This window comes from Apis florea, unplaced genomic scaffold, assembly GCF_048593485.1.
Source record: "Apis florea isolate Af1SG1 unplaced genomic scaffold, ASM4859348v1 contig_3802_pilon, whole genome shotgun sequence".
In the NCBI taxonomy this organism is placed as follows: domain Eukaryota; kingdom Metazoa; phylum Arthropoda; class Insecta; order Hymenoptera; family Apidae; genus Apis; species Apis florea.
Window position 1 is genome coordinate 2298850 of NW_028256863.1, and position 68761 is coordinate 2367610.

At 28.8% G+C, this 68761-nt stretch overlaps 10 protein-coding genes and 3 long non-coding RNA genes across 56 annotated transcripts; 4 read left to right on the forward strand and 9 right to left on the reverse strand.

Annotated features, from left to right (window-relative positions):
• Positions 1-316: 316 nt before the first annotated feature.
• LOC100871766 (uncharacterized) lies at positions 317-4407 on the reverse strand. The gene is made up of 11 exons (XM_086916425.1): positions 3868-4407; positions 3498-3737; positions 3161-3378; positions 2642-3068; positions 2287-2584; positions 1938-2220; positions 1517-1876; positions 1285-1431; positions 1112-1227; positions 899-1031; positions 317-771 (listed from the first exon to the last, which is right to left on the reverse strand). The coding sequence occupies exons 1-11, from the start codon at positions 3899-3901 to the stop codon at positions 505-507; spliced, it is 2523 nt and encodes an 840-aa protein (XP_086772551.1). The 5' UTR covers positions 3902-4407; the 3' UTR covers positions 317-504.
• A 540-nt stretch (positions 4408-4947) lies between these two features.
• Positions 4948-17744, forward strand: Nc73EF (oxoglutarate dehydrogenase Nc73EF). Of its 6 annotated transcripts, XM_086916442.1 has the most exons (17): positions 4974-5036; positions 7207-7461; positions 7551-7760; positions 8945-9065; positions 10361-10463; positions 12076-12331; positions 12424-12658; positions 12729-12908; positions 13012-13192; positions 13304-13584; positions 13677-13905; positions 14002-14280; positions 14375-14553; positions 14644-15078; positions 15167-15321; positions 15657-15785; positions 15907-17744. In XM_086916442.1, exons 4-17 carry the CDS (start codon positions 9015-9017, stop codon positions 16004-16006), a joined length of 2793 nt encoding a protein of 930 aa, XP_086772568.1. In that variant the 5' UTR covers positions 4974-5036; positions 7207-7461; positions 7551-7760; positions 8945-9014; the 3' UTR covers positions 16007-17744. The 6 variants fall into 6 exon arrangements, with proteins under 6 accessions (XP_003692817.1, XP_086772564.1, XP_012340638.1 ...); XM_003692769.4 differs by lacking the exon at positions 10361-10463 and having other exon boundaries at positions 4948-5036; XM_086916438.1 differs by lacking the exon at positions 10361-10463 and having other exon boundaries at positions 4948-5036; positions 15660-15785.
• A 120-nt stretch (positions 17745-17864) lies between these two features.
• Zasp66 (PDZ_signaling and DUF4749 domain-containing protein Zasp66) lies at positions 17865-29757 on the reverse strand. Of its 34 annotated transcripts, none has more exons than XR_015294894.1 (10): positions 29433-29710; positions 28340-28465; positions 27264-27487; positions 26547-26703; positions 21385-21540; positions 21143-21193; positions 20403-20491; positions 18863-19970; positions 18723-18761; positions 17865-18238 (listed from the first exon to the last, which is right to left on the reverse strand). XR_015294894.1 is itself a non-coding variant. In XM_012485195.3 (10 exons), exons 2-10 carry the CDS (start codon positions 28451-28453, stop codon positions 18146-18148), a joined length of 915 nt encoding a protein of 304 aa, XP_012340649.1. In that variant the 5' UTR covers positions 28454-28465; positions 29433-29710; the 3' UTR covers positions 17865-18145. The 34 variants fall into 34 exon arrangements, 28 of the variants coding, with proteins under 28 accessions (XP_012340649.1, XP_012340646.1, XP_003692820.1 ...); XM_012485195.3 differs by having other exon boundaries at positions 18863-19007; positions 27417-27487; XM_012485192.3 differs by having other exon boundaries at positions 18863-19007; positions 27357-27487.
• LOC147656195 (uncharacterized) lies at positions 28865-29398 on the forward strand. The gene is made up of 2 exons (XR_015294900.1): positions 28865-29061; positions 29126-29398. It is a non-coding gene; the product is annotated as an uncharacterized LOC147656195 (long non-coding RNA).
• Positions 29758-29993: 236 nt separating the features above from the next.
• LOC100870183 (isovaleryl-CoA dehydrogenase, mitochondrial) lies at positions 29994-32408 on the reverse strand. Its single transcript, XM_012485326.3, has 8 exons — positions 31941-32408; positions 31641-31730; positions 31357-31578; positions 30933-31260; positions 30750-30843; positions 30569-30659; positions 30328-30496; positions 29994-30257 (listed from the first exon to the last, which is right to left on the reverse strand). Exons 1-8 carry the CDS (start codon positions 32079-32081, stop codon positions 30124-30126), a joined length of 1269 nt encoding a protein of 422 aa, XP_012340780.1. The 5' UTR covers positions 32082-32408; the 3' UTR covers positions 29994-30123.
• On the forward strand, positions 32405-37545 carry RpIII128 (RNA polymerase III subunit RpIII128). The gene is made up of 16 exons (XM_003692777.4): positions 32405-32776; positions 32838-32992; positions 33068-33244; positions 33317-33608; positions 33672-33829; positions 33924-34029; positions 34105-34290; positions 34370-34483; positions 34552-34752; positions 34839-35116; positions 35219-35358; positions 35433-36025; positions 36118-36364; positions 36452-36616; positions 36681-36811; positions 36883-37545. The coding sequence occupies exons 1-16, from the start codon at positions 32699-32701 to the stop codon at positions 37264-37266; spliced, it is 3405 nt and encodes a 1134-aa protein (XP_003692825.1). The 5' UTR covers positions 32405-32698; the 3' UTR covers positions 37267-37545.
• Pdxk (pyridoxal kinase) lies at positions 37356-39791 on the reverse strand. The gene is made up of 7 exons (XM_003692778.4): positions 39257-39791; positions 38775-38874; positions 38546-38689; positions 38342-38462; positions 38115-38257; positions 37860-38039; positions 37356-37763 (listed from the first exon to the last, which is right to left on the reverse strand). The coding sequence occupies exons 1-7, from the start codon at positions 39341-39343 to the stop codon at positions 37648-37650; spliced, it is 891 nt and encodes a 296-aa protein (XP_003692826.2). The 5' UTR covers positions 39344-39791; the 3' UTR covers positions 37356-37647.
• Positions 39792-41005: 1214 nt separating this feature from the next.
• LOC147656196 (uncharacterized) lies at positions 41006-41629 on the reverse strand. Its single transcript, XR_015294901.1, has 2 exons — positions 41346-41629; positions 41006-41218 (listed from the first exon to the last, which is right to left on the reverse strand). It is a non-coding gene; the product is annotated as an uncharacterized LOC147656196 (long non-coding RNA).
• LOC100872725 (uncharacterized) lies at positions 41382-46656 on the forward strand. 4 transcript variants are annotated; one of them, XM_003692779.4, is made up of 5 exons: positions 41382-41608; positions 42072-42292; positions 42905-43187; positions 43568-43754; positions 43829-46656. In XM_003692779.4, the coding sequence occupies exons 1-5, from the start codon at positions 41382-41384 to the stop codon at positions 45380-45382; spliced, it is 2472 nt and encodes an 823-aa protein (XP_003692827.1). In that variant the 3' UTR covers positions 45383-46656. The 4 variants fall into 4 exon arrangements, with proteins under 4 accessions (XP_003692827.1, XP_086772592.1, XP_031771680.1 ...); XM_031915820.2 differs by lacking the exon at positions 41382-41608 and adding an exon at positions 42662-42676 and having other exon boundaries at positions 42181-42292; positions 42842-43187; XM_086916466.1 differs by lacking the exon at positions 41382-41608 and having other exon boundaries at positions 42151-42292; positions 42842-43187.
• ATPsyndelta (ATP synthase, delta subunit) lies at positions 46272-48281 on the reverse strand. Its single transcript, XM_003692780.4, has 4 exons — positions 47345-48281; positions 47011-47140; positions 46751-46948; positions 46272-46654 (listed from the first exon to the last, which is right to left on the reverse strand). Exons 2-4 carry the CDS (start codon positions 47128-47130, stop codon positions 46487-46489), a joined length of 486 nt encoding a protein of 161 aa, XP_003692828.1. The 5' UTR covers positions 47131-47140; positions 47345-48281; the 3' UTR covers positions 46272-46486.
• Positions 48282-48717: 436 nt separating this feature from the next.
• On the reverse strand, positions 48718-50511 carry Prdm13 (PR/SET domain 13). Its single transcript, XM_012485291.3, has 4 exons — positions 50305-50511; positions 49958-50207; positions 49175-49832; positions 48718-48952 (listed from the first exon to the last, which is right to left on the reverse strand). The coding sequence occupies exons 1-4, from the start codon at positions 50509-50511 to the stop codon at positions 48718-48720; spliced, it is 1350 nt and encodes a 449-aa protein (XP_012340745.2).
• A 6342-nt stretch (positions 50512-56853) lies between these two features.
• Positions 56854-60405, reverse strand: Rsph3 (Radial spoke head protein 3). Of its 3 annotated transcripts, none has more exons than XR_015294902.1 (9): positions 59517-60405; positions 59280-59361; positions 59039-59212; positions 58825-58953; positions 58547-58750; positions 58317-58479; positions 57993-58079; positions 57415-57650; positions 56854-57015 (listed from the first exon to the last, which is right to left on the reverse strand). XR_015294902.1 is itself a non-coding variant. In XM_031915836.2 (9 exons), exons 1-8 carry the CDS (start codon positions 60269-60271, stop codon positions 57484-57486), a joined length of 1761 nt encoding a protein of 586 aa, XP_031771696.1. In that variant the 5' UTR covers positions 60272-60405; the 3' UTR covers positions 56854-57015; positions 57463-57483. The 3 variants fall into 3 exon arrangements, 1 of the variants encoding a protein (XP_031771696.1); XR_015294903.1 differs by having other exon boundaries at positions 57463-57650; positions 58263-58479; XM_031915836.2 differs by having other exon boundaries at positions 57463-57650.
• A 2037-nt stretch (positions 60406-62442) lies between these two features.
• On the reverse strand, positions 62443-63526 carry LOC147656197 (uncharacterized). Its single transcript, XR_015294904.1, has 2 exons — positions 63010-63526; positions 62443-62905 (listed from the first exon to the last, which is right to left on the reverse strand). It is a non-coding gene; the product is annotated as an uncharacterized LOC147656197 (long non-coding RNA).
• Between the last annotated feature and the right edge of the window lie 5235 nt (positions 63527-68761).

Consider the following 68761-nt stretch of genomic DNA (forward strand, 5'->3'; position numbering starts at 1 on the left):
AAGATTTATATACTATAATAATTTTAATTATTCTGCAATATTTGAAAACATTTGAAAACTTATTATGTATATATGTGTAAACGATATAACTATATAAAGTAGATGCGTAAATAAATATATAAAACTATACAAATCTATTCATTATAACAAGTAGCACACAGAATTGAATAAAAGAAGTATGTGGTCTACTAAAAGTATGATTTCTATTATACAGAATAACCCTAAAATAAAATTCTTAATGTAATATAAATTATCATCATATTTTTTTAAATAATATAATGATAAATGACAAATCTTCTACTACACAACACAAATATTTACTTAAGAAAAATTATTACAAATTTTATTTGTTTTATACTTTATATATTATTATCATTTTTTGATCAAATTTTAGACCATCATTTAATATGATATTACATAAATAATCATTTCAATAAATATCATGTAACAAATTTGTTAATAATTTCAGCTTATGTATTAAATATGATCCACTAAAATACACTATTACCATGACATCAGTTTTAATTGTTTTTGGAATGTTTGAATTTGCCGTAAAAGTCCGGCTAAACGAAGTGAAGTAGGTTCCCTTGCAATAATACTATTTCCTCTTTTATGAAGAGATTTATGTTGAAAACTTGATCCATTAGGTTTAGTTGATGTAAATGGAACAGTTGTATATAATTTATCTGAACCCAATGGAATTTCAGTTGATATACAAACATAGCTATTCTTTTTTTGTAACAATCTCATTTGATGTTTCAATGCCATTACCTAAGATTAACAAGTAAAGCAATTATAATAAATTTTCAACTTGTGAATTATTAAAAATATTATAATTAGATCATAAAATATAATAATTTAAATATAATAAAATATCATAATTTAAGAATTATTTTACCTCTTTATATAAATTAACAACAGCATTTATTTCAGCTTCTTTAATACTTAATTCTTTCTCTAAATGTAATATTTCTTCTTCTAACTCTTTATCACTGTATTTTTTTGCTTTTGTTTGTAATCTTTCATATCTCCTATATAATTGATTAAAAAATATTTAATTAATACATAGATTATGTAATTTTATATTTTTGCAGAAATTAGTTTAAGTTACGTGTTCATTTCTTCAAATTGGTCATGAAGATTAATAAGAACTTCTTGTATTCCTTTTGAATCTTGAGAATGATTAACTATTGTGGTATTGGAATTGTGTTTATCACATATACTACCCTATAATTTGTTTTAAATTAATATTCTCAAACAATCTATTACTTTGCAAGATTTCACCTGATAAATTTTTGACTGTATCTCTGGATTTTCCATTTTAGAATTTACATTTTGATGAGAAGCAAACAATTTTAACATTTTATTATCTGTTGCATGTAATATCTGTGCTGTATTTAATGTATTTAATTGATTTTCTGATTTAGTATCCTGAAAATAGACATGACTTTTATATTTTGAAATAAAATATGAATTTTTTTTAGTGATATTGCTTTGAATTTTTCAATAAACAAACCTTTTTTTTATGAAGGTTTTCATATTTATTTATATCGCCATTAATTTTTTGTTGTATATTTTGATATTGTTCAAGACTTGATTTTATATTTACATTTAAATTTACATTACTTACTCCTTTCAAAAACATATTTTCATTTTCTAATAAGTGTTCACCTTTACCCATAAATAAATTTTCTTTTTGTAGATGTGCATTCATTTGAGAATTCATTTGAGAATTCATATGAGATAGTTTACTCTGTTGATCGTTTATTTGTTCTATAAGAATAGATGCAGGTTTCATACCTCTGCTAATTTTACGAATAAGAAGAGGAGTAATTCCAGTCGTAGCAGTTTGTCTTGTTTTCATTATACTTAAAACCTTTTAAATAAAGAAAAGTTATAATAATAAATACAGCTCATTTTTATATTTAATAACATACTTGTTGTATATTTAAACCTAAATTATGACTTGGGGTTACAGAAGTACCCACTACGAAAGGTATATTTCGAAAATTGAATCTACTGAAATATGATCGATTTGCTCTTTTCAATTTTGAAGCTAAAGTTGGCATTTCATAATTATGAGTAATTATTGGATTACAATATGATGCTTGTATAATTGCATGTTGACACTGATGTGAATTATATTTTTCCATAGTACATAAGGGAGTGGTTGAAACCTCCAAATTATAATTTAGATCATTAGTAATTGTATTTTTTCCTCTAAAAGTAGAAATATATATTATATTTAATGTTATCATTTATATAATCATTATTATAAGACCTTACTCTACTTTCTGTCCAGATTGATATTGTCTTTGGGAACAATTTTGAAGACCATCTATATTAGTATCACAAGTATTTGCATAATTATTACTTTCACATTTTGAATTTATAGACATGTTCTGTCGTTTATTTATAGTTGAAGATTTTAACATGTTAATATAGTTCATGTGATGTTCAAGTTTTGAATGTTTACTAGGAATAGCAGATGTGCTACCACTCTTTGCTGCAGCATTATGATAAATTTCCACTACTTCATTAGATGCTTGTTGAGACTTGAATGTATGACGATTACTTACACTATCTAAAATATATATAAAAATCAATATAAAGTTCTTAAATGAACATCTTTATATGATACTTTTTTGTTTTCGTCTTTTTGTATCCTTTTTTCCTAAAAGAACTGTTTCTCTTGTGGTTACAGTACTCCTTGAATTAGAACAATTTATTTTTCTTCTTCGTTTCTTTTTCAATGAAACAATATCATCTAGTTTACATAAAGAACCTTTCTTGCTTGATAATGCTGAAGAAATTGCTTTTTCTTTTTTCTCACTTCTTACAGAAATTTTATTTTTATCACTGGGTCTATCTTTTAAATTACCAGAAATATTCAGTTTTATATTATCTCTTATAGATGGTGATTCTTGAAGTATATAATCATTTTGATTATCCAGAATTAATTGTTCAAATGATTTGTTTGAACATTCAATATTTTCTATCAATTCTGTAGAATATTCTGTTAAATGCTTTTGATATGGGAGTTGCCAATTGTGATTGTGTTCTTCACACTGTTAATAAGATTTTTATAAATATAGTTATGAAGAACAACTTCCTTTAGAATATGTATCAAATATATTCATGATTTAAACATGATACATACTACCATGTTTTCTTTCTGAATTGGTAATAATGATTTTGATTGTATATGTATATTCTGAATATCATACGTTCGAGGTGTAATTGAAGAAACTTCAATTCCTGCTGCTTTCTGTTTATCAAAATTTTGTAGTTTTTCTTCCTCTTTATCTTGTAGATTAATTTTTGATATAATATTTACTAAACTTGATGTTATTGGTTCATCCTTGTGAATTATATTGTCTGTAACAGAATTTGTTTGTTGAACTTATTTTTATAATTTTGCAATAATAACAAAATATAAAGTAATAAAAAACATCAAATGTTAATATTTATTACATCATTTTCATTTACAAACATACATTCAATATCAGAATAATTTTCCAAAGAATTATTATAATTCATCTGTTTGGAAATTATAGTTTGATCATTATTAGAAGTCTTAATTTTAGAATCTTTCCAATTTGGACTATACAATGTCTTTTTATTTTCTTGTATTTTTGGCATATCATGATATAACATCTTCATATATTTCATATGAGATTTTAACGAATCACATCTTTCTTTTGTAGAATGCAACCATTGTTTTACATTTTTTACATCTAAATAAATAAACATCAATATAATTAGATATATTACTAATATAATATTGTTAATGTAGAATATAATAAAAAATAATATGTAGCATGCTTAAAAACATGTTGAATTATAAAATAATAAATATATAATTACCAGAGCAATATTTTTTCTTGTTATTAATATCCATATTGTTTTAAATTAATTAATATACATAATTTAATTATCAAATAACCATCATAAGTAAGATCAATATTAAAAATTTTAAATTTTTTAACGAATAAATGAAATTTGTAATAATATAAAACTAAAAGAAATCTATAAAAATTCAAGAAATAAGAAGGAAGAATTTCGTAGGTTACGCTTTTATTGTTTATCGATTACATTTTTACATATATATCTTTTGTTTCCGATATGTTCTTCTTTCATTAAAAGAAAATCGTTAACGGAAAATTTTAGTTCTTACCAGAATTTTAAAATACTTAAATTTTATTTTTTTCAATATCGATTTTCGTTTCTTCACACAATTTAAATATAATATTTTATTATAATAATATTGTTGAATTATTATTGAAAAAATTAATTACTATTAAAATATTTATATACATATAAAATTTATGAATTTTATATATTTTTATATAAAATTCATAAAACGAATAAAAATTAAAGGATTCATATTAAAAACAATCTTTGTCTAATTTCAGTCATAAAATCTATGACACTTTGTAATTTGACACAATCTTTGTAATTTTACATACATAACTTTTTTATAATATAATTAGGATTAATATAGAATTAGAATTATATAATTAATAGAAGAAAATAAAAAAAATTGAATTTATTGAAAAATAACAATTGAAGATTTTTTAATTTAAAGAGGCAAAATACCTTTTTAAAAAAATAAAAATTGATAAAAATCTTTTTTTATATTATATAAATTCTTAAATTTTGATGCATATTTTATTTTTAAAGTTAATCATTAATTATTCAATATTAAGCAAGAATCAAATTAATTATTATTTTTTTAAATAAATTGAAAGGAGAAATTAATTTTTATGATATAACAAATGACATAATAATTTACAAATATTTAAAGAAATTAATAAATTCAAAGATTAATAATAAACAAAAAAAATTATATTTAATTATATTTTGTAAAATAGATTCAAAATACATTCAAAATCAAATTATAATAATGATATGCAATATTTAGTCGTTAGGTGCGCTGAGGTCTACCTTTTAATCATATTTTAAGACGACGTAGTTCGGTCTTCTTGTGAGTTGTAAATGGTGGATAGTCTGTCATCGTGTTGCGTTAACATCAGGTATGTAAATTTGTATTTCATTTATATTTAATTTTTTAAATTATAAATTTAATGAAGAATATGAATTTTACTAATAATTGTCAATCATTCTGTGTAAAGAAAGTTAATTTTAATAATAAAAATTATTCCATCTTACAATTTTCTTTGGTGACATTTTCGATTACGTAAAATTGTTGCAGTAGTCAAAAATAGTCACCTGACTTAACAAATGCAGACAAAACAAATTCGAGAACTTTAAAAATTTAATAGTTTTATTTATATTTTCATATTATATAATAATTAAAATTAACTATTAACAATTGAATCAATAACCTATAATGCGATTGTATATGAATGAAAAATATTATTTTTTCATACATTTAGATATAAATGCAATTGTGTAATCGCTATAGCTATTTAGAATTTTATAATGAATTCTACAGAGACGTTTTCTTTAAATTTAAAATCTTAGTATTTTTATTTACTCTTTTCTTATCTGTAAAAGACGATTGACATTTAATCACGTTTTTAGAAGAAATGTCATATATTTCTTATATTATTTATAAATGAACATAATTTTTTTCAAATATTTCATAAGCCAAAAATTTATTTAAAAACAATTGATTTTTGCCGTTTATTTTTCATTACAAGTTTTTTATAAAATGATCATAAACACAAATCTGTAAACTTACAATTTTTAAATTTATTTACAGAAATTTGAAAAATAAATATATATTTATATTTGGCGATATAAATTACATAATAAAGAAAATTAAGTCAATATTTTGTCATACGCATTTATTATCGTTTTTTGTTTTATTTTACTCAAAATCCTATATAAATTTTATATATTTCTAATTGATATATATATTCATAAAATTACTCATAATACATTTCTAATGATTGATAATTTATTATCGTTTATTTATCATAATTATTATGAATATTCTTTTATTGCTTTCAATTTAAATTGTATAATATAATAATATTATTTATTAAAATATTAAAATGAATTTTAAACTAATATAAATTATGATCTAATCTAATATTTTTACTGTCATATATATTTATTTCTTGTCATATAAATTTACATAATGAAATTGAACAAAGAATTTATTATGAATTTTTATAATGTATTTTGACTTCTTTACTTGATTTTAAAATAGATGATTGTTTATTTATTTTATATTAATGATATATTATGCTGATTATGGAAATATTAAATTAATTTATGATATATTTCTTATTTATTATTAATGTTTATGATCGTATATTTATATATATATTAGTATTCTAACTTTCAAATTTATACTGAATTTTCTTTTTCATTTTTTTTTTTTAATATTATTTAATTATTATAAAGAAATTTTAATATTCATAAGATATAATTTATTATATATTTATAGTACATATTTCATTTTTTATATGTAATTATAATAAAAAAAAATTTTTTAATCTAAATATATCATTATTTTATTATTATCATTATTATCTTTTTATTTTAATGTATTAATAAAAATTTAATAATTTATATTGATATTAAATTAATATATCAATTTAATATAATTTTGATAATTATATTAAATTGATATATTAAATTATTATTTATTATCAAACAAATATTTGTTAATAATAATTAATATTGTTATCAATTTTTTTTAAATATTTATTTTCCATAATTGTACATGATACATAAATTGATTGATTTCATCATGTACTAAATTTTAAAGTTGGCAATCATATGTGATTGTGCAATTATAATTAAAAGGAAATTTAAAAATATTTTTTTATAAATAGAATAATCTTACAAAATGATTTCATAAGAAAATTACTTTTTAGGAAAATATATTAGATTATTTAAGAAAAAATATTAATTTATTTTAAATATAATATATCACTCATATTAATGCTTTTTTATTTCTGGGTAAAAAAAAGTTAAGTTTAAAGCTATTACATTCATATATAGAAAAAGAAACGAATCAAGATATGTATAGATATAATTATATGTTATTATATTAGACAATCAGATATATATTATATTTTAATTAGCATAGATAAAATTTTATATTTTAAAGTAAATTGATAAAATTTATTTATCTTTTATTTAATATTTGTCTTCTTCCTAAATATAAATAAAAGCAAATAATATAAACAAAATATAAATATTTTATAATGTTATTATTTGTTTCAGGTAAAAATGTATAAGGCAAGGACAGTATTTAGTACATTAACTCCTTTAGCACCTCGAATGTGCAAACCTGAAAGGTTTGCTTCATGGCTGGTACGAAGCCATCCTTTGACAAGAACTACACAGGTATTGATTGCCAAATCAGCCAGAAAGTATAGCAATCGGGTAGCCACAGAACCTTTTCTCAATGGAAGTTCTAGCTCTTATGTAGAAGAAATGTATAATGCATGGCTACAAGATCCTCATAGTGTACATGTGGTCAGTAATAAATTTATAAAATGTATTATTGTTATTAATATAAATATTAATATAATAATAATTTTATTTGTATTTTATTATTTTTGTAGTCTTGGGATTCATTTTTTCGTAGCAGTACTGCTGGAGCTGCACCAGGTCTTGCATATCAGGCTCCTCCTTCTCTTGCTCCAAGTCATAACCAAGTTCCATTAGGAGCATTATTACCACTTGGTGGAAGTTCTCAATTAAGTCAAATACCTATTACTGAAAAGATAATTGATGATCATCTGGCTGTTCAAGCTATTATTCGTTCTTATCAGGTATATTAATTTTATATTATGTATTTAAAAAAAAAAATAGAAATCTCAAAAATATATTTTCAAGCACTTCAAATTTCTTATATATATTACAAAAAATATGTTTATTATATATTTTTAAACAATTTCATTTATCTTATGAGATATTCAGTTTAAGTAAACATTTTGGCTTCATGTTAAAGCTTTTAGATGTCTTATTTTATTTTCTGAAATTATTGAAAAAAAATGTCTTAATATTTTGAACGTAATTCAATCATTATTTGATCTTGAAACATTGTAGCATGTGTTCTAGAAACATTGTATGTATGTTTTATGTTGAAGGGAAATTTTTACTATCATATTGCATGTGACATAAAGAGTTTCTTTTCAATTTCCATGTCCTAATTTCTTCTTTTTTTTATTTCTTAATATCATATTTTTGTTTACTAATCTAATTAATATATTAATTTTGTAAATGAAAAAAGGAGAAAAAAACAAAATTATGAAATATAGGACATAAGAAATTGATATTGAAACTGATTTATTAAGGGCTATCATGTGTTTCATGAAATAATTCATCATTTCATGCTATCATTAGAAAAATGAATATTTCAAATACTGATTAGAAATATCAGATAAGTCAAATATTGCATAATAATCTCATTCCAGATGCTTATTGCATCTATTTCCTTTAGCATGTTTTACAGTTAAATATTTCCCAGGCTATATATTAAAATGTTATAAATTGTGTCATTAATACATTATCATTGTATATCATATATAATATATCACAATTACATAATTATTAATACATAATAAAAGAAATCAATTAAAAATTAATAAAATTATAAAACAAACTCTACTATTAAAAATAGTTATTTACAATAATAGATTAAGATTAATATTTTTTTTATTAATTCAACCAAAAATTTAATATAAAGGCTACAATATTTCTAATTTTATTATTTATTTTACATATTTAAAAAATTCTAAATATAATTTTATGTGGTTTTAAAAATGTATAAATTAAAAATTTTAATGTGCTAATGTAATAATTAGTATTAAAGATAGTTAATAGTTAAGGGGTAGTTACAATTTTAATATCAATATTAAATGTATCTTTATATGGTAGTAATGTATAGTAGTAATAAATAGAAAAACTGATATACATTTTTGGGGTCGTTTTGGAATTATTTATTGGCATATAGGCTCGAGGTCACTTAGTTGCTGATCTGGACCCACTGGGTATCATGCAAACAGACCTGATACATACACATTATGCAGCCCGCAAGGGATCTCCAGAACAGGTTCTGCGACAATATATGCTTGGTAAGGCTTTTACCCAAACCTATTCCTTAAACTATTATTTCAATTTTTACGTCTATCATAAGGTAAAGGTGTGTCATTCATAATATATATATCATTTTAAATTTGGCTTTAATTTATATTTATTTGTTACCTTTGTCAAAATTCATCAAAATATTAATACTTTCATATTATTAGATACTTTCATATTATTTTTAAAACACCTTCACCAGTTATATCATATTTCACTTCATAAAAATAAACATGGTTTTTATCATACATATTAACTCCTTCTTGATTATTATATCTTTTTTTTCTCAAATATTCTAATCATTATATGACAAATATATTTTTATTTTCCATATTCTTGTGAAGTCTTCTTTAAAAAGAATTATTATATGTTATAAAATATATAATTAAAATAGTTTTTCTTATATATTTATATGTTAGAGGACAAAAATATTAATAATATAATGAAAGAATTATTACAGATATTAAATATAAATATTGAATAGAATAAGAAGGTGTTATGTGAATGTAAATCCATGATAAATTTTACTGATACTGAAAATGTTTTTCTTAAAAAAATATGGAATGTTTATTAGTTTATATTTTGTAATTAATTTAATGTATTGATAATATGTTAAGTATATAAATGAAAATATGTAAATAGTTCTTATATTATTATTCTATAATATATGTGTAATTATTTATGATATATTAAATAATGTGTACAAGAAAATTATCTAAGGTAAGAAAAATTTGGAAATCATTGCTTTGCATGCTTGCAAATGATGTTATCAGCTTTGCTTTTATATGTTTGCAATTATTATTTGGAGAATGTTTGTTTCTGGAACAATTTAACTTTATTATATTATAATTATTGATTTTTTATCTATAACAGAATTTTATTTTAATTTTTATATACTTGTTTATTTAATTATTCAAAAAATTATGAAATAACAATTAAATATTTCTAGTATATTTTTTAAGTATATAAATAACTTTAACAAGTTTAATAACAGAAAATATGTATATATATATATATAATGTTTTAATTGTTAAAATATTAACGAATATTTATTTTTATAATATGTTTGTTTTTAATTACTGTGATGTTACGTTTTTTAAAAAAAAAATTTTCTCTCTGTCTGTCTCTTTTTCTTTCTCTTTCTTTTTTCAATACATATAAATAAATATTTTAAAACATATTTAAGTAAACATCTATCACAGTAATTTATTTTAATGTATATAATGAGTTGATAAGTTTGAAAACTAAAAATTATTTGGTTCGTATGAATGTGGCGTTAAATTGACAGATTCGTGGCCATCATATCGCTAAATTGGATCCACTTGGCATCAACAGCGCTGATCTTGATGATAGACATCCACAAGAGTTGCTCTATAATCATTATTCATTCGGTAAGCCCAAATGAACGTGTCTCTGTATAAAGCAAAAATAAAAAGATACTGTGTGACGCACTTTAATTGAGGTATTTCGATACATTAAAAGAATAGTAAAAAAATGAATTATTTGGAACAATTTCATTTTATTATTTTTTTAACATTTTTATTTTAAAAATATTTATATGATGTATTATAAATTTTTTTCATTACAATATGATACTTAATGCTATTATGTTGTTTTTATTATTATTTATTATTTATTATATTATTATGAATTAATATACTATTACATTTTTTTCCTGGTCACAAAATACAGCATTATAAATATAAAAAAAGTCTTGAATTTTAATTAGACTAAATGTTAGCAAAATAAAATTATTTTTATTTAAATATATTTAGGTACAAGGCCTTATTATAATATAAATAAAAAAAATTCAATAACTTAATTATTCAGTTCAAGTCTAATGTCCACAGGAAACAGAGCACGTACTACAACTTACTCACAGGAACTACAATACAAAATAGCTGCACTTATGAAAAGTATGTAAGAATTATAATTCAAATGAAAGTCCAATTTAAAGTCTTTGTAAATTTTTAGTATCTTTGGGAAGCGCTGGTTCATTATGGAATTATATAAAAATTGGTGTTGCAAACAAATTGTAAAGGTGCTTGGGTTTTTTGTATGAATATTGTTTGAAAGACTGTTATATTTTGCTGTAAAGATATTTGTGCCAGGAATAATTTTTAAATTTTTCTTTTTTTTTGACTGGGGGAAGAATTAGAGAAAATATAATAATTAAATTACATATCATATTATTATTATATTTATAATAATTTAAAATAATAATGTAAGATATTTAATATAATGAAAAATAAGTATAATTATTTATAAATCATATTTGTAAATATGGCTTTTCAATTTTTTATTTATTTATTAAATATCTTTTATACATTCATTATTTTTCAAATTTTATATTTTTCTATATTCTTTTTTATTTTAATTTATAAATTGTGTAATCAATAATATATATATTTAAAAATTTTATAATATTATTGTAGTGTTATCATTTTGGTATTGTTGGTGATTGTTTTTACTAATAATGCTTCATTAAGGTTTACAGCTTTATATTTGAATATTTTTTTCAGTTTTCAATTTATTTTTATTTTTATAAATATTGTGGAGAAGGTTTGTTATATTTTGTTAAACCAATAATCTTGATTATTGGTTTTTTTTAAGATATAATGCATGCATATATTATGCGTCAAACTTTTTGCATATATTTACACGTAATATTATTAAAAAAACTATTTATATATTTTTAAGTTACGAAGATAGAAAAGTGCGAATATAAAAAATATTGCATTTAAGTTTCGTATTGTACAAAGTTATCTTTTTTTTATTTTTTTGCTTCATAAATTTAAAAAATTCACATTTTCAGTATCAGTGATAAAAAAAAATATATGTATATTATACTTTAATTAAAAAAGGTGCGTATTACATATAGCAAGTATTTAAAAAAAAATTTATTTGAAGTTAAATTTTTTATTGTTACAAATATGTGACACTTGTTGTTTATAGTATTCATTTTTTTTTTAAATTAATTATTTTATTATTCACATTCTACAGAGGAGTCGGATATGGATCGTATTTTCAAATTACCGTCCACCACTTTTATCGGAGGCAAAGAAAAATCATTGCCTCTTCGTGAAATCTTAAAGAGACTAGAAGCTGCTTATTGTGGTCACATTGGTGTGGAATTTATGTTTATTAACTCCTTAGAACAATGTAATTGGATCCGGCAAAAAATGGAGACACCCGGTATTATGGAAATGACAAATGATGAAAGGAGACTTATTTTGGCTAGATTAACTCGTGCAACTGGGTATATATATTAAAATATCAATATTTATATATTAAATCAGCAACAAATAATATGTTTAATCCTATTTTTTGTATTATATTTTTCTATTATAGATTTGAAGCATTTCTTGCACGTAAATGGTCATCTGAAAAAAGATTTGGTTTAGAAGGATGTGAAATTCTAATTCCTGCTATGAAGCAAGTAATTGATAAATCAACTGAATTAGGAGTTGAATCCATAGTTATGGGTATGCCTCATCGAGGTCGTTTAAATGTCCTTGCTAATGTATGCCGCAAGCCTTTAAGTCAAATATTTACTCAATTTGCTGCTCTTGAAGCAGCTGATGATGTAAGCATATATAACATATGTTATAAAATTTGATTTATTATGCATATTTTATTTATTCTTAATAATTTAGGGATCCGGTGATGTTAAATATCATTTGGGAACGTATATTGAGCGTCTAAATCGAGTAACAAATAAAAACATTCGTTTGGCTGTAGTGGCAAATCCATCACATTTGGAAGCTGTTGATCCAGTAGTGCAAGGAAAGACTCGCGCAGAACAATTCTATCGTGGTGATGGTGAAGGCAAAAAGGTGCGATATAACAATTATAATAACAATTCATATTAGTTTTTAATTTAAATAATAATTTGCATTATTAACAAAATAATATTAAATTTTTATCATTGAATTTAAGGTCATGTCTATTCTTCTGCATGGTGATGCTGCATTTTGTGGACAGGGTATCGTTTTTGAAACAATGCACTTATCAGATTTGCCTGATTACACAACTCATGGTACTATTCATATTGTGGTGAATAATCAAATTGGATTTACAACAGATCCAAGACATTCACGATCTTCTCCATACTGTACTGGTAAATATTACATATAAAAAGTAATATTTTCATATCTTAAAGTTTATTTATAAGTTAATGATTTAAATTAATAATTAAATTTCATTTAAATTATTTTTAAATTTTTAAAAGATGTTGCAAGAGTAGTGAATGCACCTATCTTCCATGTTAATTCGGATGATCCTGAGGCAGTGATGCATGTTTGCAAAGTTGCTGCAGAATGGAGAGCAACTTTTCACAAAGATGTTGTTATTGATATTGTATCATATAGACGAAATGGTCATAATGAAATTGATGAACCTATGTTTACACAACCTTTAATGTATCGCAAAATTAAAAATACTCCACCAGTTCTAGACAAATATGCTAAAACTCTTATTGATGATGGTGTTGTCACTTCTGAAGAAGTTAAGGTATTGACATAAAACATTTTAATTATTTGAGTATATGTGATGGAATTATTACGGGATATAAATAATATAATATTAATATAATATTATTGCAGGATGTTAAAGATAAATATGAAAAAATCTGTGAAGAAGCATATGTGAATGCTAAACAAGAAACGCATATTAAGTATAAAGACTGGTTGGATTCTCCATGGTCTGGTTTTTTTGAAGGAAAAGATCCTTTGAAAGTATCTCCCACTGGTATTAAAGAAGACACACTCATTCATATTGGAAAAAAATTCTCATCACCACCACCCAATGCAGCAGAATTTGTAGTTCATAAAGGTAAATATATTTTTTAATGATTTTAATATATATAGAATATATTATATATATATAGAAGTAATATTAAATAATTCAAAATATATAAATATTAAATAGGTATCGAACGTATTTTGAAATCTCGTATGGAAATGATAGAAGCTCGAACAGTTGATTGGGCTCTTGGAGAAGCTATGGCTTTTGGTTCTTTACTTAAAGAGGGCATTCATGTTAGATTGTCAGGTCAAGATGTAGAAAGAGGAACTTTTTCACATAGACATCATGTTCTTCATCATCAAACTGTAGATAAAGCTACTTATAGACCGTTATGTTATCTTTATCCAGATCAAGCTCCATATACTGTGTGCAATAGTTCTTTATCAGAGTTTGGTGTTCTTGGTAAAAATATTAAAATATTTCTTACATTGATTTTGTATATATTATATTTTGATGATATTATTAATTTTTGTATTTAAAATTTTTTAATTTTCAGGATTTGAATTAGGTTATTCTATGACAAATCCTAATGCATTAGTATGCTGGGAAGCACAATTTGGTGATTTCAATAATACAGCACAATGCATAATCGATCAATTTATTAGCAGTGGTCAAGCTAAATGGGTACGTCAATCTGGTCTTGTTATGCTACAACCTCATGGTCTGGAAGGAATGGTAAGTGCATTTTAAATATTTTTTTTTTAGATATTTATGATATATATATATATATGATAGTGAATAATTCGTTATATTATATTTTTATAGGGACCTGAGCATTCCAGTGCTCGCTTGGAACGTTTTTTACAAATGTCAGCTGATGATCCAGATTATTTTCCTCCTGAAAATGAAGAATTTGCTGTACGCCAGTTGCATGATATCAACTGGATTGTAGCTAATTGCAGTACACCAGCAAATTATTTCCATATTCTAAGAAGACAAATTGCATTGCCATTTAGAAAACCTTTGATTTTAATGACACCCAAATCATTACTTCGTCATCCAGAAGCGAAATCTAGCTTCGATCTAATGCTTGAAAATACAGAGTTTCTTAGAGTAATACCAGAAGGAGGTGTAGCTTCTGAAAATCCTAATAATGTTAAAAGAGTGCTCTTTTGTTCTGGTAAGATTTATTATGATCTAAAAAAAGCACGCGCAGAGAAAAATTTGGATGATAAAGTTGCTATTATAAGAGTTGAACAGGTAAATAATAAATAGCAATAAATATCGAATTTTAAACTTTTTGCTTCTATCGTATTAATTAAAATTATCTGAATTTTTTTATTTATAGATTTCACCTTTCCCATATGATTTAGTTAAAAAAGAAGCTGTTAAATATTCCAATGCAGACTTAGTATGGGCTCAAGAAGAACACAAAAATCAAGGTGCATGGACATATATTCAACCTAGATTCCATACAGCTCTTAATGGAACTCGTTCTGTATCGTAAGTATCAATTTTCTAAAAAAACTATATATTATAAATCACTTTTGTTTTCGTTTTAATGAATTTTTTAGTGTCATATAGTCATTTAATTGATAATTGTACATATAAATTATTAAGAAATACAATTATCATTTTTTTAAATGTTTAATACGTTTTTCACGGCTTTAGCTGTTTACATGGCTCAAGTTTTTTACTTTGTCGTTTTTAATATTATTTATAATATAAAATTTTGATATATATAAATATATCATAATAAGCAATATATTTGCACCAAGTTTGTCACTAATTTGTTTTGTACGCGTGCTTACAAAGTAAACAATTGGGCCATGTTACAGCAGCGGAAATACGTCATACGACAGTAAGGATAGCAGAGGGTGGTTTAGTGGTTGGTTTTCAACTAAACCAACAATTGTGTCCGAGCCACTATCAAAAGAATCTAATAAACCCAAACAGAGAACATTAAGGTAATGTTAATTACAGTATTTAATTAGAATATTTGTTATAATTTTATTCATTCCTTAGTGTTCATGATAATAAATATACAATATTTAACAATAATTAACTTCAATCCGTTTTTTGTTTCAGATATGTTGGTCGACCAACGGGAGCTTCACCCGCAACAGGAAGCAAAATGCAGCATCTCAAAGAATTGAAACAATTACTTGATGATTCCTTCAATCTTTAATTATTCTTCGTAGCACTATGTATAACACATTTTATTTATTTTCTTCATTATATTTGTTATATTCTTTTTGTCCTGCTCTACATCACTCTTTTAGAGATTAACATAACTTGCAATTTTCTTCATTATTGATTCATTTAGAATTATCGCACGTACGAATACTTTTTTTAATAATGACAGATTTATTATAAAATTTATCTGTATTAATTCTTTTGTTTTTTAAAAAATTTCTATTTTATATAAGTGCAATGATCGAATCAATAACTTAATATTGCAAAACATTTCTTTGCTTTGATTAAAAAAATAAAAATGATATAAATTCAATGAAAAATCTAAAAATTAATAATAAATATTTGAAGTCGATATTTAAGTTTTGTTTCTAATATAAATATTCTAATATGCAATGAGTAATTCATGAAAATATATGCATTTCATTCTTATTTAATGTTTGAATGCGATTCTGTATATTTTCTTTTTTTTTTAAATACATAACATATTTATATTAGTATGCGAGTTGAATGTTGAGCCTAGTGTATGTTTGAGTTCACAAAAATATTTTATTATGTAAATATACCAATTATACACATACACACACACATACACGCGCGCGCGTTTGTGCGACATACACACACATACATATATATAATGTAAATTATATTAGCACGAAACATTTTAGCATGTCTTACTCATTGTTCAGTTGTTAAATTTTAATTATACAATCAAATTATATTAATTAAAAATATTCGTACGTGAGAATACATTTATACTTTATTTTGTTAATATATTGATATAAAATTAATATTATGAGAAATGAAGAGAAAGAAAAGTATTATTTTTAATTTATATGTAACATTTTACGCAGAGCGTAAATATTTCTGTGGTTATGACTGTGGAGATTTAAATTAAACTTTTCAGGGTTAGTAATGTGTATTTACGGCAATTTTTTTATTCATTTATTTATGCCGTAGTAAAGAACAGCCAATTGATTTAATTCTTTATCGTTGCTCTATTTTTATAAAGAATTAAATGATTGGTAGGATCATAGATAGAATTATATGAAGAAATAGATTGTAACATTAAATTCACTTTCGTAACAAATTATGAAAATGTAAATTTATATAAATTAAAAAAGAAAAAATGTTTACGAGATTGAGTTATAATGTTACTCTTTGAAAAGTTTTGAAACATTCTCCCTTTTAAAGAGTCAACTACTAATGCTAGTGAATATAAAAAGATATATATTTTATTATTATTTTATTTTATCCAACGCGCACGTGTGCACGATATGCGTTGGTTATATAGTCTGCGAAGGCACAGTATTTATATGTATAATTCATTTCAAAAATAGAATTTATGAATGGAATATTTATTGTACCGTATCATTGATTATATTAGTATTCATTGACAATTATTATTTTAAATTCAACTATACAACTTATTATAATTATCTTTTATGTTCTATCTGTAAAAAAATAAAAAAAAATGATACACAATATTTTGTAATCCATTAATACAATATGGTCCAATCAAAATTGCGGTACTGTTATTCCAATCATCAGTTTTTGTTTTATGCATAATAAGGATGATAAATATATGCTTTAATATTAAAAAGAGAATAGATTGATAGATCAGAATTGTTGATGAAAATAAATTGAAATTTACTTATATTAATATACTGCATCGATATATTAGGATAAATATTGTAGCATCTTATTTTGAAATTAAATTATATTAGCTATTATCAAGTATTTCTAAATAATTATTTCCCTTTTTAATAATATTCAATATTTTTGTTCAATATTGATTATTATTTAAATGTAAATATAAAAGATATGAGGAAGTAATAAAATAATATTCATTATTTCATATGTGATTCACACTTAATGTTTATTTGCTTGTATGATTTTTAAAATAAGGAAAAATTTAATATACATGATGATATAATTTCTGCATAAATAAAATTCACAGCACCATGTAAAAATTTACAGAAGCTTCATGTTTAATGTTTCATTTAATAATTTTGCATTATTTTAACAAGTTTCTTTTATTATGTTTAATTTTTAATTTGTTGCAATGGACAATAAATAAAATATATATATATATATGTATATTAATAAGATATATTTATAATCAGTTCTTAAATTAATAATCAGTTTGTCCCAAAACACTATACATAATCCTCTTGAAGCTGTTACTTTGATGGATTTTTTCACCATCATCATCGAGAATATTTACCTAGAAAGAAATTATAAATTTCCATTATTCTTGGAAGTAAGCAACAATATTAATAAACTTCACAAATATTGAAAATTATCGTAATGATAACTATTCAACTTGATATTTGAATGAATAATTAAATTGAATTATAATTTTTAGATGAATTTTAGTTTTTCAAATATTTAGGGAAAATTTAGGAAAAAATCTATATTGTCACAAAATATCTATACATAAACATATAATATTATATAAATATATAAAAATTATTCATCTATTCAATTTTGATGTAAAATTTTATAATTGTTCATATAAATTTTTATTTATATGTAAAAAGACCTAAAACTTTGATTCTCGATTAAATAAATATTGATTATTAATTTATCATAATTTCGATATTAAAAATTTTTTAATACAAAAAACGTTATATAATATATATAACGTGATATAAAATAAATAAATGCTAAAATATAACAAAAATTTAAATATTTAAAGTTTTACTTACGTAAGGTCCTGCAGGACTTTTTGGTCGAGGGTGATATACCTGAGAATATTAGTTTATAAAATAAGAAATGAATAATAATAATAATAATTTTAGAGATTTTATTGAATTAATTATTGAATTTAATTATTTTTTATACGTACTCTATTTTGATTAACTTTTTGCGGAGAGAAAACACCGGTGCGTGCCGGTTGTTTCACTTCTTGTACAGTATCGCCGAGCGCTTCTTCTTGCAGAGCCTTGTAAGCCTCGCTTTTACTCGGGTCATACTTCATAGGTTTCTTCGCGCTGTACCATTACATTGTACACATGGACTATTTTTAATTTATTTGCCTTGATTTTGTCAAATCGATTAGCAATAGCCAGGGTTATATCATCAACTATATTTGTTCGAGAGCGACTTTCAGACTGCTTCCATGCTTTTTTTCATTAATCCTTTTTCATTAGTCATGAATATATCTGAACTAAATTTTTAATGCTTTTTCTCGAGAATCGTATGTGATTTTAATTCTTAATTTTTATTTTTATTAAATATATTATATAATGCTTCATATTGATAATAATTTATAATTCTCGAGAAATGCTTTTTCATTATAAGTACATGTAATTATTATAAAATTAGTAAAGCTACTAATTTACATGAACATTTACTATGATTAATTATTGATTATTTTCAACAATACACCATGCAAATGTATAGTATTGTTATTTTACAAACTTTTTTCGTAACTTATTTTTTAATATTTATGTCGACTCTTTATCAACTCTACTCGATATTATTAATAAAACAAACTGCAATAATTGTATCATAATCCTAATAAATAATGATATTTTACAGACATTTTATTATGAATAATAAACTAAAACAAAACTCATTCGAATAAGTAAACACTTGGTCGAACGCTAATCAAAACTTCAATCACAAATAGTCACGTTCATTTGTCTCATTAAAATAAATAAATAAATAAATAAGAAATATATAATACAATTATTATTTTCAGTAATGAAAAAGAAACAATTTTGAGACAAAAAACGTGATTTATGCGAAAACCGAGAAAAAATTTGAAACTACGAATTTACTATGCACCGTGCGAGAAGCATCGAAAAACGTCTCGAACTGAATATTAATTTGGTTTATTGAATTGCGGCCACACATTCTTCGAGGAGGCGGCTTTAGCCTGTTCTTTCAAGATTCTCGCTTGTTCTTCTATCTCTTGTTTCTGTTTCACGAAGGAAAAATCTATGAAAATGCTGGAAAACAAATAAACTGCGCGTGAGTGTGTGTCATTCATTTACAAAGAATATAACAGTGTAAGAACTGAGCTGCGATTTCTTTTCTATGTCCATACTTCTTATATTATGATTATGTTTCCTCGACAGAATCTATCTTCGATTTAATATTTCCAACCAATATCCCTTCCAGATAAAATATAGATCATTCTTCTGATACATCATTATTTAAGAATTATAATTTAAAAATAAATCCGTTAGTCGATGGCGTAAAAAAATTATTAACTGCTCAGAGTTAATAGTTTGATAAGTAGCAGCATTCAGCAAAAATCAAATTGTATTATTAAATCGTATTATTAATGCTAGTAATTTTATTATTATGCTTTATTTGCAAGCTATATACAGTATATTAACTTTTATTTTGTATAATACTTTTATACTATTATTACTTACGGTATAGCAGATGCTTGGCATTTTATAGTATCGGCAATATTTTCTTCGGAATAGAGTCCGATCGGCGAGTTAAATTGTTTGTGGACAACCTAATAACAAAATTAAATGAGACAATAAATGATAATTACAATCATTACAAAATAATTAAAATTACTATTGTTGATTTCTTTTCATTTTCTTCTTTTCTTCTCCTTTTTTTTTTTTTTTTTTTTTGCTTTTTACACAAGTAAATTTCTAAATGTTTACAATTTACTCAAAAACTTATCACTTTTGAAAATATTAATTTAAACATTGCGTTTCATTGTAGCGATTTGATACAAGAATTATTCGATAATGTTTGACATATTTGACTTATTTAGTTATATGCAATTTAATTAAATAATTTCAATTCAGCATCGTAAATTATGCTCGAATATGATATTTAAAGTTGGAAAGAAATCCTCAGATCGAGTTCTCTGATGAGGATTTTTTTTTTTTATATTCTAAATCTAAACTTAATTCAATAAATTCGGTTAGAACAGCCTTTTGCATGAATAACGTTCATAATGTAGATAATATTGAAAATCGATCGAAAATGATTAATTAGCGATAAAAATATCGATCGCATGCCGTATTATTGATTGACATTTGCAAGTGGTCGGAAAAAAAAATTAAAAGATAACGATATCGTTCTTAATCAAAGCAAAAGCATCAGTTGATGATTGAAAGCGAAAGCAACTTGAGAATAAAATAATCCAAACCTTTGGAACTTCATTCGGTCCCAAGACACGTTGAAGTACCGTTTCTGCCACCTAATCAGATGTTATATATTTACAAATTAATATCTTGTAATTGTGATCTTTAATGTTTAACAACATGTTTCGACGAAGAAGAAAGAATTGTTCGTTCTCTTTCAAGCGAATCGGAATAAAGGACAATTTTTCTTTTTTTTTTTTTTTCGTAAATAAAAGCCGTTTATAACACGAGATCAAACAAAACGCACCTTTTGTTTCATAGCAACTTCTGGATGAGCAGGTTCGTAATGATGCGGCGCCGCCCTGATCATCGGGTTTGGATGATGGCGCAAGTAGCACTCCCCGAGAGGAGCATCCTTTTTGATCTTTGCACCTGGCAAGACCAGAGGTGTTGTGCGGTACGGCTAAATATCAACATGAACAATATTTCAATTAATTTCGACTCGATGAATACGATGTCGTATTCGTTTCGTTTATAAATCATTAGTTTAATCAAATATTTCTGAACTGTATGTCTTAAATGAGGGGAAAGATAAATTTTTTAATAAACCTCGTAAATTTTTTAAACGTTTCCAATAAGCTAAGTAGGCGTGGAAATATTCTGCCAAAACGATGTCAATTACAAACTAATGAAATCTAAAATAAACCTCTTTATGAGGCCGTAGTGACCGATAATATCTCATTAATTTTCAACATCGTTGCGATCTATGAATAACCACGTTTAAAAATACATTTCCACGATATGTTAATACGTTGCTTTTCTATGCTGCTTATCTATTTATATTTTATATTATGTTTTTTTCACAGTGATTTTCATATCAATAATTTTTATGTCGAACAAGGCGAAGCAAGGTATTGATAATTTTGTCAAATATTATCGCGACCAAAAGCGAACACGAACTATAAAATGTATACGATTCGATCGTATTATTATCAGATGAAAGTTGATCATGAGGCAACTGAGATTTCAACTTCTTGGCTCGTATCTTGTCAACGAGAGATTTGCATAAAACATTACGTTGCATTACGAACAACCTGTGCTGCCAAATATTTTCGTTGTTGCGTTGAATTACGAAATTATTAAAAATACAATTGAACAGACTTTTCACGAAGAAGAAAGGACAAAATGACAAAAATGAAGAGACAAACTCGTGAAAAAAAAAAAATGCCGAGATCTTCTTCTTTTTCTTCTTTGTTCGTTTTATGCTTGCTCGATTAGAAGAAGCTCGATGGTTGATTTGAATCGTTGGGTGTCGTCATTGTTAAAATATGACGAAAATCAGAATGTCAAGCGGAACGTTGTAGAAAGAACGTGAACGGTAGGATAAGGTTACGCATCGTATTTATAAGACACGGTTGCAAGAATAGAAGATCGAATTCGAATCCAGCTAGCATCGACTTAGCCTCAAAGAATTGGAACAGAGGCAACAACGATTCGAACAATCGAATGCAACGAGAACGTTGAATTTCACGAGAGATATACGTACCGGATAACGATTATAACTATTTCATTATAAATGGATCGGAAACAGTATTTTACAGAATGAGCAACGGTATCTCTCTCTCGAAATAGACGAAGGCCCCTAGCCGGCAAAAATAACGTGTACCTCGTCTGCTGCGAAATCTTTCTCTGTTGCGATCAATGTTTATCAAGTTTCTATTAATTTTTATTCAATTCTTTTTTAATTGAACAAGTAAATTCAAAGGGAAATTAAAATTTCAATCGATTCTTCTTTTTCTTTATCGAGCGTATGTATATATATATATCATTTATAGAAAATGGAAACATTTCGATGAAGCGAATCATTTTTTTTTTTTTGCTATTTAATAAAATATCATCCAATTAAATTCGAATATCGAAACAGTTATTTCAAAAAATATTTATCGATGAATCGAAAAACTACCATTCTAATAATAAGAAAATCTATAATTCTATAATTTCTTTAGTTATAATATACAAGATAGCAAACGTTCTCGATATATTTAATCCATTTCACAGGTTGAAATATTTTCAATTATATACAACGACAAAATTTTCCCTATGTATTTTTCACTTTGCTCACAATGTATCTTTTTTTCAAACCATAACCCGAAAGAATCTTTTTAACGAAACTATTCTTTGGAAAGTGAAGAGGACAAGGTATATCGAGGTTGTATGACCCTCTTGTGTTTGAGTAACCCAGATCTCATTTACGAAAATAGAATAAGATAGCAATGAATAGCCTGTAACGTGGTTACATGCGTTTTATTGCATCGTGTAATGCTATGTAATTCTTCTGTCAACAGAGTCGTTTCTTCCCTTTCATTGTATCGTGTTCTTTATTATTATCTATCATTTCGCGTTAAACTTGAACGAAAATTTGTCTCATTGTCTTTTTCAATGTCATACAGGGATAGAATCGAGACCTAGCCCTAGACTCTTACGATGTCAAGGTTGGCACGCGACTTTGTAAGTCGAAATCTAGATCATCTAACGCTACGTTCACTTCTAAAGCAGATACATGACTTTAATGGTTAATTTATATTTTAATATGTTCGGGAAAAGATTCCTTGGATTAAAACGAATAAAAAGGAAAAAAAACTTTTCATCAAGAACAACACAATTTTCCTCGATACTACTTTTTGAAAATTAAAGCATCGCAGCATACGCTTATTAAACAAAATGTCAAGGTTGCTCGAGATTCGTTTTCTTTTTTCTCTCGATGAAAATTTCCTTTTCTGTTGATCATCGATGATATTAAAAAAATAATTTCTAATAACGATGAATATAAGCGCATAGAAAATGTGAAACATCACATTCGTAATCGTATTAGTATATTCCGATATTATGATGGTGATGAATTATATCGATATATTTCCTTTGAATTTCAATTGACTTGTTTCGTACCCAAAACACGGCAGCCTCCTCCTCTTTCGGCTGGTGTTCGATGTTGTGACGATAAACGGTCGTATAAGCCGGCATTGTTCTTTAATCGAACCGAAGGTTCGTATTCCTGCAACCGATGATTGACCACTCTCAAGGAAAAAAAATTGATTTCTTTTTTTTTTTCCTCGTTTATATCGAGATGTCGTTACACTCTTTCTCTTTTTTCCTGGACCTCTCTCTTCTTACGAATATGTATTCGCTAACGCACTGTCTCGTTGCGCGGGCGGCACTAACTCTGGTCTTTTCCACGCGACTCCTCTTGCGCTCTTTCTTCTCCTCTCCACGTATTACCGACACGTATCTCGATCGTTCCCACGTTTACCCTCTTGATCGGTAATACGATCCTTATCTTTCATTTCGTTTCGTTTTCTTTTTTTTTACAATTCTTTTTCAATTTTTGTTTCATCAACTTCTTTCCAGATGTAAAAATTCTGTTATATCGTATAAATAATCGTTTCTAGGGAACGATTACGTTAATTCATTCATTTTCAATTTCGACTTTTATTTTTTTCACTGCAATTTAAAATGATATTTTTAATCGATTGTGTCACATTTGGACTCGTACCAAATCTTGAAAAAGCTTCAGAATATTCATAATAGTTTGAAACAACACGAATGTTTATTGTTTATACCATTGTTTAAATATCTCGAGACTTTCACCGCTTATCCCTATGCGCTTGCCACGTTCATTGAGCATCAAGCAACCAATGCTTTCTTTAGTTTAATGGATCGATCTATGGCTTCGACCTTGGACGAAAAAGTTGTTGTTTTCCTTGGCAGCATCCCTTTTCATCAGAATGTGAATGCTCAACATGTAATGCATTCTCTCGTGAACACCGTTATTGACTTTTCCTTTCTTTTCTGTCAAGATTTTTCCCATAACGCAACGCTTTTAATACTTAACGTAAATTTGATTTCATTCCATGAAATGATAGGAAATGTACAGGAATGTGTGTACATTACGTGATACGTCCCGTTCTTTCCTGGAAATTTGTTCAGATCGATATTTCGTTATTGAAATCGACGACAGGACGACAAGAATGTTTTTTAAACGGAGGCTAGGATCGAAATAGTGTTCCGAAATCGTCCTGGATCGCGTAGTATTGGATCGGAGCGGTGGTTTCGATGCAAAAGCGATATTTATAGCGTGGCAACTGCCTCTACTACGGACTTTCCGGCATCGTAGCGGGCCAACAAAAATATATTCACACTTCGAACATCTCACGGAATAAAGGCGTCTTATGTATTATTTCTCACGAAATTATTACACATGCACACATGTGTATATACACGTGTATATCGATTTTCAAATTTTCCTCGACCGTTCCGATTCCATTTAACGAAGTCGACGAGCTGTATATCGTTACGATAAGAATTTTCATCAACGGCGTAAATTCAAATTCAAACTGGTTGTGATGGATCAACAACCAGAAACTTGAAGGGGAGACACACACACACACAGAGACAATTCGTTCAATGAACGAACGAATTCCTCTTTGACGAATGACTCGATGACTTATGTTTTACGATCATGCGTAGATAACTTCGTATTAAATGTCTGAATCTAATCTATACGTTTCCCAGAGATTGAAACGTACTATTTGAAGTGCATGTTGAAACGGAATGCGGAAATAATGAATTAACTTCGACAAATATTCTGTCATCTCGCATCTCCCCCCCGGTGATAATTCAACTATAAGTTATTGAATTTCAAACTGGTTTTCGATTTATTTCAGAACGCGCAACTTGCCAAATGTGATCGTCTGCCCCGCTCTTTGAAATCTAATAATTTACACAGATGTTTACACGGTATAATTACATATGTGCGTGAATTGATTACACGAGAGACGACAATACAAACTATGAGGAAAACTATAAAGCCGTCTCAGGTGACAAAATATTATGATGAAAAAAAACATGCATTACATATTTTGAGATGTAAGAAAAGACGAAAGATTCGTAAAAACTTCAAAAGAATGCATTCAACAAATGTGTTAAAGATGCACGATTCTCGTTTTTCTTTAGAGATACGTTGGTACGTTGTATTTACGAGTCAACGAACTTCTCTTTAAACTAAGCAGGCGGCGTTTACATTTTCAACAAATTTAGGAAGCGCTAAAACGCAGTTTCGCCTTAGAGAATCGAAAGATCGAAATTGCAATCTCCTCTGCCATTGTCTTTACGAAACGAATTACTGTATTCGATATCTTTTCCATAAATACAGTTTCTAAGATAGAAAGATCGAGCAAAGAGGCCTGTTGTTCAAACGGTTGACCATATTACGTATTTACGTGTCTCATTGTTGAATCAATTTTATTACAAATTAAATACGAATTTAAGGATAGAATTTACAAAATTCTTAAAAATTGCAAGAGCCTCGAGAGAGTTTTAATCTTAAAATGGATTTGCACGATGGATTTATAATTTGTTTGCTCACTCTTGAATGAATTCGTGCTACGTGAACTGTGTTCTATTCAAATATACCTGCGACAAATAGGCTCTCTCCTCGCGAACTTCATCGAGATGCTCGTGTGGCAAGTAAAGGCGATCCGGCGAGGGTGTGGGCCGATTGTATTCGTCGATGGAAGGCGGTGGTACAGGACTCTTCGGTAATTCCGGCGGTAATTTCCGTTGTTTGGCTCTATATCGAAATAGGAAAGCACCTTATTTAATGCGAAAATAGTGCGAAAAGAATTCTCAAAAATCTCACGAGAGCCTCGATGATATTTTCGACGATCATTTTCATTCATCCGGATTGTCGCACAGATTGCATTATTTGACATTAATATAGCATGCATGTGCGTAGCGAAAGTACGAACGATTAGAAGCATGATGAAAGCTGATCGAGGCCTGTATTAGAAAAAAAGTAATAACTTAAAGCTATTGTTTTTTTATTTTAACCTTTAAACTTTTGTACATCAACTTTTTAAATTAATTTTGATTTCATTTAATTCCCCGCAAATAAAATATATTTGGAGCAAGAAAGAAAATGATCGTCGAATTAACGATGATATTTCTTGATGTGGTGAGCTGTCAATCAGGCGCTGCGATTAAAGCATGTTAAAAAAAAAAAAAAAAAATATTGGAAAAAAGATCTGAATACAAAGCGTTAATAATCAATTTTTACGTAGCGATAATAGCATAGCGATAGCGATGCTATAAATCGAGCGCATAATAACAAAGGTGGAATTGCTTTCTGACAGACTAGTGACCGCAGCCCTGTCGCCAGTGTTCAACTCGAAAATCGGAGATGACGTGGTAATGTTGATACGAGATGCTTTCGACGGCTCAGACCTTTCGATCACGAGCCTTATTGATTCAGAGTTTTGAAGAAGATTCTGGGCGTCTACATGCCTCACATCTCGCGCGTCGTAATCATCAATTTTCTTGATCACATCACCCCTCTGGAGCGTCTCGTTCTCCGACTGTAAGTAAAAAAAAAAAATTTCACCATAATAAGATAACTATCCCATGTAGTGATTTTATTAATCGATTAATTAAATTACATAAAAATTCTATTCTATCGAGATATCATCGTCGAAAATATATATGTTATATATATGTAAACAAGCATAAACGTTAATTTTTATTAGCTGTGTTATCAACAAATTTAGTTTTAAGCTAATCTTCAGAAACACAAATATTGTAAACATTAATTTTTAATTCGTTTTAATTTATCGTGGAAAAGAAACGTATGGGCTTTCTTTTTTATTTAATCCGGAACCATGTAATAAAGTAATATGGAATTATGCTTGAATGATTTGGACCACGTTCAAATGCGTCTATGATTTCTCTTTATTGCATTTAATAATCATGCCAGAGAGAATGCCAGTCGAGAGAGGATCGAAAAGATGCACGAGATTAGGTCACACGTGTTGGCTAGATATGATCACGATATTTAACCATTATATGCATATGATGTGATAAAATTTGCAAGTTTTCTTTTCTTTTTTTTTTTTTTGTTTAAAAACGTGACAATACAATATTAATTTTCGAATAAAAATCTGTTTATATTCGTATATATATATATATATTGAATTAAGTATCAATACAACACAAGTATATATAAGCAGGAGTTTTATTAGAGAATAAATATCTATTCTTTGCAGTTTCTTTTTTTTTTTTTTCTTTTTCTTTCTATTTACACAATAAATAAAGATTTGCCATATGTCCAATAATATTTATAGGCAGCAAGCTATTCGCATCTAACAATAGTAGATCGATACATGTATTAAGCGGAATTGCTTGTTGAAAAATGAGATGAAAGGAAAACTCACGCGGGTGACGACGATCGGCGTACCCAAATCAGCGCCTCCGGCGATACGTATTCCCCAAGGTTTGCCGGTGCTGGATCTCTTAAGCTTCACGATTATTGTTTGTTTCCTCGTCATGCTCTATTCTGTCTATCAGAACAACGCAATCCCTTGTTTATAAAGAAATCAATCAGGGCCAATTGTGTTAGGTTGAAAATTGGAAATAAGATAGGAGCGAGAGAAATCCGAGAAAATTAAAAAAAAAAAAAAAGAAAAAGAAATGAACAATTTTTCTGATTGTAAATCAGGAAATCAAACTGCGAAATCGATGATAAAAGTTGAAATGATATGAATTTACGACGAGTCGAAGCAATATCGAACCCGTGCTTACGCTCTTTACTGGCAAACGAGAACTACTGGCTGCACTGCCACTTGATTTTGACAGGGTTTACTTCTGCGAGCTTAGTTACCCAACTACCGGTCCGCCGCTTCTGCTATTCTGGCCCCATTTCGAATTGGCATACCGTATGTATTGTTCTGGTCCGACCTGCACTCGTTTCTCTGGCATTTACGGCCTCCCTATCTTTGCTATGCACATTGATAGGATCTCTAATGATCTCGTATAAAAGTATATGTATCGCACGATTAAAATTAATAATAAATTTTCACCATGATCATCGCCACTTTCAAAGGGCAATCTTCATTTTATGAAGCAAATTTTCAAACGATGCGACGAATACAATAAGGTAACTTAGAAATTTGTTACACATATAGAAATGTTTCAATTATACGACGATATATCTACATCAGGAATCAGGAAAGCTTTTCTGACGAGCACTAAATAAATATGTTGAATTAAACATAAATCGTTTTATTAATACATTCGGAAAACAATTCAATGGGTTCTTTTCTTCAAATTCACGAAGGAAAAATACATCCATGTGGATACATAATGGCACAATACTATAATGTAGAAAAAGAACAATGCAGGATAAAATATGTGCTATGTATATATGTATTGAATATTCATATTATATTATCAATAATATACAAAGGAAGATAAATAAAAAAAAAAAATTTTTTTTAGAATTTGATGAAGAACTTGTTGCATACTCACATAAGTTTCGTAAAAGTTGCTTATGGAGAACTTAAGAGACATTTTTTTTTCGTTTCACGGAATTCTCAACACTGCACTGCACTTTATTCTCTTTCACAATGACATCTGCGAATACTTCCTCACCCTTCGAAACTTCCTCTTCCCTATGTAGCTTCGATCTAATTACTTTGACTGCACTGTGATTAATGAAACTAAATCAAGAAAGAAACAAGAAAAGATAGTACATAGACTAAACTGAGAGAAAGAGAGTGTAGTACGTAAGTTTGACTTAAATTAGCAACCTATAGCGCGAAAGGTTAGTCAATCATAGTTTTAAGATAGTGTCGTTCTAGTGACTCATTTATCTCAATTTATACAATTCTAAAAAAAAATACACATATCAAAGTGATGTGTAAATAGGCAATAAATTATATATTATTTGTTTGTCAATAGCTCGTATATAGTATTGTTAATCTGTTAAAAAAAATAAATATGAATATTTGTATAGTGATCAACTGAAAATTTTTAAAAATTTTTAAATAATTGCTATGATAAGGAATAAAATAATATATATCATTAAAATTAATCAATATATATTTTTATTTTTGATCTTTAGAAAAGATAAAGTGTATATATATATATTAAAACCATTTTAAAAAAAATTACTTAAATTATAATGTTTTCAAGAGATTCAAATTAATAGTATTTTTATTCATGAGTATTCTTCGCTAATCGCTCTACTAATTACCATTCGACGAATCTCACTGGTACCAGCACCAATTTCATATAATTTTGCATCCCTTAATAATCTTCCAGTAGGATAGTCATTTATATAGCCATTTCCACCTATAAAAATTATGTAGATTTAAAGAAATATTTAAAAGCAATAAATTTTTGTCAAAGATAAATAATTTACCTAGTATTTGAATTGCGTCCAACGCAACATTGGTCGCGCATTCAGCAATGTGAAGTATTACCGCGGCACAATCTTTTCGATTTATATATCCTGCATCACAAGATCTAGCTACAGAATACAAATAACTTCTACAAGCACTTAAACTCGTATACATGTTTGCAATTTTCCCCTAAAATATTAATATCATTTTTAAATATTTAAAAGTTTTAACACAAATACATAAGAAAAAAAATTAATACACCTGTATCATTTGAAATTCCGCTATACGTTTTTCAAATTGTTTCCTCACATGCGCATATTCAAATGCCACGTCGCAACAAGCCTGAATGATTCTAAAATGATGTAAAATATATATCAGAATATATATCAAAATATATATATCAAAATAAATTTGTAAAACTTAATATAGCTAAAAATCTTACCCTAAAGGGCCTGCTGCTAACATTACACGTTCCAAATCTAGGCCACTAAATAATACGTAAATACCTTTGTTTACTTGTCCAAGTACATTTTTAACTATAATTAATAATAATGATTTATAGAACGTAAAGAGAACGTAAGAATAAAACATCAAAGTTTTATTCAATTTATAAAGACAATATTACCTGGAACTTTACAATCTTGAAATATAAGTTCACCAGTGTTAGAACCTCGCATACCTAATTTATCTAATTTTTGAGTTGTACTAAAACCTTCGAAATCTCGTTCTACGATAAATGCCGTAATACCATGTTGCTGTTTAATCGCATTTGGGTCCGTTTTTGCGTAAACGATAAGAGTATCAGCATCAGGACCATTTGTAATCCAAAATTTATGACCGTTTAAAATATAATAATCACCCTTTCTTTCAGCTTGCAATTTCATAGAAACTACGTCGGATCCGGATGTCGATTCTGACATCGCAAGCGCTCCGATATGTTCTCCGCTACATAACTATATACAAAATTCAAATATATTATATATATTACATACATATTACACACATATACAAAACAAAATAGTTATTAAATTTAATATTTGCAATATTACCTTTGGCAAATATTTATGCTTTTGTTCTTCTGTCCCATTTCTGTGGATTTGATTTACACATAAATTTGAATGTGCGCCATAACTAAGACCTATGGCTGCAGATGCCCTACTCAATTCCTCTATAACAATGACATTATCTAAATACGTACCACCTGTACCACCATATTCAGATTTTGCAGTTATTCCTAATAAACCTAACTTGCCGAGTTTCTTCCAGAATTCCTAAAAATAATAAATATAGCCAAAATAATATTTTATTCTTCCTAAAATATTCCGTTACTTACTCGGAGTTCATCGAAATTATTCTTCTTGTCAATTTCAGCCGCTTTTGGAGCAAGTTCTTTTTGAGCGAAATTAAATATCAATTGTCGTAGCTATAAAAAAAATAACATGTTTTTTTCTTTATTAATATCCATATTAATTTTTTATCATAATTGGGGTAAATAGAAAAAATTGAATTTCATTCATTAAGATATCGATTAAAATTTAAATCGATATTATTAAAATATTTGTATTGAATATCAAGTTCAGTGTTATAATAAGTCAAAATATATTCTATTCAATTCCATTATAATTTTACTAACCTCTTTCTGTTGTTCATTTAATCCAAATATATTATCATCTATTTTGTAATATTGGGAAAAATATCTTATATTAAATATTTTATTCGATATTGAAATTTTTGTTAAAAATGATTTCGTAAATTTATTAATAAAAAATTTCATATTTTTATATTAATCCAGAATTTTATATAAAATTAATATACACTTATAACGGTATATGTACAAAATCGTAATTATCTTACATTTAATCAACATTACTTATACATAAAAATAATCATATTTATATCTATTTAAATAAACTAAAATTTTTTATTTTTTTTATTTTTTTTTATTAATACTCTTAAAATATTGATATAAATCTCTCGTATTATTTAATTTTAATATAATTAAATAGATGATAGATTTTATAAAATAATTCATTATAAATAATATAATGTGCTACAACATGCTTCTTATTTAAGTATGAAGTATATATATATATATATATATTGTATTCACATTACCTTTTGATCATGTGTTTACATCAAATTTATTCAATTTTCATATTTATACGTATAAATATTGTTTCCTTGTATTTATTTTTCACATGTAATTAATAATAATTTTTAATAATTTTTAATAATTTATATTGTGTTACATTTTCATATTATTATGAATATTACTACGAAAATAATTCGATTAAATATAGGTTAAAAGAATACAGTAAAAAAATTATCTTTTTTATCAAGATTTTTTAATATATTGAATATTATAATTTTATATTTTTTATAAATATAAAAATGGGAGAAATGAAAATTAATGTTCACAGTCGTATTAAATCGGAAGAAAAATTTAATAAAGTAGTGAAACACATTCAGGTATGAAAAAGGTTATATCAAGTTTATTATAAAATAATTGATAATAAAATCATATTTATAGGATAAATGGAAACTCGTACCTGCTTTTCTTAAGGGAAAAGGTCTTGTTAAGCAACATATTGATTCCTTTAATTATTTTATAAATGTGGAAATAAAAAAAATTGTAAAAGCAAATGAAAAAGTACTTAGTGACGCCGATCCTTTATTTTATGTAAAGTAAGTAATATTATCAATGTATAATATTATTATATTATCAATTATATTTTATCATGTAGCATATTTTTTTTACAGATATTTAAATGTTCATGTTGGTTTACCTGATGTTGAAGAAGGTTTTAATGTAACACGTTCTACTACGCCACATGAATGTCGTTTAAGGGATTTAAATTATTCTGCTCCGATTACAGTTGATATTGAATACATTAGAGGTCATCAACCAATAATTAAAAATAATTTACTGATTGGAAGGTATAAAGTAGAAATTTGAAAATAATAATAATTATCAATTATTAATATAAAAAGAATTATTTTCTTTTTTAGGATGCCTATTATGCTAAGAAGTTCAAATTGTGTATTAACTGGCAAATCTCATTTTGAATTGGCAAAAATGAACGAATGTCCTCATGACCCTGGCGGTTATTTTATAGTAAATGGTCAAGAAAAAGTAATTTTGATACAAGAACAAATGCTTAGAAATAGAATTATTCTTGAAGAAGATAGTAAGGGATGTATTGTCGCATCTTGTAATAGTGTTACTCATGAAAGGAAAACGAAAACTAATATAGTGGGCAGAGCTGGAAGATATTATATGAGACATAATATTTTTCAAGATGTAAGTAAACTTTAACTTATGAAGTAAAATTTTGATTATATTTTATAAAACATGTATTATTAGGATATACCTGTGACAATAATATTTAAAGCAATGGGAATTGTAAGTGATCAAGAAATTATGCAACTTATTGGTACAGAAGAAGAATTTATGAAAAAATTTGCACCAAGTTTAGAAGAATGTCATGTTTTAAATGTATTTGCTCAAAATCAGGCATTAAGGTATTAATTTAGTTTAAGAACTAATAATAATAATATTAATATGTATATAATATAAATTATAAATTATAAATATTAATTTCAAATGATGTTTTAGATTTCTTAGTAATAAAAGAAAACAAAAAAGATACTCAGTCATAAAATCTAGTATTACAGATGAAATGAAAGATGCATTGGCAACTAATATTTTATCACATGTTCCTGTTAGTAATTTAAAAATAATAATTATTAAACATTGATTATTGCGAATAATATAATATTGTTAATATCTATTATAGGTCATAGATTTTAATTTTAAGATGAAAGCAACTTACATTGCTTTAATGATTCGTAAAGTTATGAAAGCACAATCCGATGGAAAACTTGTAGATGATAGAGATTATTATGGTAATAAACGATTAGAATTGGCTGGTTCTTTGCTATCTTTGATGTTTGAAGACTTATTTAAAAGATTTAATTGGGAGGTAACACAATACATGATAATATATTAAATAATTCTATTAAAGTTTATAAAAATTGTAATTTTTGACATTATATTTATAGTTAAAACAAATAGCTGATAAAAATATACCAAAAATTAAAGCTGCACAATTTGATATTGTAAAACATATGAGACAAGATCAAATTACCAATGGATTAGCTTTTGCCATATCATCTGTGAGTAAATAAAATATAAAACGCACAGAAATTTTTAAAGATTTAATTAAAAAAATTATATTTAATAGGGTAATTGGACGATTAAACGATTTAAAATGGAACGACATGGAGTTACTCAAGTTTTATCTAGACTTTCTTATATTTCGGCACTTGGAATGATGACACGAGTTAATTCGCAATTTGAAAAAACTAGAAAAGTATCTGGTCCTCGATCTTTACAACCATCTCAATGGGGAATGTTATGTCCTAGTGATACACCTGAAGGAGAAGTTAGCATTACACATACACACATATACATATATATATTTCAATGAAAATTATATTATTTAATACTGCATGCATAAAATTTTTGTAGGGTTGTGGTTTAGTTAAAAACTTAGCTCTTATGACACATATTACTACAGAAATTGATGAAGAACCAATTATTAGATTGGCTTTTAATTTAGGAGTAGAAAATGTTAATATACTTGGCGGTGAAGAAATTAATAATAAAAATGTTTACATGGTTTTTTTAAATGGTAATATTTTGGGTATAGTAAAAAATTATCAGAGATTGGTAAATGTTTTTAGATTACTACGAAGGAAAGGCTTAATAAATGGTTTTGTTTCTATATATACTCAGCATCAACATAGGTAATAATTATCTAAAGTCTAAGTTATTAAGTTACATTATAGAGATGATACGTGATGTTATAGTTTTTTTTAATAATTTCTATTTTATTCATTTATTTATAGATGTATTCAAATTAGTTCTGATGGAGGACGATTATGTAGACCATATATTATTGTACAGAATGGTGATCCTCTTGTACAAGAAGAGCATATAAAATTACTTGAACAAGGAATACGAAGTTTTGAAGATTTTTTACAAGATGGTTAGTATATAGTTAAAAATAAAATTATGAAATCTTACCATATGTGTTTAATAATATTTTTATATTATTATTAGGTTTAATCGAATATTTGGATGTTAACGAAGAAAATGATAGTTCTATCGCATTTAATGAATCACATATTAATGAAAAAACAACGCATTTAGAAATTGAACCATTTACATTACTTGGAGTTTGTGCTGGTTTAGTACCATATCCGCATCATAATCAAAGTCCAAGAAATACTTATCAATGCGCTATGGGAAAACAAGCAATGGGAACAATTGGTTATAATCAACGTAATCGTATCGACACATTAATGTATAATTTAGTTTATCCTCAAACACCTATGGTGAAATCTCGAACAATAGAACTAATAAATTTTGATAAACTACCTGCTGGACAAAATGCAACGATAGCTGTTATGTCTTATAGCGGTTACGATATTGAAGATGCTCTTATTTTAAACAAAGCTTCAATTGATAGAGGATTTGGAAGATGTTTGGTATATAGAAATGCAAAATGTACCTTAAAAAGATATGCGAATCAAACTTATGATCGAATAATGGGTCCATTGATTGACGGTAATACAAAGAAATCTGTTTGGAAACATGAGATAATCGATAGTGATGGAATTGCTGCTCCTGGAGAAATGGTGGAAAATCGAAAGGTTCATTTTTAAATATTCAACATCAACAATCTAATTATATAAATAATTAATAAAATGAATAATAATTGTATTTAATAAATTTTGTCTTATAGGTAATGGTAAATAAATCATCACCAGCTGCAAACATTGGTCCAGTGAATTCTGGTAATGTTCAAACACAAACGGAATATAAAGATGTTCCAGTTGTTTTTAAAGGTCCAGTTCCTGCTTATATTGAAAAAGTTATGATTTCTAGTAATGCAGAAGATGCATTTTTGATTAAATTATTATTAAGACAAACTCGGAGACCTGAAATAGGTGATAAATTTAGTAGTCGACATGGTCAGAAAGGTGTAGTTGGTATGTATTTACATATATTTTGTCACTTAATTTTGCAAAATTTATTATTTATTATTATATATATAATATATATATTTTTATTATTAGGATTAATTGTAGAACAAGAGGATATGCCATTTAATGATTATGGTATATGTCCTGATATGATTATGAATCCACATGGATTTCCTTCACGTATGACAGTTGGGAAATTGATAGAACTGCTTGCTGGAAAAGCAGGTGTTATAAAAGGAGAATTTCATTATGGCACAGGTATATCTATAATAAATTATTGTTTTAATAATTTTTAAAATTTATAATATCTATTTTTATTTAGCATTTGGAGGTTCAAAAGTTGAAGATGTTTGTTCAGAATTAGTAAAGCATGGTTTTAATTATTTGGGCAAGGATTTCTTTTATTCTGGTATTACAGGAGAACCTTTACAAGCATATATTTATTCTGGACCAGTAAGTTAATAATTTTTAATTCTAAAAATCTAATATTAACTATTATTGTAAGGGTATAATTCAAAATATAGGTATATTATCAAAAATTGAAACATATGGTACAAGATAAAATGCATGCTCGTGCTCGAGGGCCGAGAGCTGTATTAACGCGTCAACCAACCGGAGGTCGAGCCAAGGAAGGTGGTTTAAGATTAGGTGAAATGGAACGAGATTGCTTAATTGGATATGGTGCTAGTATGATGCTAATAGAGAGGCTCATGATATCTAGTGATGCATTTGATATTGATGTATGCAACAAATGTGGTTTAATGGCATATAGCGGTTGGTGCCATAGTTGCCGTTCTAGTTCTTGTGTTTCTACAATTTCTATGCCTTATGCTTGCAAATTACTTTTTCAAGAACTTCAATCTATGAACATTGTACCTCGCTTAACATTAAAAAATTATTGTGACTAATTTGAAATAATTTATGAATTATTAAGATTCATTGTAAATATATTATAGTATTATATATGTGGTATTTATTAATTTTTTAAAAATATTAGTAAAAGTCTAAAATATTTTTATTTGATAATATATATAATTTTATTATTTATAAAAATATATGTATTAATTTTTTTGCACTGGAAGACAGTAAAACATTAATTTTTAGAATTGATAAAATTATTTATCAATTATTGTATATATTATTATATGTATATAATGTAATTTATAATAAACAAAATTAATTAATTATTTCATATTTTTAACTAACTGTATAGTATATATACTTAATATAACATATTAATAAACATTATTGATTTTCAGCAGTATGCACATATATTATTATTAATTTTTTTATAATATAAGTGGTTCAGCAAAAAAATGAATTTCTGGATTTTCAATGCAATTCTTATTTTGTATTAAACGTAATTCAATTTTTCTTGCAGGTTCACATTCTTTATCTTGACATGCTGATAATAAAAATTTCGAAAATTATTATTAATTTCTATATATAAATATATATCTTTATCTATATATAGAGATAGATAAATAGTATGAATAAATACCTTGAGAATATTCATAAGTTTTGAGTAAGATATTATATAAACTATTTACAGTTTTTTCAATAGCAATTTTCATATCATCTTGTAAATATGTATGAGCTAAAAATAGAGCAGCAAAAAGATCTCCAGAACCTGTGAATGCAATTGGTATTTTTGGAATATCAATTTTTATTAATTTATTATCTGAAATCAAAATGAATTTTATGTATTTTCTAGATCTTTATTTATTTTAAATGTCAATTTTTATTATTTCATTACCTTTGATTGTGCTAATTATTGTTGTTAATTTATTATTAAGTTCTGTTGATGAAATTGCTACCGTTTGAGGACCCATTTTATGTACTTTTTTTATAGCATTTTCTAAATCAGACATTGTATTGATCTTTATATTACTTAATAATCTAAAATAATTAATATAATATTATAAATTTTAATTTATATACATGTAAAATGTATAAATATTGACATATAAATATTAAACTTACTCTAATTCAAATTGATTTGGTACTACAATATCTGCTAATGATATTATTTCTTTCCTATAAATTTCTTCCAATGTTTCAGGAACATATAATTTTCCATTATCACCCATAACAGGATCACACACTTATATTAAAATATTAAAAATTAATATAAAATTATATTTTTAATGTATAAATTTTAATTATATTTTCAATAAAATTATTTACCATATATAAGATTAGGATTTTTATCTTTTAACATACGAACAACTTCTGCTATTTTTCTTAAGAATGATGCAGAACCAACATATCCAGTAAGTAAATGTGTATAATTAATCAAATTATTTTTTATTAACCCATCTATTAAATCTCCTAGAAACATAATTAATCAATAATTTATATTAATAATTACTTTTTATTTTATTTATAGTGTTTAGAATACTTTCTTCATTCTTACCTAAATCTTTATCATTCAATACTTGACCTCGAAAAATATTGTATCCAGTATGATTGGAAAGTTGAACAGAATTAATTGCATCTGCCTCAAAACCTAACAACTAAAGAAAGAAATTATTATTTTAATATTATTAATTATAAAAAAAATTATATTATAAATGATATGATAATGGAAATCATTTTATTTTTCTATATAATAATCTCTAAAATAATCTCTTCTAAAAAATTTCATTTTAAATTTTTGCACTGAAATAAATCTTTTAAAAATGATAGTCATATTTATATTATTATTATATTACAATAATATAATTTGATTTATATTATATTACTTTTAATATATAAAATTATTAAGTAACAATATGATAGATAATTAAAACTATTTATCCAAACTAACCAAAATTATCTATCAATCAAAATTTGATAGAATTTATAATTGATAAGATGATAACAAATGATGAATTTTACAATGAACATATTGTTCACCTGCAAAGGAAATATTGCACTTTTATTACCAACGTAACCAGACACTACATGACTTTGTATCGAGAGAATCCGTGGTGTTTCTGACATATTGATCAGTTGATATTAAAAATATTTAATTCACAAAATAACAAAAATGACAAAATTTAACGACGCAATTCTAGTATAACTACACACCTTATTGTATAGATTGTTTCAAACACGTATAATACTTTTCATTCATATCTTTTAATGTATGACGCAATTTCTTCAATATTATTATTATATATTTTATTATACAGATTATTTCAAACACATAATACTTTTCATTATCTTTCGTTATTACAAAATTTTTTTCAAAAAATTTTTTTTCAATATTTGAAAATTTTAATATGAATCACTAATATAATATTCAATGTATTTATTTCTTTGTAATACGATTTGAAATACAATTTACAATTTTTTAAATATTTTCAATTTTAATTTCAATATTATTAATTTACTAAAATAAGATTACTATTAATAATTGAAATTGAAATTAAATAATGAAAATTATTATATATATATATATCTTATTTTACATTTATATATATATATATATATATATATATATATATATATATATATATAATTATAAAAAATAAAATAATTTTTTCAGAATAAATCGATAATAAGAAAAAATAAAAGAAGAAATAATTTAATATAATCAGATGAGATACAGAATAGAAGATAATAAAATTAATTAGATATGGGAGTCATCTTTCGCATACATTAATTTTATAGAGCAAGTACAAAAAAAAAATAGGAAAAAAAAAAAAGATAAAATTTTTATTGAAATTAATGTTATCTCCAAAAATTATACATATTCACATTATCATAAATAAGTTGCTATATTTTATGTTATTTTTAAAAAAGCAGAAATTTTGCCGAAAAATGAGTCAATAGAAAAGTTTTCGAAATCAGCGCCATATTATTATTTGGACATTTGAAGTTTGTATGTTATTAGCATAGCAGAATGTGCAAGGAGGTATTCAAGGTTACAGATAACAAACGCAATATTATGCGAAAAAAATAGAGAACATATTCTGTCATTTTGAAGATGTTATATAAAAAATTTATTAATTATTCGTTTTCTATTCAAAATTTCGTAATTTTTGAATAACTTTTAAACTTATATTTTGAAACTAAAACTTCAGGCAAGTTTTTCATAAAAATTTTATAATATAAAATTCTTTTCTATTAATTATTTATTAATAATTATTATAGAATATATCGCAAAGTTCCATAATGCAATAATAATCGATCAGTTTATTCATTTAAATCATATAATTATAAATAAAATTTATTTATAAAAAAAAGAAAAAAATAAAGAAAGAATTAATATTTCAAATGCATATAACAAATTTAATCATATTTAGAAATAAATTATATAGTAATGAAAAATAAATAGAAAATATATCATTGATGTTGATTTAATAATCATTAATAAATAATTAATTAAAAAGAATCTTATATTAAAATTAATATGAGAAATTTATCTAAAACTTTAGTCTCAAAATATAAATAAAAAAATTTAAATTTAAAAATGTAAAAATTTTCATTAAAAAACATAAATAATGTTTGTATTAATTAATTTTCCGTGGCATTTTTTTTTACACAGCAATTTTTTATCCTTTTCGCATAACATTGCTTTTCTTATCTGTTTAGTTATTCTTTGAATATCTCCTTGTATATTCTGCTATACTAATAACAAATCAACAAAAAAAACAAGAATGAATTTTAAAACATTTTATTCAAAATTAAGTTATTAAATATTTATTTATTAAATCTATTTTTTTAATTTTTAAGGCATCTTTAAAATATGCAATTAATGATTTATTTTTTATTTATAATATCTACATTTAATTTGAGTTCTAACCATTATTGTAATCTTCTTCGTAGCTGAATCGGTAACGTTGAGAATGATACTAAAATGATAAGGGACTCCTGAGAGAAGCATGAAAACAAAAAAATATATTGAATGTTAGATCTATTCTGTATCTTGTCTGTGATATACCGATTAAATAACATCGAAAAATTAGTATAGTATTTCTAGTGACGCATCTATTTTAACCTTATTTCATGATTTGTTTGTACAGCTTAAAAAAGTATGGCGACGTGGGAAGGTGAAAAATTTCAAGAAATCGGGAATGCCGATGATATTGAAGAAAATTTTGATATCCTTGTGACGCATGATCTTCAAGATTGTTTAGATGATAGTTTAGATATAACTAGTTTTGGAAAAGTGTATGAACAAAATACTGTATTTGATTATGAAAAATATTCCGATGACGATGCTCCTATCGAAGAAAAACTATCTAATGATAATTCCACCGAGTAAGATCACATAAATTTTTTATTTTTTTTTATTAGACATGATATAAATTTCTTATGTATTAAATATATATGAAAAATGAGAAATCAATAAATAAAATATAAATTATTCATAACCTGTCTATTTGTAATAGTAAAGAATTATGTGACATCCTTATAAGGATATAACATTTTGAAGTTAGATTTTTAATTTTCAATATTACATTTTTCATATATACACGATCATTAAATACTAATATCATATTTATATTTTTATCAAATATATCATTTAATTTAAATTTAATTCTATATTTAATATATGTGATTTTTTTTTAAATTTTAATTCAGAATATCTTTTTATCATTATTATATTCAATAATTATATTGATATAACATAATAAAACATTTCAATAACTTTATCTATCTTGATATTTTATAATAAATATATATATATATATATATATGCATATATCATATATTATTATAGGTCAATACATCATTCAATTAGTCCTCATGAAATTTATATGCGAATTCATTCTGATCAAGATGATATTTCAAACAAATCTGCATATGCAAATAATATAATTGAAAGTACAGTTTTGGATATAAATCAAAAACATATTGGTCGATATACTTGTGAATATGAAGGTTGTAATAGAACTTATAGTACAGTTGGAAATCTACGTACTCACATGAAAACACATAAAGGTAAGAAAAGATTTTATATGTATTTTAATTTATAAAAGGCAAATATAAACTTTTCATGAATTTTATCTATCATAGAATATTAATTTTATTAATTTTATATTAATAAAAAATATTGAATGCTTTTATGTTACTAATATGTAAAGTGCTTTAATTATAATTAAAAATAAATAGCATACTAACAATTTTGTTTTTACAATTATTTATAATAATTTAATATTTAATAAAAAATATTAATATTAATGATTTTAATAAATTTTAAAAATTATTAGTATTTTATTTGTATCATGAAGTAAAGATATGTGCTTTGCATGTTACATTATAATGTAATGTATTATATTAATTTCTTTTTCTTTCTTTGTGCTTGCTAAGCCTAAGGAAAATAAGGTAAGCTTATGAAATATTATTAATTGGTGTTACATTTCTTGTTATTAATATATAAGAATATATAAAGTCTGTTGATGCCTTATAAATTTTTTATGTATACTTTTATTTGTTATAAAATTATCAATGCTGGTATAAAGGGAACGCTTCGACCTGCATGGCTTTCAGATACTGCAAGCAATAGGTAGTCCAGCAAACTTTTTATGTGGAGGGAATTCTCAAAACTTTCAGGCGAGTATCGATTTAAATGTGCAGAACCAAGTTGTGGCAAGGCATTTCTTACATCATACAGTCTTAAGATTCATATTAGAGTACATACAAAAGTGAAACCATTTGAATGCAATCACAAAGGCTGTGAAAAAGCATTCAATACTCTTTACAGACTGAGAGCTCACCAAAGACTACACAGTGGTAACACCTTTAATTGTGAAGAGACTGGATGTGTTAAATTCTTCACTACTTTAAGTGATCTCAAGAAACATATTCGTACTCATACTCAAGAAAGACCTTACAAGTATGTTTTTTTGATATTTTTTTAATTGATTTTTATTCACAGCTTTGTGCTTAATTGTGCTTTGGTATTTTATTTATTTTCCTTATTTTAAAAACATAATATATAATAATAATATATGTATATTTTAAATAGATAGAAAATATACATAAACATAAAGAATATATGTATATACATAAATTTAACAATAAAAAATAAATATAATCATTATTGAATTCTTGGTGTATAATATTAACATTGAAACTAATACTTTATAAATAAATATATTTAAAAAATATACTATCCAATTTTTACAGTTCTTTTTATGTCATCAAATCAATTATGCACAATGAATTATATATAATACATATAATGGATATAAAAAAGTATATTGTGTTTTTTAGATGTCGAGAAAAAGGATGTGGTAAAGCTTTTACAGCGTCGCATCATTTGAAAACGCATAAGAGAACTCATACCGGAGAACGACCTTATGTATGTACTATTGGAAATTGCAAACGATCTTTTACTACACCTCATAGTCTAAAAAGTCATTTGAAAACTCATAAGAGAACAAATAATAATGATGAAACGGTAATGTAAAAAATTTTGGATTTATTATATTTTTTTAAATGCTTGTATTATTTTATACATAATATATTTTATAGAAACATAAAGGCAACCAAGATGATTACAGAAACCAAAGAAATAGTGAGATATTGAAAACAGAAATCGACGTTGATAAAATAACGTCAAAGAATACAAATGTGCCATGTTATGCCATTATACCATTATCTTCTAGCAATAGACAAACTAAGGAAAGTATTACTTATTTATCTATAGAAAATCCAAATGATGAATCAACTTCTACAAATGAGATAATAGATATTTTAAGTCAAAACAGAATAAATAAAGAACTTGATTACAACATTACTAATAAAAATACTGAAAATTTAAATAAATCTACAAATGTCACTCTTCTTACATCAGAAAATATTATTTTAAATAATTTTACCGAACACACAATTGATAACTTTAATAATAATGAAAGTTATGATAAATTTAAAATATTTAATGAAGTAAATGATTCAAATTTACAACGAGATCAAAGTCAACAATATATTTCTAATTCTTCGATAGAAGTTCAAGATAGCAAGAAAAATAATAAAAATAAGTCTAATTCAATAAATTTAGAGCAAAAAATTATACAAAATGATTTACAAAACACTATTGCTCATATTTCAGAAGAATCTGATTTCACAAATAATGTGCAACAATATAACAATGATAATACTATTATCGAGAAAGTTTACGATAACAGAACAAATGCAAATACGATTATTGAAAATAATAATGCCACTTTGTATGATACAAATTCTGTTACTAGTCATGTATCAAATATAGTTAGTTCCTCTAATGAGACTCAACTTTTTGATAGTGAGATAGAAAATTTACCATTTATTAATGACAGTTTACAAACTGGATCTCTTAATGAAGTTGAACATGTATTGAATTCTAACGTTATTACAACTACGCAGTCGGAAGCTATTGAATTAGCTATAGCATCTGAGGAAGAAATACCTTCTCCTTGGATAGATGTTATGGCAATGGCAACTCCATCTGCATTGAGAAGACAGTCTTGGTCAGAATTAAATGCATTTCCAACAGCTGTTCACTCGCTAGTTGATTTAGTTGAACCAGAACCATATCCATTACAGATTGAAAATCAATTACAGCCATTACAACAAGTAGATAATATAAATTTAGTAGATGTAGAAAATACTAATACGTGTATCGAAATTAGACGTTATCAAGAAAACGATAATGAAAAGCAAAACGAAGATAATATAAAAATAAAAAAGAATAGAAATATTCTGCAAAAAATTACAGCTGAAGCAGATATATGCAAATGTATTGATTGTAAATGTGATCATCAGCAAAATTGTCAAAATTGCTCAAATAATACAATTCCTGAAAATAATAAAAAGCACGTGTCATCAAAAATGGTAGACGATTTCGTGTCTTGTTTACAAAAAGAATGTTCTTGTGACAATGAGCCCGGTGGTTGTGGGTCTTGTTGTGTTGTGATTTGTTTAAAAACACTGCAACAATTGCAAAAAGTATTTAGTCGTAATTGTTGTAAAAGTACTAACAGTGTAACATGTTGTAGAGAAGAATTGTTACCTCCATTAATGAAGTGTCAATTAACAAAAAACCAATGAAACAAATACTTTATTGTGTAACTAGTCATGTTAAAAGAAACAAATTTTTATATAAATATTGAATAAGAATTTGTTATTTATCATAATGTATAAAATGGTTTGCTTAGCTTTAAAATGCATATTTTCTTATAAATGTCAATTTTTTAAAATTTTGTCTAGGACAATTGAGAGTATAGGACTGTACATACCTGTACTATATTTCAAGACTTTATATAGATACGATTTTTAAATGTTATATATTTTCATGTGTGTGAATATTATGTATTTGTAGATTTTTTTACTTATAAAATTTTTAAATGTACATCACTGTTGAATTATTTATAGAAAAAAAAAAAAAAAAGGATTGTATTATTGTATCATATTAGCAAGATTATCATATTATCATTTTAAGATAATTAATGCCAAATTTGATATTCATGTATTAAGTATATGAATATGACATTTTTAATGTACAAATACTATGTATATAACATTCTTATACATAATAGTTGTAAGATATTTGAATTTATATTACATTGTAATTCAACAATGTTTATGAATTTATATGAAAATTAGAAAAAATGTATTAATTATTTGTGATTGTGCGCGTGATTGTGTGTGATGTACTAAAAATATTAATAGTTAAAAAAAATAAAATATTTATTGTTTAGCAATTGTTTTGAATTTTAAAAAGTGTGAAAAATATTTGTAAATATAATATTATGATATTTAAAACCAAAGTATGTTATTTTATATTAGACAAATATAAATTTTGAATTATTTAAAAATTAAATTAGCAATTTTTCAGTTTCAAAGTTGTTAAAGGTATTTGTTAAACATAACATATCTAATTATATTTTATATAAAAAATTGCTTTAATTGAAAAAATTTTGTTAATAAATAATAAATATTATATTAAAGTTATATATTGTTATTTTTTTCATTACATATTATTTTGTGTGATGAGGTCAGTTACATATATACATATATGTATATATATATATAATTTAATAATTGTTTTAATATTACTATATTTTTACATAACATGACACGATATATATCCTAAAAAATTTAATAATTACATAAGAATAATATTTTAACACATACTCAATGCTTGATTAATGTTTATTGCACAGCTTGCACCAGAGCTTCTGAAACTTCAATTGCAATTGCTGCTGCAGCTTTATCTTGTTCAGTTGTCGCAGATGAAAGTTCTTGTTGAGCTTTACTAAGAAGTTCTCTAACTGCTGAATTATCAAGATTTTCTACAGGATGAGCTTCTTCTGCTAAAATCTATTCAATATTTTTTCTTATAATATTTTAATAACAAGTAAGAAACTACTTAATAATTTATTATATTTAGATAATAGAATTGTACTAAATACATACCTGTACACTATTGTTTTCATTTATAGTAATTGTACCCGAAGAAACAAAAATTTTTTTGACTGACCCATCTTCTTCATGTACTGTGACTACACCAGGTTTTAATACAGCTAAAGTAGGAACATGTTTTGGTAAAATACCAAAAGAACCAGAAAATGATGGTACATCTACTTGTTTAATTACAGATTCATCATAAAACACCTATAATAGTTAATTACGAATTTATAATATATAATAATATATACAAACATTATATTTATTACCTGATTAGCTCCAGCGAAAGTAAATTTCATTTCATCGCTAATAGGTTTATCGGCATAAGTTCTTCGTTGATTACGAATGTATTTTAAATAAGGGCGAAGATTACGTGCAATCGTAGCCATTTTAATAATGCTGTAACAAAAAGTTATTTACGAAATTATATACAAATCTTGATTTTTTATAAATGATTATTGAAACTGGTTACATCATAATTCGATCTACATGTGTCGCCCATCTTTTAAATCTGAACGCGTTAAAAAGACAAGGTATATGAAAAAATAGTTAAAGTATATAATATTTTAGTTTTATAATTAACTATACGTTCAATAAACTCACCGTTAGTATATTCACAATACTTATGTTATAGCAATTATTACAGATATAAGTAGAAGTTGATTATTGTAAGCTGCCAGACCAAATCAAATGTATAAGACAGTAGGAACGACAAAGTTTACCATTATGCTCAAACGATGGCGTTACTATAGAAATACTTCAGTAATGCCCTCTTGCTTTAAATCGATTTTATTTAAATAAGATCTATTCAAAATCAAAATTTTTTAAAAATTTAATTAAATTGATTTATATAAAAGAATTCAAGAATTTCTATTTGTAATCTAAGGATTACATTAAAATTAAATTGAAAAAAAATTTAACAAAACTTATTATATTTAAATAAAATTTATATAATTTATATATTTATATAATTTTATATAGCTTATTTATATAATTTATTTATATATCATTTATATTTCTATATTTACCATTTCATATCAATTAATTAATTAATTTTTTAATTTATGCATAAAAAATTATAATTTTTCATTATGTGATGAGGTTAAATATTTGAATATTTTTAAATATACATATATTGATCTGTAATATTTGTATTGTACAATATATCAATTTAATTTATAATTATTGAAATTTATATAAGTAATTATTTTAATTATTTAGTTTTTATTAATTATTGAAATAAAGTAAGACCAATTAAAATTTTAACAATTTATATTTTTAATAAAATCGTAATATTAGAAGATAATAGATATTCAATAAGTATTATCAATGAATATAAAATAACAATTTTATTTTAATATTTTAATTACATATTAAATTAACAATAGTTTTAATATTAAAAATATGTTTAATAATGTTTCAATATTAAAAAATATGTATTTTTATTAGAATTTTCATGTAGTTCATGTATAATTTTCATCTATTATAAAAATTGATTACAAAATTCATAACTATAAAACTAATAATAAAGCTAACCAATAATATGTAACATTTTCGTTCTTTCTTTTTATAATATACATATACTTGTACATATATCATAAAGAATTTATATTTACAAATTTTACAAGAAGTGAACGAAAACTTTTCTATTAAACAAAACATTTAACGATGTTTGTTTAAATATTTTTAAATATTAATATCTTTTCTCACTAATTACTTTTCTTATTCTAATTAAATATTTACAATCATATTTCAAACATTTTATAAAAATAATTGACATTTTGATCACAAAAGCGCTCACTATATAAACATGTCCCAATTTACAAAATTTACAAGATTTACAAGATTCAACTTCACAGATGACTTTGTTTACTAATATGAACTAATTGTTTTTAATATCGAAGACAGTTTTGTTCGCCGATGTAAACTAAGCGAAGTAATAGTTACTGTCTCACAAAATATATAGCATTTGTCTGTTAAACGTCAACTCCATCGGACGAGGTATCCGAAGTCTGCTCCTGATTTTCTTGATGTCTCGATTTTAAATGTCTCTCAAGATCTCGTCGTCTAACTAAAACTTTTCCGCATAAATCACATCTATAAGGTGTCTCACCGTCTGCATGCAATCGAACATGTTTATTCAAATTGCTAGGATCTCCAAAAGGTCGCAAACAATATTTGCACTTTAATGGTTTATAACCGGTATGAGTTCTGTAAACGAAAAAGATGAAAAAAATTTATTTTATCTCTTCCTTTCGCGAACTTTTTACTAAATTTTTGAATTTTTCGAAAAATATTTTACGACAATTAAAAATTATTCGTTCGACAATAAGAGTAGAGCATTCATGTGTCATTCTTATTAATCAACGTATAATTTCATTTCGTTGATTAAATAATAAGATGGAAAAAAAAAAAAAGTTTAAAAACTCTTACCTAATGTGAATTTTTAGACCGTATTTTCTTGAGTAAACTTTTCCACAATAAATACAAAGATGCCCTTGCTTTGATTTCCCAAGATTGCTAACTATCGTCTCCATTTGCGCCGCGTGAACATCGGTGCTGATCGACGCGGTGCTCGTTTGAACGTTGTACGACGTTAAAACGGTATCGGTTCTCGATAAGGGGCACACATTTGCGAACATGTTGCTCTGATTTGTGTATGGTTTGAACGCAGATTGACGATATGGCAATATATCTTTGCCCGTGGGAGAGACTCGGATCGACGGGTCTTTGGGAGAAATTTGCACGGAACTTGGGGAAAACGGATTCGAGGATGACGGAGAAGGTTGTTCTGACGATTCAGATGAATTGTTATTAGGAGGGATAACATTATTATCCATAGTCTCTACTAAGATTGGCGATATTCCGGTGGACGAGGGTTCGGGCGATCTTGTTAGCTTGAATCTGAAAGTCGACTGAGGAAACAAGCTGAGAGACAAGCTCGGCCTCGACGATAAGGCAAACTCTTTCGTCAGAACAGACCATAGATGATTAGTGTCCAGTCGATTGCACTTTAGGGCCAGGTGAATTTTCAAAGGATTGGGATATTCGAACAGCTTGTTGCATATGTGACAGATGTAGCGATTCTTGCCTGAAATCATAAACGTGTACTTAGTTAAAAACTTGAATTTCAATTTGAATTGATTTCTCGAAGCAAGCAATTTTTCTAATGTGCTTCTTTTTTTTTTTTTTTTTTATTATTACTTAAATGTTTACCTTGGATGTTAGAGGGGGTTAAGAAAGGGATACTCAGCATCGCTAAAATATTCTCTGTAAACCACATAAGCAAAGGTTCGCCAGGAGCTACATTCCTTATCGTTTTCAACACTATACCATTGTCATTGATCATTAGAAGAACATTGCAACTTTGACAGTCGTTTGCGAATTTAATGATTTTTAACCAGCAAGAAGTGCTCACGAGATCATCCACGCAGTACAAACGGCCCTCGGCATCGATAACTTCAACCTTCAACGATCGAGGAAATTTTTTTCTTTTAAGTTTCTTTTTAACTTTAAAAATATGATTTTCAAAGACGATATATATATATATTTTTTATACTTACGTATTGAATCACGGACGTACTCTTCTGGGCTAATTTGTTTAGATCGATGATCTCCGTCGATGAATCCCTTCTAAGGAATCCAGCAGCTCTAACTGTGGGCCTGTCTAAGCATCCTTGGGACAAGGATGTCTTCTCGAATGCCTCAATATTCATCATTAAAGCGCTTTCGCTGATAATAGGATACATGATCGCACTGGTCGATTCCATTTTTATCCTAACTTAAAAAAGTTCAACTATTTCTCTTTTTAAATACGGCGCGCAAATTTTACTCTGCACCGTCTTCTTCTTCTCCTTTTTTTTTCTTTTTCAATTTTTACAAACAACAATTTCTTCTTCCTTCTTCTTTTGTTATTTGTATTGTTTATGTATCGAAAAAATTACGAACGAACGCCCAAGGGATATTTTACTTCACTCTCAGAAAATGAACCGTGGATGCCGACAAATATGACAAATATCCACTTGCGAGAAGAAGATATATTCGATAATGAAATAATTGGCACGTAAGATAACTTTGGATGAGAAGAACGCTATGTCAAAGTGTCAACTAAATTGAATCTGTATTCCGCACGTGGCTTAAATATATTCGGCAGACTCCGTGCCCCAAATTGGCCAGGGGGTTAGATACTCCCCTCCACTGATACGCTCCACTCTTTCTAGCCAGTGTATGCGTAATTGTATTTAAAGAGACAAGGGTAAATCGGCCCCCTTGCTCGCCGTTCGCGAATCATGACGCGTTACCAATCATTAGGGGTGTGGTTAAGGTTAACTATGATTAGTCGGAGGAATTTTTGGAAGGGATGACTTTTTCCGTGGATCTTTGATTTTCCACCGAAAACGCGCACATCTACACACACACACACACACACACAAGAAAATCTGGAAAAAAATCTAAAATTAATGAAACTTATTTGCTAATTTATAAGAAAATTTATGGGTTTTTTTGTATAATATTTGCTCGAATCGTCATACGTATTTTTAAATGTATTTTTGTAATGTAATATCGTTGATGGAAACGATGAGATAAATTGGAATAAAATAAATTAATAAATGGAACGATATCTATGATTTATTGCAATGGAGTGTGTTTGCAACAGAATGAAAAAAAAATTAGGCGAGTTTAAAAATATTTGAATATTTTTGAGAAATTAAAAAGTTTTTTTTTCTTAATTCTAATTGTTGTAAGACGATGCTTTTAACATCATTTGTAATTTATATTTACTTACGGTAATGAAAAGTTTTATGAAATCTTTTAATTGTTTATAAATATACGAGAAAATTTATAATATAGAATTCTGTATATTTTATAAAGTTTAAACTTGTGATTGAAAAAAATTTTACGTTAATTTTTGTTAATTGAAAATTTAATTTTTACATATTGCATATTTTTCCTATTCGGTAATAATCATTATTTATTTTTATATATAAAATAAATTGATTTTTTAATATTGTTAATAAATAATTATTTATTATTATTATGTTGAATAAGTATAAACAAAATCAAAAGAAATTTATAATAAATAAAACGTGAAAGGTTTTAATCAATCTATTTTTTACATAGCTTAATTCTCATAATTTATACAGATCGATCAATAATTTAGTTTAATAATATTGATACTTTAAACTTTGCGACTGACACTTTTACATTATTAATAATTTTTGTATAATAAAAAACATTTAATTGTTTATATAAATTTTAACTCGCATACTTCTAGCCTAATAAAATTAGTACGTTTTATATTTTTGTTTATAAAAATTAATTAATTAATTGATTAATTCAAAAATTGTCAATAGCTCGGGTTATATAATAAATTTAAACAAATTCAAAAGAGATTCAAACGAGACAATAAAGATGTAGAAAATTCCAATATATATTTCCAAAAATTAATACCTTCATTTTCATAATTTGTACGTAGATGGAGATGGTGATTTAGCTATGGCGGACAGTGCCTTTAGTTAAAAATCATCGTTCCGGAACGGTGCACACGGTGAATTACTTTATTACCTTTGCCCATAATTTACCCATAGTCTCGATCTGGACTCGGTATAATGGATTGCCGAAGTGCCGAAGGTGCTACTAATTGAACTTGTTGCTGCAGGTACAAGGAAGAAGTCGGGGAAGCGTGACCGTGGCAAGTATCGTTTAGGGATTGAATCGTAAATGGTATTTGTCGTTCGACGGTATTAGCCGTCTCTTGGTTACTTGGAAAATAATTACTGGCGCCGGATTCTCCGACCCATTGAGATTTAGGTAACATTATATCCACAGAGTACGTGCGTACCCTTTATAATTTACGAACCCACCACATCGCAATGCCACGATTGAATATTTGTCAAAAGATACAGTTATTCCGCACTTGTGCGGCAAGGATAATTTTTCTTAACTCCGAAAAATTGTTTTAAAGGATTTCTTCTTCTTCTTCTTCTTCTTCTCCTCTATCTTATCGCTTTAATCTCTAAGACTATATTCCTTTCTCTTTTACAATCCGTCCTTGAATAAAGTTCCACGTGCATTCAAATTTCGAATGCATGCATCTCCCTTTTCGTTCTTCAACAATTACTTTCTCCCTTTCCAGCATAATTTTTGGCCGCGGTCCTGATTACACGACCGACCACGTGACGCGTCGATGTACAGGTCGCGTAGCCGTCCACCAGGAGTCCGGTGACGGTGACTGGGTGTTTGATGGGGCTATAAAAGCCTCATGTGAAAGGACATTGTTTGGCTCAGCTGCAAACCAACGCAGTTCTCGATGATAGGGAGGGAGGAGGGGGGTTCCTCCTGCCGCTGAAAGGTGCATCTGAATCAACGGTTGATTAGGAAATTAAGTGGCTCATTCTTCTCGCACGCACGCGTGCGTGGATCGAACGATCGAACGATACCGCTTGGATTTGCTTAATCGTTCGATCCGATCTCCTCGATTCTCTCCCCGCCATTTCCCGATTTTCATCTTATCGATGTCGAAGATAATTCATCCGTCCAAGATAAACGATCGTCCCCGAGTTTTTCTTCCCATCCCGTTTCCTTTTCCCGCTCCGCTCCCCTCGTGCACGCACGCAGGTACGCGAATACACGTGACACGATGCACGATGCGCCGTTCTTCGGACATTTAACCTGGCACGGATAACCTTAACGAGCCGCTTAATCCCTGGTATTGCCCGTATTGGCAAATTGCGTAGCTAGTACGTCTTCTACAGGTATGTCTAGTACTAATTCCCGGAATACCGATATCGGATTTTCCAATTGCGAGTTAATACACACCAGATCCTTATCTAATTCTGCCTTCCGAGGGACTTTCAGCGTCGTTACGGCGATTTAATTTCAAGTAAAGTTGGACGCCCGCGATAAACTTTCGAGATAGCGTTTCCAGGGTTTCTCCTTTTGATGGATTTTAAGATTAAGCGTGCATACAAACTTTGGGGGAGAAAGTTGGCCAAAAAGTTCCCATTTTATTCTCATTATTCTCACATCTTCACATTTAACTCGAACTCGATAAAACGAATTTTATTATTTAATTTTACGATACATAGATAATTGTGGAAAAGATGATGCGGAAAAGGGGAGGAGGGGCACGCGACACTTTCTTCCGTGGGTGGATCTTCTCTGTGGGTGAAGTGATTCATCTAGGGTGAATGGTGCCGGACCAGGGAATGACACGAGTGTTCACAAGCTGCACCACCCCTTGTACCAAGCCCACTCCTGGTCCCTCGAAACTCGAGCACGAGTGTTCTATCGTTCTCTGCTATCTCTCCTTTACTCTTTTCTATACCGAAATTGCAGCAAGTGCCTTTTTCGATATATATATATATATTTCGTTTATCTCTTCCAATTTCAAACAAATCCTATTATTATATATTGTTCGTTTTGTTAATTGTCAAGCCACTCTTACGCGTACGATGCAATATATATATATATATATATATATATTCTTTTGAAACAAGGAAAGATATTAAAAAAAAAAAAAAAAAAAAAGATAAATCGTAGAGAACAATCTGTCTTTTCGTTGCTCGTCTCTCCTCGCTTCTATCTCTTAGGATAAATTTCAGTTTTCCTTTACGCTCCGATTCGGAGGGTGGGCCCCACCCTCTGGTTGTCTCTTTCTAAAATCAGGGTGCATTGAAAGAACCGCGAGGCAGGCAGCTAGCAAGTGTTCCTCCGTGACCAATGGGCCCTTGCACGCATGTGCGCGCTTCCCAATGCGATATTAATATCGCGATTATCATCTACGTATTATCGCCTGCCTCCCCTGCCGATGCTCAAAATAAGCCTGCGAGGAACACCCTGCTCGGCTTGTGCGCGCCCCGCAATCTTTGCTCTGCGAACGAACAACATCTTGTTTCGCGATTCAATTCTTCGATAAACCTCGAAGTGGATCGAACGAATTCGATCTCAACGATTATTCTTCTTCCACGGATTTCTTTCTCCCCCGTTGAATTCTCGTTGAAAAATAAATAAACGCTTGCTCCTCGATTTTGCTTCCTCGAAAACTTTCTGTATCTGTTCAATCGTTGTAAGGCGGCAAGTGTTTATGCATAAATTTTAACGCTTTCGCTTTTAGATCTAGCTGGGACAGAAAATGTGCGCACCCCTTCCGGACACGTAGAGAGACACGTAACAAATCTTATTGTTCGCCGCCCTTTTACGAGATTCTATAACCTAACCACGTTCGATAGTTGCGGGGGGCGAAGGCTGAGTTATGGTTGGCTTTGCGGGGAGGTGATCGTAAAGGTGATTCGTCTCGGTTGGGCAAGTGTCAAAAGTACGCTTCGAACGAATATCTTCCTACGCGTATGCTCGACTGTATTCTCGATATTTCGCGAGGTTACGAATGGACGATTACCCGTGCGAAGTTGCGAAGAATCTATAATTATGAATGTGCAAGCAAGGTGTCGAAGATGTCGCTTCGGTATCTTAAAACATCACGTGCCTCGGTCACGTGTCGTCAACATATTGTCTCTCTCCCACTCGATATTTCTGTAACGCGACACGTGCCGGTCAAATATCCCGTAACAACACAATTACACACGATACTTCACCCTTCGAGCTCTTGTTTAACCATTACACGCCATTAGGTATTGTTTACTCGATTTTAAAAGTCGATTCGTCGTCAATGGTTCGTCGATCAGTAGGCAAATAGGATCGTAATATCCGTAAAAACTCGTACAATTTATTAATCAACGTCTCTCTGCCCGAAAATTATATTTTTCCAATGATTCTTGTTCTCATATAAATCGAACAACACATAATAATAGCGATTCATTCGTCGAAGAATTTCGAAAGAGTAAGCTACACGTGGCTTGAACGATTATCATCGAGGGAAATGGTCGATCGATTCGCAAACGTGTACGCAAGGAAGGTGTTCCTCGCAACGAGTTCGAAGAGGAAAATTGCATAAAAATGCAGGTGGCACGGGTCACATGGTGGAATAACGCAGAATCCCCTGTGATGATCAGGGCCCACCGCGGTACTCCCTTCTCGAATCTCCCTAAAAAACACGATTCACTTGGCACACAAGTTTTGTGCATATAATCGCACAGCGATCTAGACGATCCCCCTCCACACTCCGCTTAATTTAATCCAATACAATATGGCCTCCCCTCCTCACCTTGTCGTTCATGGTTCGGAAAGGGGTGCGCGGTTTAAGAGGGTGGGTGGCTTTTTAAAACTGTGCCGATCTCAATTCACCGTGAAACCTCATCCTATTATTATCGATCTAATCCTGATCGAGCCCGACAGGTTTTTTTTTTTTTACCCTCGCGGTGTACCGACGAAATCTTATCTCTCGTTTCGAAGAGGAGGATTTCGATTCGAAATCCTTTTTTTTATTAATTCCATTTTTCCGTTTCTTTGTTTCTCCTTCTCTCCTCCAACGAGGATGAATGCAATATGGTATAAATTATAACGACGAGATTTTCGTGTGAGGAATTTTCATCCTTATTCTCTGTCTTTTTTTTCGAAAAGCAGGTAAGCAAGGATCCGATTGTAAATTTAAGAACTGTAAGGAAATTGTACGGTACAGGTGCTTAGTGGCGCCAGTCATAATTGTCAGCCTTATCTTTCTTTGCTTAGAAACGTTATTCATAATAATAACGGACACTTTAGAATTTCTCCTTTTATTTTTACCATTCTATTATTCACTGTTCGAAGAATTTTTGCATAATTACCTCTATATATTGTAACTCGATTTTATAATTTTTCTTTTTTTTTTTTTCGTCTTTTCAACATCTTTCTAAATTTCATTAACAAATTTTTCCAAATGTTAAAGATTCGAGCTCAATGCACACATACGAGGAGGAAGCAAGTTTATTCGAATTCTTCCCTGTTTGGCTTTGTAATCCGGAACAACAGACGGGAGGAGAAGTGAAATTACGCCCGATCGTTTTAGCGACCTTCGTATTTTCGACTTAACGTTTGTCTCTACAGCTGTGTAAGAGATAAAAATCTATACCACTTCGTTCTCACAAATTGTGCGAGAGAAGATTGTTGAACTGCAAAAAAAAAAAAAAAAGAAAAAGGAGAGAGAGAGAGAGATAATTAAAAAGAACACTCACTCATAGATATTAAACGTTTCGTTTATTTGCATCAATTTGAATTATTTTTCTCGTGAAATTATCAGTTATTAATTATTACAAATCTTTCGCGCCTCTCTCTTAAGTTTCGCTTCCTTAAATTTTCAATCGATCAATCTCCCTTCTTCTTCTTCGCCCGGGATAAACCTGAAGAACAAGTTCTTATTTTAGAACGAATCGTTAGGAAACGGATGATTAATTTTTAATGAATTTTTGTGCGGCGGTGGTGGTCGATGTTTGCTATGGGGATCGAAAACGCGGCGGTGGCGACCTGTCACGGGGCGCAACCGGAGGAGATGGATTTGTTTCGCAGCTGTGTACACTGCTTAATGTAGAAGCCACTGGGATAGGGATTGGCTGGGTGCTGGTGAAGGTGTCCCTAAATCCGAAAGCTAACTATGATACGCTCGTTTCTCCTTTCGTAGATCAACGAGAATCGAAAAGCTTCGGTAAACCGAGAGGTGAAAAAAATAGGAGGAGAACGGAAAAGAAAAAAAAAAAAAATTCGACGAGGCGACGATTTGATCAGTGGTGTCGTTGATAAACCTGTGATAAAAATTGTTTTCCCCTTTCTTCTCTCAATTTTCAACGTACAAGGCCGAATAATTTGGCTGGCTAAACGTCCTGTCCCTCGATGACAAGCGGCTCGTAATTAATGAAGTTTGGATCGATCCCTCCGTCCTCTAAAGTATCCGTCACCGGTTTTTTCCTAGACGCATCGTATTCCTCGCCAAGCTTTTTGTACGTTTCCGCCCGATTCTCCAAAATTTCCCTGATTATCTCTGAAAATATAGGATAAACGGGCGTGTTGCGGGGAAAATTCACAGAAGGATTTATTATTATGCGGCAACGGTTCGCGAGAAATATTATTTATGGATTCGTATCTATTCGTTCGCTCGGCTTACGATTGTTGTTCGTTCGTGAACCCTTTTTCTTCCTTTCTATTCAATTTTCGAAAGGGATTGCGATTAGGATTAAATGTTTCATTGTTCGTTCGCATAAATCTCGAAGAACAGGAAGAAGGTAAGAAGAGTGAAGAAATCATCTTTCATTCTTCTTCTGTCGTATTACGTGTTCACTTTCCTCCTTTTCCGCGAATAATTTAAAGGATTAAGGATATTTACCCATAAGTACCTCTCTGCTCTCAACCATGTGCCCTATCTCTTTCTTAACCTCCCTCATCAACCAAGGCATGAAACCGTCCTCGACATCTGAGAAAAACGAATATCGCAGGTTTTCTTAATCGGATTTAATTCGATTGATCGACATTGAAAAACGAGACACACACACACATATATATATATATATACACGTAAAGGGTATATAATAACGGTTTCTTTCGAATTATCGAGTTAACGAGGTAAAAGGGCGTAAGTAACGAAAAATTAATAAACCTTTCAGATTAACTAATTCACAAAAAGTAGCAGTGTTCTTGCGTGCTCACGAACCAGCCTTGATCTCGTCCAATAGAAAACCGGACATTTTCAATCCTTCCAGAACAGCTGGAAGAAGTTCGGCTATGTATCCCGTTAACAGGGTAGCTGCTGCAATTCGTTCCTCCGTCTCCCTTTGAGCGATCATCGAGTCTTCGTATTGTTTCAATCGTTGATCCTGTCAAAAAAATGTTATTCTCCAATTCCGTTGGAAACATCGAGAGACGCCAAATTTTTAATCCAACCTTCTCCTCTCTCAGCCTTCTCTCCTGCTCCTCCAATCTTCGCGTTTCCGCCTTTTCCGCGGCCCGCAACTCCAAGAACTTTCTTTGCTGCTCCTTCAAAGCGGCAATTTCTTCCTCCTCGAGAACCTCCATCAACGCCTGCTCTATCGTTTTTCCAACCAGCGTCTCCAGTATCGGTTGCACCTCGAAGTCGAAGTCGAATAGCTAGAGAAAGAAAAAATATCGTATCCTCCAATCTTCCCGTGCAACGAAGAAAGAAATTTGAAGAAAGAGCTTACGTCACCGGGCTCTATTTGGGTGGAAACGTCTTCTCCAATCTTTTGCGGACAATATTTCGGCGTCAACGGCTTGTCCAAGAAATAATCGGTTTGCGTCGCAACTTCGACCTCGTCCGGTTTCTCGAACAGCTGTAATTTCAATCACAAGTACCGAGTTGATACGAGAATTAAAAAAAAAAAAAAAAGAAAGGAGGAAATATTGGGGGATAGCCACCTCCTCGAGGTATATCTCCGTTTGCACCGGCTCGTGTTTTCGGCCGGGAACAGGGGGTGGCGAACCGGCTCTGGCCACCAAACTTTTCGTGGCCAATGCCTGGGCCCGTTTCCTCGCCAAATTTCTCCTTCTGGCTTCCGCTTGCCTGGCGGCTATCGATCGTTCGCCATCGATCTGAGACAAATAGAGACGATTTTATTCCTCCTGAACAAACGGACTTTCAATTTCGAAAGAATCTTACAAGAACGGGAGCGGCGGCGAAAGTGCTTCCACGAACAACGCGACGATCGAACATGATATTCCCGAAAGGGATTCGTTGGTCGCTGTAAAGAAGTTATATCGTTTTATATATATTTTTATTATCATAGTTATATACAAGTTGAAAGGAATCATGAACAAGCGTCGATTAATTGTCCATGAGCGTCAATCGGTCAAGTATTTTTATTTGTCGATTTCCAACGCCGGTGGACAAACTTACGTCGCCTCGTTCCTCTTGGCGATCTTGGACGTTCGATCGTCCAAGGTCGTGGAGGCGGCGGCCATGGTCGTCGCGTTCATCATTCCGAGGGTGAAGTCGACAGTGGCCTTGAGGGCAGTCGGACACCTGGCTATGTGGCTGCTATGACGGACTTCCGGCTTCCTCGCAAGCGAGGCGAGCGATTTGAATTTGGAGCGCAGGGGGCAGTTGTCGGTGTCCTCGTCGTTCGACGCGATACCGAGGAGGGCAGCCACTTCCGGAGGCGGCATCAGAAACTCACCAGTCTTCACCGTGGTGATGAACGGCTTTCTGCGAAACCCCTCACCTTTCCTCGCGCCCTTGCGCTCCTCCTCCCTCTCCCTCTCCTGCTCCTCGAGTTTCTTCAACTTGGCGTTCAGAACCTCGGTGAAATCCTCCGTGGACAGCGTCATGCTGGGCTTGATAGCAGGCACCGAACGGCAACTGTCCTGACTCCTGCTTCGCGACTCCCTTCTCAACGGATTCGGTTGCAGCCTCGATCGGGCCAAATGATCGTTCGATCTGCTGATTCGCCTTCGATGGTCGAACGTCGGATCGCTCCTCGCCTTCCTCTCAGGATCCGATCTCCGCCTCGTCTCGTCCTCGCTCTCGTCCACGAGAGGCAGATTCGTATCCAACCCGTCCTTCTGAAGGATCGTGAACGCGGCCTTTCCACCCTCGAGGCCGAACGGATCCCCGTTGGCGGTTGGCGCCAACGCTGAAATCCCCGCCGGCATGATTCTTTCACGATTCCGAATTTATCATTTTCCAATTTCACCGATTTCACTTCGCGCCTTTCCACTTCTTCGAAAGTGGAAGAGAGAGCGGTATTGCCAACAGGGCTATCGCGCGAGCGAGTTCACAGACTGGACAATGTCCTTAGAATCGACCGACATATGCCGCAGACGTGCTACACATATATTTTTACTCGGCGGCCACTCAATAACGCTGACCACCGTGAACTTTGCGCATGCCTAAGTCATGTTAAAGGGGCACGAAATCGGTGGTAACTATGACCACGTCTATTATGCTTACGCTCGTGGTGTGCTCGATTCAATTGCAAGAGCAGAATTTGTCCTCAACCTCTTCCGCGAACCCTGTTCAAGGTGAGGTCGCCTTGTCCTCGCCCCGCTTTATCATCGCATCCGTTTCGAAACGGACGCTCCAGAATTTAGAATTCAAGCTTCCTCTCTTTCCGCCGACACGTTTCGCAGGATCGATTGCGTTGCAATTCCATTCCAACTCTGTTTTACGATACTGCAAGAGTGCTTGACCGCTTGCTCCTTTTTTTTTTTTATAACGCGGCCATCCTCGAGGAAAAATCCTGTGCACAAAATGTCTCTGCGTCGTTTTTTTTTTTTCTCTCGTGATGAAAATTATTAACGTGCTGCAAAAATTCCATACAGTCTTTGAGCGTAAAAGTTAGTTACCCAGGTTGTTTCTCTTGAATTATGTATAAATCCGTGCCGTTAAAAGTATATATAAGTTAAGTTTCTCAAGCTCAGTCGAAAGCGTGAGGCGTGAGGTTTAAAATTGATTGACGAAACGTAACAGTCAGCTATAATAACGGGTGAATATATAGGCAATCGTGCGGTACGAAGTTTGTAATGGCATAAAGATTTCATAAGTTTTAGTTTTAGTGAACGATGAAGATTGGAAAAAATTTCCGCGGGAATAGAACGAAATTGAAAAATCTAATTTAATGAAATAATAAAGGAAAAGAATTTTATTTTTTTTTTCACGCTTGTCCATGATTTTTCAACTAATGATTTTTCTAATTAATTCTTATAGGTTTTTTTACAAATACGTAGGTTTTTTTTTTTTTTTTTTGAGAACTTACATGGGTGGATTCCTATATTTTTTTTGAATATGCAAAATTGCTCTTGGACTCTTGACGAATGTGTATGTCTCCTTTTTATCGCCATCTCCGACCGGTATTTTGTAAGATTGAACTCCACGATTACACATTCGACACGTATCCGTTCTGACAGCCATTCTCTTTTTTCCGTAGTTTTGTTTCAGCAAGTTATTATTGCATTAAAACAGCTTTTTTTTTTTTCTTCACAAAAAATTCAATGCCGAGATCTTTAGTCTAGATTGATCACAAATTCAGAGTGAATTCAAAGGCAATTTACTTGTGTACAACCGTTGCCAAGGAAACGTAAAGAGAAAGAGTTTTTCTTATACCTAGATATATCGATGTAACTTTATATAGTACGTATAGTAATATCGTTTTTTAATCAATATATAATAGTTAAGATAATTTTTATTCATAAATATTGTATTTCTGTATTTATTTTCTTTTTTCTTGAAAAAAGATTAAAGTTTAAATTTGTTTAGGAAAAAAATAAAGATTGTAAAATTATCGATTTATAATTAATTGTGATTCTATTATTCTGTTTACATTTACTATTTCCCATTATGTATATACATATATATATAATTATATGTAAAATATTTCCAAATTTGCATTAAAAATTTTATTTGTTTAATAAAATCTAAAATCTAAAATTATCTTATCGTTTAAATTTGAAAATTTAATCGATACAATTTTATTTATATCTGCGACATTTGATTTTGCCTACCGAATTGTTTATCGATCGAGGAAAGGTTAAGTCAGTTTTGCTTCGAACGTCGTACCGACTACACGTATATAATTTCGATTCCATATATAATTTAAAATCGTGTGTGAATTTTCGCGTTTAAACATTTATTCGCTAGTCTGACAATGAAAATTTTGCAAATTTTATTCGTAAGTATCGATACATTTTATTATTATATAAAAAAAACTTATGTGTCATTGTGTTATTGTGCCATTGTGTTACCTATCAATGGTAATCACATGTTTTTTAACACGAATGATTAATTTATTTCTTAAATATAATATAATAAGTATAATGATCACGAATTTTAATTTTTATTTATAAGAAATATATATTTCGTTCATTATTTATTTCGTAATTTAAGAATTATTGTATACGATAATTATAAGTTTCGATTTTAATTCTTATTTTTATTATTATTTTTCATTCAATTTTCGTTCTATTCCAATTTTAATTTTACATTTTTAGTTAATTTTTCGATATTGATTCGACATTTCATATTTTTTATATTTTCATTTTAAATATTTCAAAATTTGATATATTTTAAAAATTTTATTTTCATATTTTATCAGAATATTCTATTCTTATTTTATTAGAATCGTAAATATGAATTTTAATATCGAAATAAAATCGAAAATTTAACGTTTAAATATATTGTTTGTCAACCAATTAGAAACGTCCTAGGCGAATCTGTGGCGTGTGGCGTCATTCTTCTCTCGAAAATCATCGCGACAGGATGTATCGCCGGCTGAATTTGCGTAACCTCGACTGCGTAGTAAGTTAATTTTATTCGTATATTATTATCAAATTCATAGATTACTATTAGTTTCGTTTATTTAATAATCTGTTAGACGTTGTAACATTGAAATTACTTTGTGTCTTTGTCTTCGATCATTTATTTGATTGTGAGGTTACCGGTAGCTTGTATTGTCTTTCAATCAGAATTTCAGTTTAGTTATTGATTAACTTTTTACATTTTTTTTCATTTGTTTCATTGTTCTGATTTTTATTTTGTTCAGATATTATCGTTTGATTGCCGAGTTGACGTCGAAGAAGTATTACGATTTATCGATTACGATATAATCGATGATTTTTCTGTATATCAGGTAATATTTTATTTTTTTTCACATAATAGTAGATGTATTTAGAATAGATTTATTGTTTATTTATTCATATTAAAACAAATATATAGTATTTATTTAATCACAATCACTATTTCATCGTAAAATTAAATTACGATGTTACGATACGTGTTTCTAAATATATCTTTTTGTTTTGTTTATATATTTATCTCTCTTTCGTTTATGTTATGCTCGAACGATTAGAAACATTGTTTAATAATTAATTTTGGAAAATTGTATTTGCATCGTGCAATGCTCAACATATTTCGATTTGTCGATATATTTGATTATTATCGAGATCTGCATATCCCTCTTCTCAATTCGATAATCGAAATCGCGACGCGAGGTCTCATTATAGTTTCGATAATTGTAGTGTTTAGACGTGTCATTTTTCCTTGAAATGTGTTTATTTGTGCTCTAATATGTATTTTATTGGTAAATACATGATTAATCTTTGTCGTTTATATATTTATTTAATACGCATTTCTTTTTATAATTGGATAATTCTTTAATAGCTAAATTATTCTTTTTTTCTTTATTCGTTTATTTGACGGTTAGAATTGTAGCATACCAACAGTGTAGCTCATATTATGACTTTTTAAAATGAAATTTGTGCTTGATTGTTGTTTTATTTCAATATAATCTATGAATTCTATTCATTTTTGAATGTTTATTTGAAAATTTTGATTTTTTTATACAGGTTATTAACTGATCAAGTGTAACTTTGAAGGCGGGAAAAATTCCAATATGGACGCTATGGAGACGCAATAAAATTTGATATTTTGTGATCACGCGCAATGCGATCGTTAGAGTTAGTGTTTGCTTCGTAATAATGAATTATAATACTTTTTCGCGAAAATAGACTCAGTGTTTGTTCATCGATTATAATTTAAACGGGCGTGTTAATAATCTTTTATTTATTTTTTTCTTTTTTAAATATTCGTTTTCATACATATTCGATTCAGTGTTTCGAAAAAAGAATAGAACGATCATCCATCATACGAAGAGGTAATTATCTTTATATTATTATATTTATCTTTGTTAGAAATTTTTCTTTATTCTAATTTTTTTAAATAATTAATCTTGTATTTTCAATTATGATTCTATGTTTTGTTACAGATATTTTACACATTTTAATGACTTCTTAATGACCATGCTAATATCGATGGCAACGTTCTCCTTTCATCTAATGGTGAGTCGCATGCATTTTTGTTCCTCTGGTCATTCAATCATGTCGTAGGATAAAAGATCCGAATCGACACGAATGACTGGTTGTATACGTAGATTTTTGTGCGAGCACAGTGACCACGGGTATATTATATCCGTGAGTAATAACCATTTTGTATTTTTTCTGCATTTTATTTATTAGTTCAGGATAGGTCTTCTTGTGCATCGCGTTTTTGAATGTTAATAATTTTGTAATAATAACACATTAATATTTTCAAAATCATATTATTATCTTGAAAATTATTATTATAATTTATTCCTTTTATTCAATAAATCTTAAGTGCAAGAAGACACTTTTCGCGATAGATAGATTTCGGAATCAAAGCAACCAATTTAAGATATTTTTGAGATATTTTTTCAAATATATGCTTTGATTAAGGGATCGTCTAAGGATATTTTTATTAATATTTAATTTATGTCAATTATTTTATTTTATTTATCGTTAAAAAATTTATATTCTTTTTTGTAAAAAATTTTCATTACTTAATATTAAATAACTAAAGAATATTAGATCGTTAGATAAAAAATAGATGCATTAATATCTTTTTTAGCTTAGGATTTTCAGGTTTAATCCTTTCCATGTCCATTGCCAAGATCTCTCTCACGTGCCCAGGTGCTACTTGAGTGAGAGAAAGGCGATGGGGGCATGATGATCATAGTTTATAAGTTTATAATAATTTTTCAGCGATTGACGATTTGCTAGTGTATCGTGCACGACGTATTTTCCACATTGTGTATGTGTGTGTGTGTTAGGTTGTGGAATTGCGTCGTTTTTATCATTCCATTTGTAATTATCAATCGAATTATTATTTATTTTACTATTATCTTTAAATTATAACGATGATATCAAAATTTGGTATCCTTTGGAAGACATATACAATTCTTTCGATTATAAATAAGAGAACAATTGAAATCGAGATAATTTATGAGATTTTATCACGAATCACGCAATGATCGCTAGCCATCGTCAATCGATTTCAGGAAAATGGTACGTAAACTTAGAGTGTGCGAGTAGTGTGCCAAAGCTCGGGTGTCGGAGGCGTCCCGGGACGCTCTCTCTAGTGTAGGTTTTTTTTGCGCCCGGCTGTTATGCGTGAGTGACCGTTGAGTGAATGTGTTGGTATGTTTGTTTTGCAATTTTTTAAATATAGGCCTAGGTAGGATAGGTAGTATACTTCTGGTGTGTCTGTTTAGTTATAAGTAGGTAGGGCCGGGCAGATTGTCACAGTCTCTGATCGGGTAGGCGCGTTTTCGCGTGACAATCTGTTTCAGGAAACATAATTTGAAACATCGAGAGTAAAGCTGAGACGAATGATCATTTGTCAATGATTATTTGTTTCTGGTTTTATTTATCGATTTTTCGAATTTCGCGATCGCGAAATATATTTCGAAACGAACGTTGTGCTCGAGATTCTGCGCATGTATATCGTTACGATTGTTGATCGTCTATGCGCACTAAGCTTTCGCGAGTTAGTTTTTTTTTTTTTTTTGCGATTAGCGAATCTCGAGCCTAGATTTAAGTTTCAGCGGGTATTGCGCCCGAAGAAAGAAAACGAAGAGGCCCGACAAATTGTCGCGAAGAGGGCTGCAACGAATGGTTTCTCATCTTTTGGATCTTGTTTCGGGTCCAAAGAATGGGAAACCATTGTTATTACTTTGTCACTGTGCTCGTTTTAGTAATACGTAGTATTTTTGTTTTGGTCAATTGCATGCTGGCCTATCGAATTTAATCATCGTGAACATTGCGATTTTTTATTAGTGTTGCGATCGATTAATACGGGTTTAATTAGAATTGCGTTTAACAAATCTCGCGTTTTTTTTTTTAAATTATTTTATATTTATTTTTTTTTTTATTCAAATTTTAAAAATTAGTGTTGCGATATTTATATATATCGCTTAGTATATTGATGTTGCGTGATAGAACAAATATTGCATTCACAATTTATTCGGATATACATTGAACGATGGATGATGGTTATATTTTGATAGCTTGGCTATTTTTTTTTTTGTCCTTTTTTTCTTTTCAGCATTTCAATCGAGGAAATCGTGTTTTAGGTGCTTCAAACTAGAACTACTAGAAAACGTAACATTTATCTTTTGAAGTCGGTATCTTAGAACATTTTGTTTCTCTTGAAACTCGTGTATGTCGGTATTACTTACGTAGGTATAGTAGCTCTTGACATTGCCAATGGTAGTGACCGTTGAAATTCTGTTTTATCGACTTTTGACAATACTTGTCGAAAAGATGGTTAGGAGCGCTAGTATCGCACGGTAGATTGAATTGCAATTAAAAGTTGTCAAGATTACAGGTATTGAAACAGGTATAATAAATACGTATAATGTTAGGGAATTTGTAATTTTGACGACGTAAAATTGGTAATAGTAGTTTATTATCGTATCGAAAATCTTAACGACGGATAACAGTTGTTTAAAAATTCCCGAACACGACGCTACCCGTTGAAATATTTCCAGCGTTTGGAACGTAATACATTTGAAAAGAATTCCAAAACGTTAGCGGTCTCGTTTTAACGGCATCGATACGTTACGTTAATATCAGGGTGTAGACACGAAAGGGCGTTTTCCGTTGGATCGAGGGATGAGCGGAGGAGAGCCCTTTCCTGATTCGGACGAAACGAGAAAGAAAAACGCATCGAGATCGATTGGAATTAAAAGAGAAGAGAAGAAAGAAAAAGAGTGGAGAGGCAACAGGAGAGAAAGGGAGTGAGCGAACGGCGGAGGAGGGATGCGAAAAGGGAGGAGAGAGATGGAGAAGCGGGAGCGCAGAGGCGTAGGAGGAGGTTGAACGAAGAAGAAAAGGGCAAAGATTTTGGCACCCTGCTGAGCCCCCTAATTGCCTCGCCATCCTTCCCTCGAAACGTCCAGCACGCCCTTGAACCCTCTCCTCGGTCCAGCTAACTCGGTCCTAAAAGCCTACCGAGACCCCGAACATCTCCTCTTCTTCTCCTATCCCTTCGGCCCCCGCCATCTTTCTCTTTCTCCCCGTCCACCACACCTTTCTCCTCAACCGGGACGCTGAATAAGCAACATCATCTATCACACTGCGCGAAACGATATATTTGTTTTCGCCGGACCTGTTTAATTATTTACATTCAGCCCCCAAGTGGAACCGTCCAGTTATTCGCTTCGCCCCTCCCGACGCTTTTGTCCCGCGTCTTTCGGTACCGTTTCGTTTTCACTTTCTTCTCTTCTCTCGAAAAAAAACAAAAAACAAACAAACGAAAGAAAGCTGGCGGTTGCATTGCTCCCCCTCTCCCCGTTCGATCGCCGATTCCTCCCGAATTTCTTTCGTTCGAATATTCTTCCGATCTCTCGATCTCGATCGATCCGATTCGATTCGATCGATTCGAGTCGCCAAATTCGCTGGAAAAAGAAGAGAAACGAGGAATTGGAGGGAAAGATTGCGCGCGAGGCATTCGTGGGAGAGGGGAGGGGGGAGAGAGAGACTAATTATCAAGGTGGAATGCCCGTTCTGGAATCCGTGATGAAATTCGATCTCGCTATTGGAACCACCAGATAATGACTAGGAAGTTTGGGGGCGTGGTAATGAGGGTTGGGCCCCGACCAACTCGCTCGATTCCCTCTCGACGTCTCTCCTCTCTCTCTCTCTATTTCGCGTTCCTTCACTGGAGGATGGAGGCTAGGCCCCCATGGCCGGATCCACCACAACTTTTCTAGCCATCCTCGATCCATCCTCGGATGATAAATCATCGAGCTCGAAAATGTACTCCACCACGTACTCCTACCGTCCATTTACTCTCCTCGCGAGTTCCTCTTCGATCTTGGAAACCTCCATCCAACCCCTGCAAGATGATCGCGTTTATTCGACAATCTTGAAATTTCCTTCCTTGGAAAAGGATGCTCTCCCCTTATTTTCCAATCGACGCTTAAAAGCAAAAATTATTTAATCCTGGAAAGAAAGAAGAAAAAAATCATGGCTTTGCTATGAGCAATATCGTTACATTGTTGTGTAAAATATCCCCAAAAATTCGAAAAGATTTTATCCCACCAAAATACAGTTTAGTCATTGACTAATATATATAACTTTTTGAAGGTGATCAAAAAAAAAAAAAAAAAAAAAAACAATTTTTGTTTTTCTGTCAAATGAAAACGTTACATTTCGTGCAGAAGAAAAATTTGCTGGTTGACAGCAATTGTTTATTTAATATACGAGGACGCCATTATCGAAAGGGTAGGTTAGAGAGGTTAATTGGACATTGACCAAAAATTTCGTCCCAATTCGGGAACAATCGGTTGC

Bases quoted from the DNA above. Each gene is read 5' to 3' on its own strand.
- Nc73EF (XM_003692769.4), top strand. From the start codon at position 7,213: ATGTATAAGGCAAGGACAGTATTTAGTACATTAACTCCTTTAGCACCT. The intron at 12,909-13,011 runs GTGCGATATAAC...ATTGAATTTAAG, and splicing joins GTGATGGTGAAGGCAAAAAG to GTCATGTCTATTCTTCTGCA. The intron at 15,786-15,906 runs GTAATGTTAATT...TTTTTGTTTCAG, and splicing joins CCCAAACAGAGAACATTAAG to ATATGTTGGTCGACCAACGG.
- Zasp66 (XM_003692772.4), bottom strand. From the start codon at position 28,453: ATGACGAGGAAACAAACAATAATCGTGAAGCTTAAGAGATCCAGCACC. The intron at 21,541-26,546 runs GTATATTTGAAT...GTTGATATTTAG, and splicing joins AGAGAGCCTATTTGTCGCAG to CCGTACCGCACAACACCTCT. The intron at 21,194-21,384 runs GTGCGTTTTGTT...ACATCTGATTAG, and splicing joins AAGTTGCTATGAAACAAAAG to GTGGCAGAAACGGTACTTCA.
- ATPsyndelta (XM_003692780.4), bottom strand. From the start codon at position 47,130: ATGGCTACGATTGCACGTAATCTTCGCCCTTATTTAAAATACATTCGT. The intron at 46,949-47,010 runs GTAATAAATATA...TAACTATTATAG, and splicing joins CTTTCGCTGGAGCTAATCAG to GTGTTTTATGATGAATCTGT. The intron at 46,655-46,750 runs GTATGTATTTAG...AATATTGAATAG, and splicing joins ATGAAAACAATAGTGTACAG to ATTTTAGCAGAAGAAGCTCA.
- Rsph3 (XM_031915836.2), bottom strand. From the start codon at position 60,271: ATGCCGGCGGGGATTTCAGCGTTGGCGCCAACCGCCAACGGGGATCCG. The intron at 59,362-59,516 runs GTAAGTTTGTCC...ACTTCTTTACAG, and splicing joins GCCAAGAGGAACGAGGCGAC to CGACCAACGAATCCCTTTCG. The intron at 58,080-58,316 runs GTTCGTGAGCAC...CGTTTTTCTCAG, and splicing joins ATTGGACGAGATCAAGGCTG to ATGTCGAGGACGGTTTCATG.
- LOC100871766 (XM_086916425.1), bottom strand. From the start codon at position 3,901: ATGGATATTAATAACAAGAAAAAATATTGCTCTG. The intron at 2,221-2,286 runs GTAAGGTCTTAT...TTCTACTTTTAG, and splicing joins CAATCTGGACAGAAAGTAGA to AGGAAAAAATACAATTACTA. The intron at 1,877-1,937 runs GTATGTTATTAA...TTTATTTAAAAG, and splicing joins TAGGTTTAAATATACAACAA to GTTTTAAGTATAATGAAAAC.
- Pdxk (XM_003692778.4), bottom strand. From the start codon at position 39,343: ATGTCAGAAACACCACGGATTCTCTCGATACAAAGTCATGTAGTGTCT. The intron at 38,690-38,774 runs GTAAGAATGAAG...TTATGTTTCTAG, and splicing joins ATTGAATGATAAAGATTTAG to GAGATTTAATAGATGGGTTA. The intron at 38,258-38,341 runs GTAAGTTTAATA...TAATTATTTTAG, and splicing joins CCAAATCAATTTGAATTAGA to ATTATTAAGTAATATAAAGA.
- LOC100872725 (XM_003692779.4), top strand. From the start codon at position 41,382: ATGGCGACGTGGGAAGGTGAAAAATTTCAAGAAATCGGGAATGCCGAT. The intron at 42,293-42,904 runs GTAAGAAAAGAT...CAAAACTTTCAG, and splicing joins TCACATGAAAACACATAAAG to GCGAGTATCGATTTAAATGT. The intron at 43,755-43,828 runs GTAATGTAAAAA...TATATTTTATAG, and splicing joins CAAATAATAATGATGAAACG to AAACATAAAGGCAACCAAGA.
- Prdm13 (XM_012485291.3), bottom strand. From the start codon at position 50,511: ATGGAATCGACCAGTGCGATCATGTATCCTATTATCAGCGAAAGCGCT. The intron at 50,208-50,304 runs GTAAGTATAAAA...CGATCGTTGAAG, and splicing joins GTACGTCCGTGATTCAATAC to GTTGAAGTTATCGATGCCGA. The intron at 48,953-49,174 runs GTAAGAGTTTTT...TTTCGTTTACAG, and splicing joins GGTCTAAAAATTCACATTAG to AACTCATACCGGTTATAAAC.
- RpIII128 (XM_003692777.4), top strand. From the start codon at position 32,699: ATGGGAGAAATGAAAATTAATGTTCACAGTCGTATTAAATCGGAAGAA. The intron at 34,291-34,369 runs GTAACACAATAC...TTATATTTATAG, and splicing joins TTAAAAGATTTAATTGGGAG to TTAAAACAAATAGCTGATAA. The intron at 36,617-36,680 runs GTATATCTATAA...ATTTTTATTTAG, and splicing joins AGAATTTCATTATGGCACAG to CATTTGGAGGTTCAAAAGTT.
- LOC100870183 (XM_012485326.3), bottom strand. From the start codon at position 32,081: ATGAAATTTTTTATTAATAAATTTACGAAATCATTTTTAACAAAAATT. The intron at 30,497-30,568 runs GTGTATTAATTT...TTAATATTTTAG, and splicing joins CGGAATTTCAAATGATACAG to GGGAAAATTGCAAACATGTA. The intron at 30,258-30,327 runs GTAAATTATTTA...TAATTTTTATAG, and splicing joins GGACGCAATTCAAATACTAG to GTGGAAATGGCTATATAAAT.